Source organism: Miscanthus floridulus, chromosome 2 (genome assembly GCF_019320115.1).
Source record: "Miscanthus floridulus cultivar M001 chromosome 2, ASM1932011v1, whole genome shotgun sequence".
In the NCBI taxonomy this organism is placed as follows: domain Eukaryota; kingdom Viridiplantae; phylum Streptophyta; class Magnoliopsida; order Poales; family Poaceae; genus Miscanthus; species Miscanthus floridulus.
Genome location: NC_089581.1, coordinates 180,405,739 through 180,477,454, shown reverse-complemented (window position 1 = coordinate 180,477,454; position 71,716 = coordinate 180,405,739). Strand labels below are relative to the sequence as shown.

Below are 71,716 nucleotides of genomic sequence, written 5' to 3'. Positions count from 1 at the left end.
CTTCTTTAGTGTTTACCTTATTATCTTTTCTTGTGTATCGATCATTGAAGGTGTAGCAATTTCCGATGGTGTGATTTCCTTTAGGATGCCAGATGCAATGCATGTTTTCAATGTCATCATACCTTCTGGGTTTGGAAAACTTCCTTGATTTGTTAGCCACCGCTACGGTGTTGTCTGGTCCACGTTTTCTTTCCTGATGTCTAATGTTTTGATGATTTTGCTTGTCCGAGTTGTCTTGGTTGTTTCTATCCAGGAACCTTTCTCGTGTCTTCTTCTCTACAGTAATCATCTTTTCTACTGTGCGTCTGAATTCTTCATTGTTTCTCAGGTTTTCTTTGTAGAAGTCCTGAAATTACCACCTAGCTATGATTTCGTGAGAGAAAGCTTTGATTACTTCTTGTTCAGTGATGTCATGTACTTAAGCACGTAGTTCGCCAAATCATCGATAGTAATTTCTAAGACTTTCGCATCCTTTCTGCTTGAGTTCTTTTAATTCTACGTGGGTGGTGGGGTGCGTAATGATACCCACGAAATTTTCACAGAAAACTCTTTGCAAGTCCTCCCAATTTCTGATTGACCCTGGATTTAATTTGTCAAACCATTGGAGGGGCATGGTTTCTAGGGCCATGGGAAAGAACAAGGTCTTGATATCGTCGTCTCCTCTGGCTAGTTCAATCGACTGTGAGTAAATCCTGAGCCACTGCCTTGGTTCGGTCTTGCCATCATATTTAGAGTGGTTGGACGGCTTGAACTTATGAGGTAGTCATATTGAAGCAAGTCTGTTTGCAAAACAGGGGAATCTATCGTGCGTTCTAGCTTCTGTGTATTCTGATTCAGCACCTCCTTCTAGCCAACTGTTGTCTTGGTGAGAGTAGTTCTACAAGGCTATCTGAATAGGTACTTTGCTTCTGATCTTTCTTGGTTGTTCGACTCGGTAGTTTTGACTATGGTCCCTTCTACTTTCTCTGTTGTGACTTCTACTTGGTCCGAGTCTCTCGAAAGCGGACTTCCTTTGATTTTGATCTTCCTGCCCATGAGATGTTGACCTGGTAGGTAGTCTTGAGCGGGTCCTTCCATCATGTGTCCTTAGGGCTGTTGACCGGAGAAGGTCCCGGAGCTGTTTCTATCTTTCACTGGGATGTGAGGTCGCTCCGAGTTCTTCTAGTGCTTCTCAGATCCTATTGTAGGGTGTATTCACCACGCGTCTTTCTTCAACTTCTTGCTCTGATTTTCTTCTATTGTACTCGGCTAGATCTGATTCATATCTGATCCAAGCTTCCTTGCGTTGCCTAGCACGGCGTTGGCGTCCTTGTTTTAATTTGTTTCTTCTTTCTCTAGCTTGCTTCTGATTCTTGGTCTCACCATCGTGCCCCTGGATAAAGGGTGATATATTGGACTCAGATTCATCTGATGACCTAATGTCGGGTGCTTCTGGGGGGACCAATGGTGACCGAGGACGTCGAACCATGAATACTTCTTGTGCGTGAATTGTTCTGTTATCGGCGTCGGTTTCCACACTGTCGTAGTCGTTGATAACTTTAGTAGAGGCTTCAAGGTCGCAGATCGAGTCTCCTTCTTAATAGGGTAGAATTGTTGTTGTCGTCGTGTCGACTAGTCGGGTACCGCTATCCTCAGGAACAGAACCTGGCCAGTGGACGATGTAGTCTTGAGATGTTATAGTTAGTATGAGACCTTCCTGAGCTCCTTTCAGTGGCATTCTAAGCACCGGATCGAGGGATCCTTCGGGCCATGCCTGATAAGATTTTGCCATGTTGTGGAGTCCGAACAGAAAAGGACCCGACTTCTTAAAAGGATTCTAAGTGTACTCCGAGTTGTATTCTTGATAGGTCGAAGCCGCGTTCTGGAACCCTGCTGGAAAAGAACTTGGTTTCTCGAAAGAACTTGGGTAAGACCCCATCTCGGATGTAGAGCCTGAGTTTGAGTTGGATACGCAAAGCCATGAAATCTGAGTTGGATCGGACATCACGAGCTACGCGAATCTTCCGACGAGTTGATCTGTCGTAGTCCCCGAAATAGAAAGGTCTTCATGGTGATCCGAATCTTCGAGGAGATGACTTTGGAGCTTGCCATCGTCGCCTGCCTCGCAGATCCATGAACCAAAGATGAAGGTTGATCCCGTCGAGAAGATCATGTTGTCGAGGTCCGTCGAGCTCTCGGATGCAGATTTACGACCTAGCACGCCAGCTGTCGATGTTTCACCACCGATAGCCTGCCACGGGGGTACCCGGGACAGTTTGTTCGGGCTTCGGCGTATGCAGAACTCGATGGTAAACGCAAGAGACAGTCGATTTATCCTGGTTCGGGCCCTCGATCGTGATCGAGTAATAGCCCTACGTCCAGTCGGCGTTAGCCTTTGCGTTAGATTGATTGTAAAATGTTGTCTCTAACTCCCTTCTCCAGGAACTCTACCATCCTTTATATAGTCAGGAGGCCAGAGTCCTAGTCGATTTACAATGAGAGTTCCTAGTAGGATTACAGAATAATACTACTACTAAGATTACATAGAAAGAATTCTAGTTAGACTAGATCTTCTCCCTTCCTTAAGGGGTAACCTGTGGGTCCCGCATCGACAGTGACCCTTTTAGATTTAGTGCAAAATTGCATTTTGCCTTTTAGTTATCTAACCGATTGCATAAGTGTTTTTGTAGAATTTTTATAGGCTGTTCACCCCCTCTAGCCATTTAGGACCTTTCACCGCCGCCGCTGGAGTTGGCGTGCTTGAGTCCGAAGGAGGCGGAGGCACTGGAGTCGCTGCCCGAGCCTTCGTCACGAAGGAGGCACTGGAGTCGCTTGAGTCGATGGCACGCCTGCGTCCGACGTCCGTAGCCAGACACAAAGGTGGCAGGCTAGCGGCATCGAGAGAGAGGGGCTTGAGCGCATCGCTGTCTCGGCATCTCACGTGGCTCGCAAGCGAGAGAGTGCGGTACGAAGAGGGGTGGACTGGGGAAAGGAAGTTAGGGTTATGGGGAAGGAGGCTGGTAGGCTCTTAGCAGGCCAGGGTGGTCACCGAGCCGCCACTGGGCCTCTCACCAAATTGTGGGCCGTGTCGGGCCAGCCCGTGTGCCTAGGGTGCGGCCCAGGCGTAGCCCTATGTACCGGTCCATGCCACCTCGGGCTGCTTGCCACCGGGCCGGGCTGTGCTCAGGTATGTGGATGCGGATGGGACCACGATGATGGTGAGGCGCGCAACGCAAATATATATGGGCGACGAAAAATTAGGATTGACGGTTGGTAACTTGGTTTTACATTGTGATTTAATAAGCACGGTATTTAATGTTTCTTATTTGATTGGTGATGTGAAAGGGAGCCTCACTCATCGGAAGAGATTACTATTTTAAATAGAGAAAATTGCATATTTAGGACTAATCGTCGTATTTCACAGTTATAAGATTGTAATCGTTGGCTTCGTAAAAATAACTCTCCAAACGTTAGACTCTTGATTTTCATGACACTATATGTATTTTCTTTTTTTTTATCTTTATACATGTATTTGCCATGACCGCTTGATGGTCGAGACCGCTCCTTCTGTTCGTGTTGTATGTACGTGCGTACTTGATGGCAGAGACTGCTGCCTGGGCAGGCTTCCTGGCCACTGCGCCCTTGCTGCTTGGGCTGGCTGGCCTGCCGCCTAGATTTTTTGCTAAAATTTTTGGATATAACGGTGGCCGGCGGTGGAGCTTCGCCATCCACGGAGCCCTCGGGCACGGCCTTCGCCAGCCATGGCCAGGGGAAGCGAAGGGCTAGTTTAGAGGATTATTTTTACCAAGTCGGGCTTCCCTTTCCCGATATGTACGGTGCCAAATACATGTATATGTGTAAAAAAAGAAAGAAAATACACATAATGAGCCTGTTCGCTGGTTGATTTTAATCCGGACTTATCAAGCAGCCAACAACGTTTTTTTCTCACAACAAACCAGCACCAGTCGAGCTTATCAGCCTAGAAACTAACCAACGAACAGGCTGAATATCATGAAAATCAAGACTTCAATCTTTGGAGGGTTATTTTCATAAACTACGAAGCACTACGATTAGAGTACCAAATATGTAATTTTCTTATTTTAAATACGAGTTCACCCATATTTATGTCCCAGGCCTCTGCCGCTTCCAGGATAACACGCTCGCCCCGGCGCCGCGCGCGCACCTCGAGTCTCTCCGACTCCCGGAGGTCGTTTGGCGGCGGTAGTGCCACCTGTTTCTCGCCTCGCATCTGAGAACATGGAGATGGCGGCGTCGACCGGCGATGGGCCGGCGGTCGGCATCGAGCTGGGGACCACGTATTCATGCGTGGCCGTGTGGCGGCACGACCACGGCGAGGTCATCGCCAACGACCAGGGCAACCTCCTCACGCCGTCCTGCGTCGCGTTCGCCGACGCCGGGAGGCTCGTCGGCGACGCGGCCGTGAACCAGGCTGCTCTGAACCCCGACAACACCATCCACGGTGAGAAACTCTGAACTTTATTGTGTTTGTTTCTATACGTCGCTGCACGCCGCCGAGGTGTTCGTGACTGGTGCTATTAGGAACTAGGAAGAAATGCGAGCACAGAAGTGGCGTGCCTTGCTCTTTGTTGCCCGCGGCCGCGGATTATAAACGATGGCTACCCAAGAACTATGGATGCTCTGAGTCGGATCATATGACGAGGGCGTTCGTCCTGTTCCCTGTTACTACCGTTGCCTGTTCATACTCAAATTTCTGTATTTTCCATTTTTCCCCCCAAATTAAATGAACCACGCGGATCTTAGTGGAGCACTTTTCTATCTTCTACGTGACTGTTTAGTTTCCCTAAGCACCGGTATTGAATATTAGTGGCCATCCGAACCCTTCAATTTTATAGAGGAAAAACAGACTCGTTCAATTGTTGCATGCAAATAGCCAAATGGCACGAACTGAATAACTGATTATCTAATTCTTGATGCAAAGTTCTATGCACTTGATTGATGGTTAGTCTCTTATATACACATGTGAAGCGACTGATCGGCCGCCGATTTAGCGACGAGACCATATAGGAAGATGTCAAGTTATGGCCTTTTAAAGTCGTCCCTGGTCGCGAGGACAGGCCGATGATTGTGGTGCATTACAAAGGCGAGGAGAAACAGTTCGCTGTCGAGGAGATCTCTGCCATGGTGCTAGCAAAGATGAAGGAGACTGCAGAGGTCTACCTCAAGACGACGATCAGGCACGCCTTCATCACCGTCCCGGTTTACTTCAACAACTCCCAACGCCAGGCCACCATTGATGCCGGTACCATCGCCGGCCTGGACGTCATGCGCATCATCAACGAGCCCACAGCTGCCGCTATTGCATATGGTCTTGACAAGATGCCAAGCAGCGATGGAAGGAGGACGGTGCTATCTTTGATCTCGGCGGCTAGTAGGACCGGACCGGACCGACGGTCGGACCGCTCAAAAATCAAACCAGAGCTTTGACCACTCCAGTTCACTTAAAAGACCGTCTATGCAATAGAAACGGTAAAACCCGGTTGAACAGGGCCGGTTTTTTTTACGGTTGTGGGGTTTTTTTTTTTCCAAAGTTACCTCTTTGTGCACCCTGGTCAACCTTATCTATTTAGGGGCATTGATGTAAATCGGTTAAAATGGGTGATGTTTGCCGGCTGAGGGAGGGAAAAAATTCACCTTTTCCTTTTCGTCGCGGTTCTGGGCGGCGGCGGCGGCTCTGCTCCTGGCAGCGGCGCGCGCGCAGGCAGCTATCGGCGGCGGTGGGCCACGGGGCGCGGTGCAAAGGAGGGTGCGCGCAACGGGCGGCCGCGGCGGGCGGATCCTGCTCCTGCAGGGCTGCAGCGGTGGGCAAGGACAAGGTGCGCCGGGGGAGCGTATCCTGCGTGCGGCACTGCGGCGGCGCGGCTGCTGCAGGCTGCAGCTTGCCTGATCCGGTGCTCCCTGGTGGCCTGGTCCCTGCTTCTCTGCTCCAATAGTCGGTGCCCTCTGCTGTCTAATGGTGAGCTTGTGCCCAGATGGCTGCAGGGCAGGCGCATCCGCGCAGGGACGTCGGGCCGCCGGCAGCAGCCATCTCCCGTCCCGTCTACTATGGCTAACGGCTAGTACTTACTCCTACTAGTAGTTAGTATAGTACTAAGACTTCTCAATCTCATGTTCTCAGATCCTTAAAATTGACTGATTCCGAGTTGCAGTTGTTATGCTCTTGTGATTGTGGGTGTCGATCTGTACTATTTATTTGGTACTTGGTAAGTTGTGTTTGAGTGTAAAACTGTTTGTTGAATTTGAATTATGAAGTAAGAACTTATATATTATGACTATGATTTCAAATGCCACATTAATTTTTGAGTGCAGCTATTGTGATTATACAATTAAAATATTTATGTGCTTATTTTTCTATACTATAAGTCAACTATATGTATATATATATTGCTCTGGTCAATATATTTCGCGACCGGTTCAATTCGTCCGGTCCAAAACTATTGAACCGGCGGTTCAACCGGTTCATAACGGTTGGACCAGTGAACCAGTAAATCGATGGCCTCACCGGTTCGATGTCCGGTCCGGTCCTAATAAGTATGCTCGGCGGTGGTACCTTGGACGTTTCCCTCCTCAACATTGATCTGGGCCTCGACATAGACATGGGTATGTTCGAGGTGAAGGCCATCGCTGGTGACACTCACCTTGGAGGCGAAGACTTCGACAATGAAATGGTGAAACACTTCCTGCGCGAGTTCATACGGAAATACAAGAAGATGGACGTCCGAAACAACCCAAAGGCGATCCGGCGGCTGAAGACGGCCTGTGACAGGGCGAAGAGGCTGCTGTCTTCCACGAGCCAGACCAGCATCGACATTGATTCCTTCCACGACGGCATTGGCTTCTACGCAACCATTACGCGCTGCCGTTTTGAGGAGCTCAACAGAGACCTCTTCAACAAGTGCATGGAGGCCGTGGAGAAGTGCCTCCGCGACGCCGCGATGGATAAGAGCAGCATCCACGACGTCGTCCTCGTGGGTGGCTCCACCCGCATCCCCAAGGTGCAGAGCATGCTCCAGGACTCTTCGACGGGAAGGGGCTCTGCCGGAGCATTAACCCCGACGAGGCCGTTGCACACGGAGCCGCTATGATGGCTGCTATCCTCAACGGCGAGGCTGGCCGTAACAAGATCAGAGATTTGATGCTGGTCGATGTCACGCCGCTGTCGCTCGGGGTGGAGACGAAAGGAGGTGCCATGACGGTTCTGATCCCGAGGAACACCACTGTCCCCGCCAGAAAGGAGCGGCTCTTCTCCACCTGCATCGACAACAAGGACAGCGTGCTCATCAGGATGTACGAGGGTGAGCAGGTGACTACCAGGGACAACTACCTGCTCGGCAGGTTCGAGCTCTCCGGCATCGCCCTGGCATCCAGGGCCGCACCGCGGATCATTGTGACCTTTGACATCGACGAGAACGGTGTCCTGAACGTGTTGGCGGAGGACAAGACGACATGTCAGAAGAACGAGATCACCATTTCGAGCCACAAAGGGGCAGCTAAGCAAAGAGATCGAGCGCATGGTTCAGGACAGCGAGATGTGTAAGGCAGAGGAGGAGCAGATGAAGGAGGTTGGGGCCAAAGAACAGACTTGAGACTTGAGAGCTAGGCGCACAGTGTGGTTCTGGAAGCAAATGATCGTATCGTCGCCACCAGGGTGATTGCGCTCGAATGACAGCAGCATGGACCAGGGTCTGATTATCCAATAGCTAGTGCATTTTGTATCAGCTCGGCTTAAAAGTACCTGGGGGTTTAATTATGTTATGCAGTCAGTGGATCCACGCTTGGATTTGCGTATGCATGGCCTAGTCTATATATTTCTTTGATCACGGTTTAATTTTGTGCCGGGATTATTATCCTTTACCTCTTGATTGCCTTTGCCTCTCATCTACCAATCTAGTTCCCAAGTTGGGGTTAGTTTGACAGATTTGTAAACGCAGAGGTGTCTTTGCCGTTGTTGATATAATGCTACACCATCGAAAAGAAAAGGCGAGAAATGCTAATTGCTAAGTACATAGCTGAGTTCAAGATAACCGGTGGACTATATGATGTCCAGAAACAAGCTAAAATCATCCCCTCCTATTTTTATCGGAAGCTAAAATGAAGATAAAATCCTTCCCTACTATTTTTTTTATCGAAATCTAAAATGAAGGATGCCAAAGTGCAAAAGTTCATGTGGTCTCTGGGACTGTTTTGCTGTTAGCTGTAATGCAAAAAAACTGAAAAAGTGAAGGTTTTGCTTGATTTTGGGTCCAGTATATGTGGAGAGCTCCTTCTGTCTACGGTGAGCCCAAAGCAGAACTACGTCATAATTTCTAGGATCTCCTACGTTTGGTATGCAAAGAGTGGTTTGGATCTTGGATTTGTGCCGCCGATTTCAATGTAATCTTGAGCAGAGATGTGAAGTCTGGAGCAGAGATGAACATTGCATCAAGGGGGAAAAGATGATGTAACACCCCGGTGTTATGCCAGCATTTAGGCACTGCAATCATGCATATCATGCATCATCAAGCATCCTAATCATACATGCCTAATCATGTAAATAACAACTGAAACATTGCTTCGAAACATTTGAAACATGTTGAGAAACCTGAATGTTGCATACACTTGTTAGAGTGGTTTTGCCCTGATTTTGCTTGCTAGGTTAGTAGAACTTGTTTGGTTATGATTGTGAATCATCTAGAAATGTTTAGCACAATTTTTGGAGCAAGGTTTGTATTTGAATTATTGCCAAATTTTGCTTTTAAAAATAATTCTCCAAAATTAGGGTTTTGAGTTAAAATTGACTTTAATTTTAGAATTCAAAATCTATCAAGAATTTGACTTTGGTCATAAAATCAAAGTTGTAGATATTGAAAAATGGAACAAATTTCATTTTTACACCAATTTGTGAAAATGCTTTTAAATGGCTCAAAAATGGGAATTTAATTCTGTTTATTTGAGAAATAAAAAGAAAAGAATTTCATTTCGCTTAACAGGCCGCCGCTCAGCTTCCCGGCCCACGGCCGAAGCCGGCCTGGCCCGCGTCCCCGCCTGCCGCGCGCCTCGCTAGCCTAGCGTGCCAGGCCACCTCGCGCGCCGGCCCACGCGCCACGCCATCCCACGCGCGTCTCGCCTCGGCCTAGCCCCGCGCCGTTCCCCTGCTCGCCGCTCGTGCACGCGCCGACCGCGGCAGAGCACGACCACCGCGTGGCGGCCATGCGCCGTCGACGCCGCCGCGCGTCGCAGCCGGCCTGCGCCCGCGCCCACGCGCCCGCCTACTTCTGCTGAAGCTGGTGCGCTCGCTTGCACTCTCCCGCGCTGCCTCTCCTCTCCGCAAGCGCCGAGCTCACCCACTCTCCCCCTCGCCGCGCCACCGCACCCGCCGGCCAAATTCGCCGCTTCTCCACCTCGGCCAGCAATCGTGCGCCCGCAGCTCTGCCTCGCTCTCCGACACGTGGTGCTCGTGCTTGTGCCGACTGTCGAGCTCAGGTAGCGCCTTCTCGCGCCTCGCCACCGTCGGCCATGGCGCCGCTGCGCTCGGCCGCCGTGGAAGGCACCCTTCCTCCTCTTTTCCACCCTGCCTAGCTACCTTCCCACCTTCGCCAGCTTCTCGCGAACCGCATGCGCCTGCTAGCTCGCCCTGTCACGGCCGGCAATGGTCGTCGGTCCCCTTGGCCGAGCCGCGCCGCCGCGACGTCACGGTGCCGGCGTGGCTTCGCCTGGGCCGAAGCTAGGCCAATGAGGCCATGGGTCGACGCCCTGCCGGACCGCCTCCCCCTTCCCTTCGCCTCGGCCGAAGCAGGCCAAGTGTGGCCGTGGGCTGACTGATTCCCGCGGGCCGGCCCAGTAGCCATAGGATGTTTATTTTCAGTTTTTCTTTATTATTTGAAAATAGAAATGGTTTGAAAATTGTTTGGATACTCAAATTTGCTCCAAATCCGTTGAAATAAAATTTTCTAGGTTCCTTATCACCAGATCTACTTGGAAAAATTATTGCATGTCATTTTTGGGATACTTTTCTGTAGGACTTTATTTAATCATGGATACTGCTAATAACTTGAAAAATGTGTAGAAAAATCTATGGGCTTCAGAAAAATATGATTCCAAGTTTGTTAATCTTCTTATGTAATGTACTTCCTAGGAAAAATATGTGTCATGCATATATTGTAGAAGAATTTTTAGGTGTAGTTCAAGTACCTTTAATGGTTGATTTTTGTTATTTTAGCTAGAGAGCAAACTTTGTATAAAACATGCATGTGATAATTTTTGTACAGTAATTGTATGCTATGAAGACCATAGAAAAAATGCTAACTCTGTTGTTTGACACTTTTCGCAGTACAAAGTATTTTCATGTTCATAATCATGTCATAGCTTGTTATTTTTGTGTAGACTAATCCACTCATTCAAATACCATGAAAATCTGATAGTAGACTACTTAGGGTAGTACTATGTTGTAGTAATTTTCTAAGATTTTTCTAAGCAATAAAAATAGATGTTGCTATTCAAACCTATTATTAATTAGGGTTTAATTAAGTGTTGCTTTTTGTGTGATTAAGAAATTAGTAAAACTTTGGTGTATGTTTGAAGCAATTAATAAGATGTATTGATTTAGCATATTAGTAGTAGAAGAGAATGCAGTAGATGACATGTGCTTGTAGTATATGTTCTTGGATGATGTTGACTACCTTGCATTCAAACATATCCATTGTATTCATCTCATTCGATGCACCGATTGCATAAGCGCTTACGCACATTGCATCATACAGGATCGCAAACCGAGAACCCAGTCGTCATATCCGAGGAGCAGCTCGAGGTGCAGCCGCAGGAAGTGCCCGAAGCCAACGAGGAGGACGTTGAGGAACTTCCGGAGTGCCCCGATCACCGCCCAAGCTCCTTCGAGAGAGGCAAGCCCCGGAGCATTTTCTCCCGGTTTGCAATTATTAATTCAATACTTTACTTTAATTGATGCATTACGTTCAGGAGTTGTTTGCAACCGTTGCTGCATTATACCTTGTTTACCTTTGTTATACTATATCCTTGTTACCCTGGTATCCGTAGTCGAGTCAATGCTTAGCTGGCTTAGACCGGTAGAAGTCGGGTGATTTCCTGTCACCTGCGAGCTATAGGTGGTTACCTGGATCTGCTTGGATGACTATGAAGTCATGGTATAACTAAGTGTTAAATGAAGTTGAGACCGGACAGAGACTTGCAGAGTTTTGGACTGTAGTGCTTTCCGTCTGTGTCAATTAAGGACCGACCGTTGTTGGGCCTCGAGTCATATTGAACGCATGTCTTACATTTAGCTGGCCGGATAAAGTACCTTCCGACCACGAAGCTGGGAGATTATTTGGGCCGAGTAGATTGCCCGTAGTGCACTGTGCCGGAGCAGGTGTGGTAGGACACGGGGGCGAGATGATAAGACCAAAGTGCAGTCGGTCGGCTCCCGGGTACATGTGGTTCCTGGCAAACTCGAAATTCCTGGATAGTTGACTCGGTGATCAATATCTCACTTTAGCGGGTGAGTGAGGTTTGTGTAAGGAATAAATCACCAGCTGGTTAGGAATCGATTCGAATCGCCATCGCTCCTGGATAGTGAGCACTTGACTTGAGTTACTTCATCGTAGTAATGTTGATGGAACACTTAGACAGTTATAATGAATATGACGTTATGGAAGTTGTTTAATGATCATTGGTTATCATTATCTGCTTAATCACATGTTTGCTCTAGTATAGGTGTAAATCTAGTCGACAGGTTAATAACAATTAACTTGACAATAATGCTTTTGAAAAGGGTCTTGAAATGCTAAAAATGCTTCCTTTTTGCAAATGAGTCGGCTACCCTACTATAAAGCCTTCATAATCCTTGGTGTCACTTATTTTCGGTTATGTCGGGTAAGTCTAGCTGAATACCTTCTCGTACTCAGGGTTTTATTCCCACTTGTTGCAGATGGGCAGATATATTACGGCTACTGTATCAACTGCCTTTATCCTGCGATGGGTGATGCTTAGGACCATGGGCATGGTCATTCCTTATGTCTCGTCTGATGCTTTTGTTGGAGATAATCATTCGCTGGCACTGTATTTGAACTCCGTGTGAGTGTGTGTGTGGTTTGAACAAATGGCTTCCGCTACTTTTATTCGAACTTGTTTTGTAATAACTATGTTTAAACTCTGATGTATCTGAGATGTAAACTTTTATGTAATATGTAATGGTGATCGCTAAACTTATTACGATCTTGGCTGGAATGAAAGTTGGTTTTAAATTCTTCGTGATTTCACGGACTACCAGGTTATACGGGTTTAAGTTTGCTAAATCGTCTGCTCTAGTGGATGATTTTCTTACTTAATTTCGTATAATTGGTCGGTTCTGTTACAGCTGGTATCAGAGCATGGTTTAGCATGTTACTGTTCACAAGTGTATTTAAAACAAAAAGGCATTTGGAAAACGTGATTTTCAAACTATAAAGTGTGCCAGTGGTCATATCCTTTATGCCCAGTTAAGAACTCTAGGTGGCTTAATTAAGTACTGACTTGGGGTTCTTGCATCATATTTCTCTTTTGTCGCTCATACGGCGTGCTATTGTATGAGTGACACTTGTTTGAGTGGTAATGTATGGATCAATTGCTTCTACGCCTCGGTAAGCGTGAGCTGTGAGAGCATGATCGGATACACCGCCAATCTAGGGTGAATGCTTATATGATGCTGGAGTAATTACATGTTCTACGCATGTTTTACAAAGGTATCTCATGTGTGGGTCTTCCGTCTATTGAGACGATGCTGTCAATATGACGATGGTTCGGGTAGTTACTACCGTTGTACACGTATCTGGGGATTCGTGTAGAGCGTGTAGATAAGATTTACTGCTTTTATGCATTCATTGGGAATTGGGCTGAAATGAATCTTCTACAGGTACATAACAGCGCTATCGTGTAGAACGTATTAGCTACGTATTTGAGAGATCGTTAGTATGCCACCGAATTCGTCGTTAGAAATTATTCATTTCATAAGTTTGTGAGAACGTACGGCACGTACATACATCATATTACTTATGCATTTCATTCATGTCATGCATTCCTCCCCTTATAAATTGATTATCTCATTTTGATAAAAGTTGTATCACCAAAAATATGTTTCCCTGGGGTAATGAAAGAACTTTTGCTATAGATGGCCTGCACGAAGCAGACCGCCCGTAAGTCCACCGGAGGAAGAGCACATCGACGTCCGTTGGCCCTGAGGGAGCACCGCACCACGAACACCTTCTTGAGCGAGTTTGGCATGCCGACTTTGTTTTGGAGAGTGCTCCATGATGTGGGGTACCCAGAGGGTCAAGAGCCGGTATACTCTTGGAATGAGAGTCAGTTAGTAGAGGATAGACTTGCAGTGGTGGAGATCATGGTTTCTGCTCTCGGTGATGCTCCAGATTGGGATGGTTGGCACTTGGAGTTTGAGGGTTGCACTCCCGCTGAGGGTGCAGAGGGAGCAGCCTTCCGTGTCATTAGGGATATTATGAGCAGATTTCCCAGTGAGCTTGTTGCAGCTCTAGCTGGCACTTTTCCTAGGGATGATCCTCGTGATGCCATTTGGGTTCAGCCTCAGGGAAGCGCCTTGGTTAGAGGTCTAGCTGAGGGACAGGCTAGCGACAACCATTCTATGAGTGCTATGTTCGCCGCCATCAGAGCGTATGAGGGTCTCGAGAGTACCTACTGGACTTTGACTGGCTTGCGTGGTCAGGATAAGCTCAAGGGGAGAAAGCAGAAGAAGAGACATGCACGTGCTATAGCTAGCTTGCAGGAGCAGTTGACTGATATGAACTTACAGCGAGACTAGGCGATTGAGAGAGGTGATAGAGCTATGCAGCAGGTGCATACGTTGACTCAAGCCAACAACAATGCAGACCGCATGATAGGACAGTTGGTTCAGAAAAGGAATGAAGCCTGGGACAAGAGGGACCTTCTGCTGCAGAGGGTCGATGAGCTAGAGGAATACAACGGCAACCTGCACGAGGAGTTTCACGCGCTCTACAATGGGGTTGGCCCATATGCTCCACTAGATGCCGCTGGCATGGACATCGACGACGACAATGAGGACAAGCCTGTAGTTTCACCTGGGGGCGATGGTGACGTCTTCGATCCCGACGATGGCCCCGAGGAGTAGGCTAGTTGCCTTGCGTTAGTATCTAGGTCCTATCGCGATGACCTTTCTTTTATTGGCATGTAACCTATTGTATGTTGCTTCGAACGTATGAGACTTGGCATGTGGTTGGAACTTGATTTCAAATGCGATATCTGAACGCATAAAAAGTCTAGTGTATGTATGCTGGCAATTTGATTGTATGAACGCGATGTTTGCTGTTGAAGTAATTTGATTAAGTGATGTTATTTTAATTGGGATGCGATTGTTGTGCCTCTGTTTTATTGTATGAATTTATCCTCTCCAGTAAATTTAGTATGGCATAATTTTTCCTTCACTCATAATTATTACAGCTTCACTCAATCATTACTTGTTGCTAAAATATGCAGATGACAAACACTCGCCGAACCACGTATGAGGCCGCTGAGACCGGTGCTAACGGTGCGGGGACCGATGGTGGTGGTGGTGGAAACTACGGCAACAACAATGAACCTCCCCATGAACCGCATTTGCCACCTCCTCCCCCATTTACCCCCGAGATGTTCCTCGCACAGTTGCTCGGGAGTCAGCGCAACGCGGAACAATCCCAGAAGAACATAGAGGATTTTCTGCGTACCATCGCCAACAACGTTCAACGTGGTAACAATCAGGGTGGTGGCATGGGAGTGAACCAATATAGCAGCTTCAAAGATTTTATGGACACCAGGCCGCCAGTATTCAAGGAAGCAACAGAGCCACTCGATGCTGAGGAATGGATCAACATGATGGAAGATAAATTCCGTGTGTTGAGGTTGACTGAGGTGTTGAAAACGGAGTATGCTGCACTTTAGTTACAAGGACCAGCGGGAATGTGGTGGAAGCACCATCGCACCACCTTCCCTCCAAATGCTCAGATTTCATGGAGAGAGTTTGCTGAGGCCTTCCGTAGAGTTTATATTCCACCCGGGCTGACCGAGATGAAGTTGGGAGAGTTCTTGGCGTTAAATCAGGGCACCAAGACCGTGACGCAATATTTGTATGCCTTCAACAACTTGTGTCGCTATGCTCCCGACATGGTTGACACAGATGCTAAGAGGATAGCCAGTTTCAAGAGGGGACTCAATCCAAAGATGATGAAGCATGTTGGTACCAACAACCGCGTCAGATTCAATGACTTCATCAGTGACTGTCTGAAGCAGGAGAAGAATAACAACACCAGCACCGCAGCCAAGACACGCAAGAGAGCCCTTGAAGGAGGTCCGTCCCAAGCTAGAGCACCTATGGGAGGTCATCCTCCATATCGCCCATCGGCACCTGGCGCTAGGTTCAGGCCACCTCAGCAAAGAAGTCAGAATTTTCGTGGACCCCAGAAGCCTTACAAGATGGCAGTACAGCCCAACAAAGCAGCCGCAACTGCGGTACAAGGCAGTTCCAAGGGAGCTGTGGGATCGGCTGGGACAGTGAGGGGACCCTGCTATAACTATGATCAACCCGACCATTTCTCGAGGTTTTGTCCGTATCCGCCCAAGAAGAAGCAGCAGACTTATAATGCTAGGGTGCATAGTACGATGGTGAATGAAATTCCTGAGGGAGAGCCTATCACTGCTGGTAAGTTTCCTATCAATGAAAACCCTATAGTTGTTCTATTTGATTCTGGATCATCACATTCTTTTATGAGTCAAGCATTTGCACAGAAACATGAACAACTATGCACATAATTGGGTTATGGTTACCGTATAAGTTCAGCAGGGGCTGATGTTTTGATCAACCAGATGGTTCGAGGGGCAACCCTTGAATTAGGTAGCAGGAAGTTCCGAGTGAACTTGATAGTTATGCCTGGACTAGTTTTGGATGTCATTATAGGGATGAATTGGATGAAGGATTGGGGAGCAGTCATAGATACTGGAAGTCGAATACTTACCCTTAAGGATCCCCTAGGTGAGGGTACTTTCCAAGTACCATTGCCTCGAAGAACAGACCTTATAAGTGTTACATGTGCTACGACAGTCATTCCTATTCATCAGATTTCGATAGTGTGTGAGTTTCTGGATGTATTCCCGGATGAGCTACCTGGTCTTCTATCGGATAGGGAGATTGAGTTTGGAATTGAGTTAATCCCCGGAATAGCTCTGATTTCAAGGAGACCCTATCGGATGCCTCCAGATGAACTAGCTGAGCTGAAGAAGCAATTAGAAGATTTATCAAAAAAGGGGTTTATTCGGCCAAGCAAGTCTGAATGGGGATGTCCCGCCTTGTTTGTGAAGAAGAAGAAAGAGGGCACGTTGAGAATGTGCGTAGATTACAAGCCACTCAACGCTGTAACCATTAAGAATAAATATCCCTTGCCCCACATTGATGTTCTGTTTGACCAGTTAGTCAAGGCCAAGGTGTTCTCAAAAATAGATTTGAGATCCAGTTATCATCAGATCAAGATTAGGCCACATGATATACCGAAAACTACATTTTCCACCAGATACGGGTTGTATAAGTATCTTGTCATGTCCTTTGGCTTAACAAATGCTCCTGCATACTTTATGTTTTTGATGAATACAGTTTTCATGCCAGAATTGGATAAGTTTGTGGTGGTGTTCATTGATGACATTTTGGTGTACTCTGAGAACGAGAAGGATCATGAAGAGCATATGAGAACTGTCTTGACCAGACTTAGGGATCATCAACTGTATGCCAAGTTTAGCAAATGCAAATTCTGGTTGAAAAAAGTTCCTTTCCTTGGTCACATTCTGTCAGAAAATGGAGTTTCAGTCGATTCAAGTAAGGTGTAAGACGTTATGAATTGGAAAGCATCGACCACAGTTCCTGAGATTAGAAGTTTCTTAGGACTAGCCGGTTATTACCACCGCTTTATACCAGACTTCTTGAAGATTGCCAAACCGATGACAAGTCTCCTACAGAAGGATCACAAGTTTGTGTGGACAGAGGAGTGTGAAGCAGCTTTCCACACTTTGTGGGAACTGTTGACCACTGCTCCTATTCTAGCACAACCAGATATCGAGAAACCATTTGATGTGTTTTGCGACGCATCAAAGACTAGATTGGGCTATGTTCTTATGCAAAAAAAGGAGAGTCATTGCCTATGCCTCATGTCAATTGAGGAAGCACGAGGTCAACTATCCAACACATGATCTTGAACTTATTGCAGTTGTGCATGCCCTAAAAATTTGGAGACATTATCTACTTGGTAATGTGTGCAACATTTTCACAGATCACAAGAGTCTTAAGTACATCTTTATCCAACCAGAGCTGAACATGAGACAGCGCATATGGTTGGAATTGATTAAGGATTACAACTTGAATGTGCAATATCATCCTGGAAAAGCCAATGTAGTGGCAGATGCTTTGAGCAGAAAGTCACATTACTTGAATGTGCAGCCATTACTTGAAGATGGGTTCGATCTAATGCATCCTGCTATGTTACATAGTATTCAGATTAGTTGCTCTTTAGAGAGTAAGATAATAGAAGGCTAGAAAACCGACAAGGGAATATTCCACATCAAAGAGAAAATAAAAGAAAAGTCGTCTCAACACTTTAAAGTGGATAAACAGGGCATGTTGTGGTTTGACGACCGTCTTGTGGTTCCCAAGGATCGAGAGCTTAGGAATAAACTCATGGATGAAGCTCACCTTTCTAAGCTCTCTATCCATCCCGAAAGTAGTAAGATGTATCAAGAACTAAGATCTCGCTATTGGTGGACCAAAATGAAGAAAGAAATTACAGCATATGTTGTCAGATGTGACACATGTTGTCGAGTGAAAGCCATTCATATGAAACCTACCGGTATGTTGTAACCCTTGTCAGTCCCTAGTTGGAAGTGGGACGATATCAGTATGGACTTTATCTCAGGTTTGCCCACTACTCAAAAAGGACATGATTCGATTTGGGTAATTGTGGACCGTCTTACCAAGACCGCTCATTTTTTGCCTATCAAAACAGAATATCGACCACCTCAATATGCCGAGAAGTATATCGTAGAAATTGTGAGGTTGCATGGTATACCAAAGACCATAGTATCTGATAGGGGCTCACAGTTCATGGCTCACTTTTGGGAATATTTACACAAAGGCTTAGGAACTAGTTTGATTCGTAGTACCGTTTATCATCCTCAGACAGATGGTCAGACTGAACGAGTGAATGCTGTTTTGGAGGATATGTTAAGAGCCTGTGTATTGTCTTCTAAGGGATCATGGGAGTTATGGTTACCTTTAGCTGAGTTTTCTTATAATAATAGTTATCAAGAAAGCATCAAGATGGCCCCATTCGAAGCTTTATATGGCAGAAAATGTAGAACACCATTGAATTAGGTCGAGCTTGGAGATAGAAGGTATTATGGCATTGACTTTGTAGAAGAAGCTGAGAAGAAAGTTCATATTATTCAGCAGAATATGAAGGCGGCCCAATCACGTCAGAAAAGTTATGCAAACAGAGGAAGAAGACCCCTTGTGTTTAAAGTTGGTGACTATGTTTATCTGAAGGTCACGCCAATGAAGAAGAAAAGGTTCGGAGTCTGAAGAAAGCTTGCCACGAGATTCGTAGGACCATACAAGATCTTAGAACAAAGAGGTCCGGTAGCCTACAAGTTAGAGTTACCTGAGACAATAAGTACCGTTTTCCCAGTTTTCCATGTATCATATCTCAAGAAATGTTTGCGTGTTCCGGAGGAAAGAATAGAACCTCGAGGTATCCAACTCAAATTAGATTTGGTGTAACGTGAACAACCAGTCTGTATGTTAGACACAAAAGAACGTGCTACTCGGAATAGTATGGTGAAAACATACAAGATACAGTGGGATCATCATAATGAGGGAGATGCAACTTGGGAAACGGGAGAGTATCTACAAAAAGCTTATAAATATTTTTATAACAAATGGTTTGTAACCCAAATCTCGGGACGAGATTTTTATAAGGGGGGAGGGCTATAACACCCCGGTGTTATGCCAGCATTTAGGCACTGCAATCATGCATATCATGCATCATCAAGCATCCTAATCATACATGCCTAATCATGTAAATAACAACTGAAACACTGCTTCGAAACATTTGAAACATGTTGAGAAATCTAAATGTTGCATACACTTGTTAGAGTGGTTTTGTCCTGATTTTGCTTGCTAGGTTAGTAGAACTTGTTTGGTTATGATTGTGAATCATCTAGAAATGTTTAGCACAATTTTTGGAGCAAGGTTTGTATTTGAATTATTGCCAAATTTTGCTTTTAAAAATAATTCTCCAAAATTAGGGTTTTGAGTTAAAATTGACTTTAATTTTAGAATTCAAAATCTATCAAGAATTTGGCTTTGGTCATAAAATCAAAGTTGTAGATATTGAAAAATGGAACAAATTTCATTTTTACACCAATTTGTGAAAATGCTTTTAAATGGCTCAAAAATGGGAATTTAATTCTGTTTATTTGAGAAATAAAAAGAAAAGAATTTTATTTCGCTTAACAGGCCGTCGCTCAGCTTCCCGGCCCACGGCCGAAGCCGGCCTGGCCCGCGTCCCCGCCTGCCGCGCGCCTCGCCAGCCTAGCATGCCAGGCCACCTCGCGCGCCGGCCCACGCGCCACGCCATCCTGTGTGCGTCTCGCCTCGGCCTAGCCCCGCGCCGTTCCCCTGCTCGCCGCTCGCACACGCGCCAATCGCGGCAGAGCACGACCACCGCGTGGTGGCCATGCGCCGTCAACGCCGCCACGCGTCGCAGCCGGCGTGCGCCCGCGCCCACGCGCCCGCCTACTTCTGCTGAAGCCGGTGCGCTCGCTTGCACTCTCCCGCGCTGCCTCTCCTCTCCGCAAGCGCCGAGCTCACCCACTCTCCCCCTCGCCGCGCCACCGCACCCGCCAGCCAAATTCGCCGCTTCTCCTCCACCTCGGCCAGCAATCGTGCACCCGCAGCTCTGCCTCGCTCTCCGGCACGTGGTGCTCGCGCTTGTGCCGACTGTCGAGCTCAGGTAGCGCCTTCTCACGCCTCGCCACCGTCGGCCATGGCGCCGCCGCGCTCGGCCGCCGTGGAAGGCACCCTTCCTCCTCTTCTCCACCCTGCCTAGCTACCTTCCCACCTTCGCTAGCTTCTCGCAAACCGCATGCGCCCGCTAGCTCGCCCTATCACGGCCAGCAATGGCCGCCGGTCCCCTTGACCGAGCCACGCCGCCGCGACGTCACGGCGCCGGCGTGGCTTCGCCTGGGCCGAAGCTGGGCCAATGAGGCCATGGGCCGATGCCCTGTCGGGCCGCCTCCCCCTTCCCTTCGCCTCGGCCGAAGCAGGCCAAGTATGGCCGTGGGCCGACTGATTCCCGCGGGCCGGCCTAGTAGCCATAGGATGTTTATTTTCAGTTTTTCTTTATTATTTGAAAATAGAAATGGTTTGAAAATTGTTTGGATACTCAAATTTGCTCCAAATCTGTTGAAATAAATTTTTCTAGGTTCCTTATCACCAGATCTACTTGGGAAAATTATTGCATGTCATTTTTGGGATACTTTTCTGTAGGACTTTATTTAATCATGGATACTGCTGATAACTTGAAAAATGTGTAGAAAAATCTATGGGCTTCAGAAAAATATGATTCCAAGTTTGTTAATCTTCTTATGTAATGTACTTCCTAGGAAAAATATGTATCATGCATGTATTGTAGAAGAATTTTTAGGTGTAGTTCAAGTACCTTTAATGGCTGATTTTTGTTATTTTAGCTAGAGAGCAAACTTTGTATAAAACATGCATATGATAATTTTTGTACAGTAAATGTATGCTATGAAGAACATAGGAAAAATGCTAACTCTGTTGTTTGACACTTTTTGCAGTACAAAGTATTTTCATGTTTATAATCATGCCATAGCTTGTTATTTTTGTGTAGACTAATTCACTCATTCAAATACCATGAAAATCTGATAGTAGACTACTTAGGGTAGTACTATGCTGTAGTAATTTTCTAAGATTTTTCTAAGCAATAAAAATAGATGTTGCTATTCAAACCTATTATTAATTAGGGTTTAATTAAGTGTTGCTTTTTGTGTGATTAAGAAATTAGTAAAGCTTTGGTGTATCTTTGAAGCAATTAATAAGATGTATTGATTTAGCATATTAGTAGTAGAAGAGAATGCAGTAGATGACATGTGTTTGTAGTATATGTTCTTGGATGATGTTGACTACCTTGCATTCAAACATATCCATTGTATTCATCACATTCGATGCACCGATTGCATAAGCGCTTACGCACATTGCATCATACAGGATCGCAAACTGAGAACCCAGTCGTCATACCCGAGGAGCCCGAGGAGCAGCTTGAGGTGCAGCCGCAGGAAGTGCCCAAAGCCGACGAGGAGGACGTTGAGGAACTTCCGGAGTGCCCCGATCACCGCCCAAGCTTCTTCGAGAGAGGCAAGCCCCGGAGCATTTTCTCCCGGTTTGCAATTATTAATTCAATACTTTACTTTAATTGATGCATTACGTTCAGGAGTTGTTTGCAACCGTTGCTGCATTATATCTTGGTTACCTTTGTTATACTATATCCTTGTTACCCTGGTATCCGTAGTCGAGTCAATGCTTAGCTGGCTTAGACCGGTAGAAGTCGGATGATTTCCTGTCACCTGCGAGCTATAGGTGGTTACCTGGATCTGCTTGGATGACTATGAAGTCATGGTATAACTAAGTGTTAAATGAAGTTGAGACCGGACGGAGACTTGTAGAGTTTTGGACTATAGTGCTTTCCGTCTGTGTCGATTAAGGACCGACCGTTGTTGGGCCTCGAGTCATGTTGAACGCATGCCTTACATTTAGCTGGCCGGATAAAGTACCTTCCGACCGCGAAGCTAAGAGATTATTCAGACCGAGTAGATTGCCCGCAGCGCACTGTGCCGGAGCAGGTGTGGTAGGACACAGGGGCGAGATGATAAGACCAAAGTGCAGTCGGTCGACCCCTGGGTACATGTGGTTTCTGGCAAACTCGAGATTTCTGGATAGTTGACTCGGTGATCAATATCTCACTTTAGCAGGTGAGTGAGGTTTGTGTAAGGAATAAATCACCAGCTGGTTAAGAATCAATTCGAATCGCCATCGCTCCTGGATAGTGAGCACTTGACTTGAGTTACTTCATCGTAGTAATGTTGATGGAACACTTGGACAGTTATAATGAATATGACATTATGGAAGTTGTTTAATGATCATTGGTTATCATTATCTGCTTAATCACATGTTTGCTCTAGTATAGGTGCAAATCTAGTCGCAGATTAATAACAATTAACTTGACAATAATGCTTTTGAAAAGGGTCTTAAAATGCTAAAAATGTTTCCTTTTTGCAAATGAGTCAGCTACCCTACTATAAAGCCTTCATAATCCTTGGTGTCACTTATTTTCGGTTATGTCGAGTAAGTCTAGCTGAGTACCTTCTCGTACTCAGGGTTTTATTCCCACTTGTTGCAGATGGGCAGATGTATTACGGCTACTGTATCAACTGCCTTTATCCTGCGATTGGTGATGCTTAGGACCATGGGCATGGTCATTCCTTACATCTCGTCTGATGCTTTTGTTGGAGATGATCATTCGCTGGCACTGTATTTGAACTCCGTGTGAGTGTGTGTGTGGTTTGAACAAATGGCTTCCGCTACTTTTATTCGAACTTGTTTTGTAATAACTATGTTTAAACTCTGATGTATCTGAGATGTAAACTTTTATGTAATATGTGATGGTGACCGCTAAACTTATTACGATCTTGGCTGGAATGAAAGTTGGTTTGAAATCCTTCGTGATTTCACGGACTACCGGGTTATACGGGCTTAAGTTTGCTAAATCGTCTGCTCTGGCGGATGATTTTCTTACTTAATTTCATATAATTGGTCGGTTCTGTTACAGAGGATAATACAAATGAGGTTATCCAAGGAGCACCTTCAGGACTGTGAATTTGTTGACTTGGCCTGATTGGCATGGCTCCTCTCTAGCTCCGGCTCTGCTCCTCCGGAGGAGCTCTGCCAAACGTTTTCCTAGAGGAGCTGTTTTTCAGTAAAACATTTGGCAATGCTCCTCTGGAGATGAACATTGCATAAAAACGTTTGGCAAGGCTCCTCCAGAGATGAACATTGCATCAGGAAAATGTTTGGTAGGGCTCCTCTGGAGGAGCCGGAGCCGGAGAGGAGCCCTGCCAAACAGGCCTGGCTTTTCTGAGCCAAAATTCACTTCGAAGAATAAGCAGGAAGGAAATGACAATGTTAATGTACGTTTGCATTGGAAGGGGCAGTGGCGAATGGACAGTTTATTCAGTTTTTTGATGATTGTCATGTCGAGAATGTCATTACATCATCCTCAAATCATTATGCCATCTTGATATCAATTAATAGAGAATCTGAGAATAGCTATTTTAAGAATGTTTCAAATATGAATCGATGTGGATAAGGGCACCTGATTATAATGTTATTGTTGACAAGAGCTAGAATGACGGCTTTGAGGGGGCAAGAGTCCTTCATTCTATACGGTCTAATCTAGGCAAAATGACAATTTCTTATTTCTTGCAAACATTATTGGAGTAAAGATGTCTTTGGATCAATAAAAAAGAAGATCAGAAATCTTGAACATCAATTAGTCTTTTTTGCCTACTCAACCGAAGAGAGGGCGATTGAACTAAAGTTGTGCGACTTGTTTGAATGTGGAGAGAAGTCATGGCTCGCCATCGGTCTCGAGTGGATTGGCTGCAAGAAGGTGATCAATTCACTCTGTCCCAAAAAAATGGAAATCTTATTTCCCAATAAATTAAATAACCTGAACCTAGGTTTATAGAAAATACTATTGATATTTTTATTTTTAAATATGTTTATTGTGAAAATATATTCTATGATTAATCTAATGATACATATCAAATTTTAGATTGTTCGACTTCTTGAGAAGGGAGACTTTTATTATTTTTAGGACAGTGGAAGTACTTGTTTTTCCACGCTAGTAGAAATGCAAATAAAATCCCATACTTGCTGAAAGGAGATGGTATGATATGTGAAGAACAAGGTGTGAAGGAGTAGATAAAAAGTATGGCTCGTCATTTATGTGCTAACTTATTTTCTACCTAGCTTGCTATCCATATATGACCATGGAATGTCGATCTTTATTAATAATGGAACAAAGGTCCCCGCATCCACATCTTCAAAAAGATGCACATCATGGCAGTTCATTTACAACCAAACGAGTACTTAGACCCACAACTCACATATGAGAGAACTAACAAAACAGATACTAGAACATCGAATAAAAATGAGACTAAGCTTCAATTCTATTTGAACATCTCCATTCAAAGTGAGCAAAAACTTGCATGATGACCGTTTCCAATAGACTACAACCATCTTTGATCTTTTTTTGTCTCCTCTTCCTCCTTATGTAGCATCCAACATGTGTTGATCTGATATGTTGCCCTGAAAATTACCTGCAAGTAAGTGTTGGATTTAACGCCATTGAAATTCATAGCATTTCTATTAAACCACGGATTTATTCGGCTGCTCGCTTTTGCAGCGGCGGCGGCGGTTCATGCTATAAGACAGTAAATACTGTAGTAACAATGAGCATTTGCAGAACCAGTAACCGAATAGGCCCCATATTGCCCAACATAGAGCTGTAGCCCCTAAAAAGATTTGGTTTTCTGAACTTAGGCCGAACACCATTAAGCCCAGAACCAATCATGTTTGAGATGCGCTAGACGGTGGTTGAATTCCAAAGGTGATATGAATTGTACTCCAAATGATACGAGCAAAGTGACAATCAGAAAAGAGATGTTGTATAGTGTCAAAAGAGCTGCAGCAACAACATTTTAGATCCAGGCTAATTTCTTTTTGTCTCATTGTCTTTAATTAGAGTGACCTATTTTTAAAGATACTAAAGAAAGATCTTAATTTTTTTTCACTTTTTATAAACTCAGATGCCTGGAAATTTAAGTTATTTTAGGCGACGTGCTGGCCGTGTGGCCGTTGTACTTGTTCTCTTGTGATTTGTTTATAATTTGTTAATTGTCTTTGTGTTATAAAATATTAATTTTTTTGTCATTGCCTAACTATATAAAAATTATGGATTGTTAATTATCTTTGTGGCGACATATATTAGATTTTGTCATGTTTGTAGTTTTGTCTATTTGACTTTTTATTCCTGGATCCAAAAATTGCTAGTTATGCCTAAAAAATTGCAATGAACTAAAGCTACAACTTTTGTTTAACATAAAATATATGTAATAACCATAGCTGAAAGGAAGCCAAAATTCAGGCACCTGAATTTTAGCAACTCTCTAATTTAAATTTTAGTGGTATCTTAATTTTTCAAATAGAGCGTTTGTGGAATGTTCGATCTGAATGACTTTTACCGAGTATTATTTTCTAGGAGATAAATATAAGAAGAAATATAGTATATCTATATTTTTGGAAAATAGAAATAAAATATCATGCAATTAGATCTTTTAGAAAGAATATCTTGCAATTAGATCTAACGTGCACGCATTCGTCATGGATGATCCCAACACGAGTCTTAGTTGCAACATTCCGTCTGTATAACGTGACATACCTTATGATTTGTCTTGAAAGGAATGCAAATCTCACTCACGGACAGAGAAACAATCTTAAATCTGACTAAACATTTATAAAATAAAATATACTAATATTTATGATATATATCAAGTACCGTTAGATTAGCTATAAAATACATATTTCGTAATGAATATATTTGAAGATACAAATTTGATACTATTTTTTATAGTCTAGATTTGAAGATGTTTGACTCCGGCTCCTCTAAAAGGGTTCTAATTTTGACTCCTAGTTTGGAGCAGCTTCGTAAGAGCATCTCCAAGTGTTTATCTAAAATTTACTCTCTAAATCATCATATGAAGAGTCATTTAAGTAAAAATTATTTTCTATATTTTTTACTCTTCAACAATTTTTCTATATCTTACGCGCACTCTAGAGAGCCGTTCTTGCTCTCAACTAACGAGAAATCCATAATAGAGGATGTCTATATTTGGAGATCCATTTAAACAGGTTGTTAGAGGATATTTCTTCACCAAAATATCTATTCCTATAAATTAGAAATGATATAAAGAGTCTCTTAGAGTTGCTCTTAGAACATCTCCAAGAGATTAGCTAAATTATTTTTTAAAGGTAAATTTAGCTATTATTAAAAAAAGTCTTCAACAAATTATGTAATTGACTCTCTAAATTTAGTAGCTCTCCATCCCATCTTTTTCGCTCTATACTTTTGCATAGTCTACCTCACTAGTCATCCAGCCTCTTGGTGTACATAGTCTGTTGGAGTATCCAAAAGATTAGCCAAATCTTATTCGCTCTCTATTTTTGTCAAAACTATTTTAGAAAGTAGCTAAATCAGTAAATTTAGCTAGTTTTTTTCTTCTAATCTCTTGAGATGCTTAGTGGCGCTAAAACTGTTTTGTAGGCATTTTGTAAAAAAAAAACTGCTTCAGTGACACTTTTATAATAATTTATTTATATTAATTTATGAGGAGGAGAAGGAGGAAGAAGCTACCTTTCTCGGTTCCGATCCCTTATTAAAAAAACCGTTATGGCTTTTCGGAGCTCCTTACAAGAAGTCGTTTTATAGATGACTTCTTTGATAGGGCTTCAGGCTACTTGCAAGGGACTGTAGAAAACCGAAATCAAAGTCATGTTAAATAGGTCCTAATGAAGTAAAATTCCCATTTTTTTACGGAGAGAGCAGATTGCCCGTGCCTTAAGATCGGTCTTAGTCAGAGTTTTAATGTCTCGGTTTTCAAGACTGATATATTAAAAATAGTGTAGATAAATTTTATTCATGAAAAAATTATAATCTCGGTTCGTCTGAGCTGCTACGGAGTACTATTACTATCTCAACTTTTTAAAGTCTACAGAACTCTCGTGAAACCTCTCTTGTACTGGTACCGGCCTAAACCCTCTCTCTCCTTTGTCACCATGGCGCGGCGCGTCGGTGCCTCTTCCTCTGTTTGCATCCTCAGTCCTGTCAACTTTCGGTCGATGTGTTTTCCGTCTTTGTTTGCAATGAATGCAGTAAACACCACACGCACACGCAAACTTCTGCCCTGCCCCGTCACGTTCCCCGCGCCAGCCACTCCTTTGCTTCCTGTGCGTCTGCGCGAACGACAACTGGTTCGTCCGGTTTCTTAGGGGCATAGGCTAATTAGGAGGACTAATGAGTTAATTATAAAACTAATTATACAGATGGAGATTAATTTACTAGATGAATTTATTAAGTCTAATTAATTTATCATAAGCATATATTTACTGTAGCACCATATTGTCAAATCATGAACTAATTAGGCTTAATAGATTCGTTTCATAAATTAGTCTCAATCTGTGCAGTTAGTTTTGTAATTAATCAATATTTAATATTCCATGCATAGTCAAACATCCGATGAGACATGGACTAAAATTTAATCCATGAAACCACACACCCCCTTATTTTTGGAGAAATGGAGCCAGCCCACGTCTCGAGATAATATTCTCTTACGGGGATGATCCTAATCAAACACTTTAAAAAAATGGGTCTGACCTACCCTAACCCACTCAAACCCTTCAACCAAACACACGCTTAGGCTCCTTCAAATCAAAGGTAGTACTCTCTCCGCTCATAAAATAATACAATTCTCATATTTTAAGAAGTCAGACGGTTTAAATTTTGATTAAAATTATATAAAAAATACTAATACTCATGAGACAAAATAGTATTATTAGATTAGTTAAAGAATATATTTTCATAATAATTTTGTATGAAGACATAAATACTAATATTATTTATTATAAACTTAATTCAACATGAGCTATTTTAACCAGTATAATTCCTATAATTACGTTCTTTCGCGGAACGAAGGTAGTAGATGGATAGTTTCGACTTCCGAGCAACAAAATTTCCTCTTTTTCTGTGTTATAAGCAGCGCACTAGTACTCATAGTATATTGCCGTGCTAACGCTACGGTAGCATCTAGAAAAAATAACATTAGTGTTCTAGCTATCAATATTTTATGTGTTTTTTAATCACTGCTTTAGATCAGGACTACTTAAGGAGAAAAAAGAAACCTGAAACTACGATTGATGAAGATTTAATAATAAGAAAAAATAACTTAGTGATGAAAGGATCACCATAATACTTGGCAGAGCCTCATCTACACCACATAAATTTGCTTCAGACTGACCACCTAAAATCAGAATCATTTATTTAATTAAGTAATTAAAATAATTGCAAGGTACATACAAAAAAGCACTAAAAAGATCACTTATACCTTTTAAATCCATTTACAAACAGTTCAAAAATCTGAAATCCACTTAAAAATTAACACCGCCAACTCAGCTATATGAGAGGTTATGTGAACAGTTAGCAAACAGTTAGTAGTAAACAAGCCCCCGTTCGCTTCTCTTATAATCCGTACTTTTTAGCTTCTTTTTTTTAGCCGGAACAGTGTTTTTATCTCACAACAAATCAGACGGAACAGTTCCAAATTTTTTTGCTGGCAAGATCATGGATTCAATGAATAAGTCAGAACATGAGTAATCCCTATCTGATCATGTGGTTCATATGTGTCTACTTCTCAACAAGCTTGTGATCCTAGTATTCAGAAGTTCATATATGCATCTACAGGTATCCAAATATTCAGTTTAATAGTAAGACAAATATTCAGGTTGTACCCTTTCTCTGCTATGCCAAATATTTGAATCAAGCATGGGAGATAATGGGACTTGAATTGCTGTCAGAAACTGCTAGCAATAGAAGTTCTTCCCAACTGTATGTGTAGTAACAGAATTAAGGAACTGAAGTCCACCAGCAGAAGGCGAGCAATGATGCATTCAAAGCTCGCAGATTCTTGTCACCTACAGTACAAAGTCTCCAACCATGCATCGTCAGTTGCCAAATTCCATTTCAGCGGAAGCAGCGCATCGCTTTTTCATAGCATGGCCACAGTCCGTAATTACGGACAACTAATAATTGTTAAATTCTACAAGTTTGATTCTTCTGAAAAAAAAATCAATGCATTGGCCTGTACATGTCGATGCCTACCTGCTCATGGCATTTTCAAGTGCGTATATATCTGATAATCCAGATGCTTTTGCAGGCCAGCAACTCAAACTGAATCCAATGAATAATCATAAGATCGGCATTGCACCGACACAATTCAGATACGAGTTTCGGTTAATAATTAAACTGGCCTAATTAATCAGGAACCATTTTGAATTCAGACCAAACATAATCAGAAGTCTAGACTATTGCACATTTGTTTGAATCAGTAATAGACTATTGCAGCTAAATTGTAGGCTCTGTTCCCTGCTTCTTCGATGAAGGCAAGGAGGAGAGGATGGACAGCCTGTGGGAGGAACCGACGATCATCTCTGCGCGGATCTCTGTTGAGTTGGCGACGTTTTCAAACCCGGGCAGGAAGGCAACATCCGTGTCGTCTGGGTAACTCACGAAACAGAGGACGGCGTCTCCGTAGAGCTCGAAGGCCGGGAGCGCACATCGTCGATGCTGGAGTGGAACACCTCGGCGGCGGATTCCGCGTCCTCCACGTGCGTGAAGGTGTTGCCCTGCCTCGTCCTCGGCGGGAGTGCTATTTTGATGATGTTATATTTTTTAGGTGCATTTATGGGTATGGATGTAGCATAGGTCATGACTGTGGAGCAGACATTTGTTGTGTGGCTGTAGATTTATTCTAATTGGTGTATTATAGGGTAGGGTAGATTTAGAAGTTATATCGCCTCCGGTCATAAAAAAAATATAACTATAATATTTGTACTCCCTACAATTTGATAAAAGAAGTCATTTTAAATAGCGACATGGTCTCAAAGCATAACTCTGACTTTTTATTTTTATAAAAATATTTATTGAAAAAGTGTTATATGTATATTTTTATGAAAATATTTTTCAAGACAAATCTATTCATATAGTTTTTATATTTCCAAACTTAATAACTTAAAACTTATTCATGCTTTATATTCCCAATGTTTGACCAAGCTTTGTCCAATCCGACTTAAATTAACAGTATAGAGGGAATACAAATCAAGCGAGCTTAACTTTATCCAATTATATTAAATAATATTAACATTTATATCTCTAACTTGATTTATTATAAAATTTTTATTATAAATTAAATAGTACTTATTTTGTATCATAAATGTTAATACATTTTTATATAATTTTGACCAAACTTTAGATTAATTGACTCAAAGAAAAATGAGAATTGCATCCTTTGCGAACAGAAGTAAAACGCAACACCAAACACAGTACACAAGCCAATAATTAATGGTCTTAGAGCCTATCCCCTCGGTTTTCATGCAGTTTTTCCCTTCTCCCTCCTGGTTTTCCTCCCTGTCTATAGTCATTCTACTCGAGGTGTTCATGTTACCCCGCGCCTTATGGACGAGCATTGGAAAAAATCTACATAAACCCTAACTATTTAGGGTGAACTATTTCACCCTAAACTATAAAATCAGATTTTTTACCCCGTAAACTTTTTAAAACCGGTCAAATAACCCCCCAAACAGTTTTGGATGGTGGTTTTGCTACAGTGACAGTGGTTTTTGTCCTTTTCTTTTTATTTATTTTTGTTGAATCTTTAAAAAATCATAGTAAATCACATAAAAATCATAAAATAGAAAATCCAGTTCTGTTGGACTCCATACGAGTAGATCTACACAGTGAACATATAATATAGTATGCTTTAGTACAAAGTTTTTGTTGTAGTTTTAAATCTATGCTTTTCTATAATTAATTAGAATAATTCATAGCTACACCTTCTATGGTTCAATTGTGATGACATTTTTATGGTGGACTAATTATTGTATGTTTAAACTGTAGTAAAAATTTCATACTCATTGGATCATGTATAACTTAGTATAGATTTATTTAGGTTTATGCTTGTTAAATCTATGCTTTATCTATAACTAAGTTATACATGATCTAACGAGTATGAAAATTTTAGTATAATTTAAACATACAATAATTAGTCTACCATAAAAATTTCACCACAAATACAACATAGAAGCTGCAACTATGAATTATTCCAATTAATTACAGAAAAACATAGATCTAAAGTACAACAAAAACTTTGTACTAAAGAATAACATATTATATGTTCACTGTGTAGATTTACTTATGTAGAGTCCAACAAAATTGGATTTTCTATTTTATGATTTTTTTATGATTTACTATATTTTTTCAAAGATTTAGCGAAAATAAATTAAAAAAAAGACAAAACCATTGTCACTGTAGCAAACCACCGTCTAAAACCGTTTGAGGATTATTTGACCGATTTTCAAAAAATTAAGAAATAAAAAATTTGGTTTTATAGTTTAGAGGTGAAGTAGTCCACACCTAGATAGTTAAAGTGCTATGTACACTTTTTTCCCGGTGAGCATATGCGTACCCCTCTTTCCATAAAAGAAGCACAAACCCTTCACTCATTCACCAATTATGCTCAGCCGTCTCCTCGATTCCACTGCTCACGGTGACATAACTGTGGTTGTTGTAGGAAATCAGAACTACTCTTTGCTCTTGCATTGAGCTCGGTGACTGCGTGCCCTAGATGTCCGTCGCTGTTCGCTTGAGTTTATCATATTTTTTTTTCATACAACAAATTAGTGAATATTATTTTTTAGCTTATTCGTTTGATAGCCGGTTTATCAGCTAGAATCTATAGTATTTTTCTCTCGTAATAAATCAACTTTAGCCAACTTTGATACCAGTCGAACAGTCCTCTGGGTTCTTTGGCCAGCAATGATCACACGTTACTCCGTACTTGGTGGAGCTAGATGTGTTGGTGGCCGCAGCCAGCGGTGAAGCTAGTTCAAGTCGTGGGGTACTGTATATCAGATTTATTGCCGGTTCTTTTATTTAACCGTGCAGTAAGTTTTTTTTTCAATGTACCTTATATAACGGACTACTTTTTTTTTTTTTTTTTGATAAAAGTGGATTTCTCGCACACGGGCACACATAGACTGTTTGGTTTGCTGGTTCGTATTATTATTCATAAAGAAGTATCGTTGATTAATTTAACGATCGTTTACTGATGAGCGCGCCGCACTCTGCACTCCCTCTTGGGTCTTGGCACACCTGACACCTCCGCTCGGCGTTGTGAAAGTAGTACTGCTACTCTTCTCGCACACGCTTCTCTAGTTCTCTGGGAAGGAAGATGGCGGCCGCTTCGAAGAGGAAGAGAGATGGTCCGGCGGTCGGCATCGACCTCGGTACTACTTACTCGTGCGTGGCCGTGTGGCAGCACGACCGCAGCGAGGTCATCGCCAACGACCAGGGCAACCGCCTCACACCATCCTGCGTGGCCTTCACCAGCACCGAGAGGTTCGTCGGCGAGGCGGCCGTGAACCAGGCCGCCCTGAACCCCATGAACACCATCTTCGGTGAGTACTACACCTCGGTGTTTCTCCGTTCTGTAGCCTCCATCTCAGTAGTTGTTCGTCGCCGCTTTTGTTGGTAGTCGCTGGGGTTTTTGACTTATGTGAAGCCCAAAGATGGGTTTTTTCCGTTATGTTTTGGTGGGCAGCCGCCCAGATCAATTTTCAGTCAGTAGTAAGAAACACAAAACTCGTGCCGGTGGTTCACAGCCCGCCGCAGCGTCAGGCATTATCTAGATCGATCGAAACCCCCGCTGCAAACGGTGCTTACCCAGTAACTCCGGGGACTGAATGATGAATGGATTGCTACAGCATCTTCTGTAGCTGGCTTCGTGTTTGGTTCAGCTAATATTTCTAATTTATGCCATTTATTTTTCTTACCCACGGATTTGTAAAGGAAAGGAGTATTTTTTTTTGGACTTGCGTAAGACTGTTTAGTATCGCCCAGACACCTCACCTTTCCGTGTGAACTGTTTGTTCAATTCATCTCGTTGAATCTAGGGCGATGAGGAGAATCGATTGCAGCGAAGATTCTGATAAAGTGATAATGCTGGCAACTGTCCAGTGACAACCACAATACTATCCCGTTGCTACACAGCCCATTATACTTCTTAACCTGTTTAATGACCGCAAATCCACATTATCTGAACCTGGGCATATGCAAGTTAAGGCAGTGTCAAATCATACTCTTTTTTCTAACAGAAATAACATTTGACAGATGATAATAAAATTATCGAAGTTAAGCTATACATGGTTCATCTGATTGACTACATGACTAATTTTCTACAGAGGTGAAGCGACTAATTGGCCGCCGATTCAGCGCCGAGTCTGTTCAACAAGATGTCAAGTTGTGGCCTTTCAAAGTTGTCGCAGGTCGTGATGACCGGCCGATGATCATGGTGCAGTATAAAGGCAAGGAGAGGCAGTTCATGCCTGAGGAGATCTCCTCCATGGTGCTCACCAAGATGAGAGAGACAGCTGAGGTATATCTTGGTAAAACGATCAAGAATGCTGTCATCACCGTGCCCGTCTACTTCAACAACTCCCAGCGCCAGGCTACCATTGACGCGGGTGCCATTGCCGGCCTGAATGTAATGCGCATTATCAATGAGCCAACTGCCGCTGCCCTCGCATATGGTCTTGAGAAGATGCCTGTCAGCAACAAACAAAGGACGGTGCTTGTCGGTGCTTTGGAACCAGGGGTCCCTCAACCAACGAGTGAATTTGTACTGCGTGCCTCTAATCCCGAATGGTGATGCAAAGAGACACAAGGTTTATACTGGTTCAGGCAATCGAGGCCATACGTCCAGTCCGAGAGATCGATCTTGTATTCCTTGCACCAGAGTGCTCGTAGTAGGGGGTTACAAACTAGGTGAGAGAGGGAGCTAGCCCCCGGTCTCGGCGTGGGTGGTGCGGGCTACTTGAGGCGTTGTTCCCAAGCAGCGTAGGAGTGCGTAGTTCTAGCGATGTGTTCGTCTTTCTTCTGGTCGCCCCTAGAAATGGCCCCGGTCCCTCCCTTTTATACTCTAAGGGAGACCTGGGACCGTACATAGATTGCTACATAGCGCTTCTGTAAATGGGGTGGCGTGTCCGAGCCCTGTAGCCGGCCACTGTTGTGGTATGGTCGATGGAGTGGCCCCGTCCTTGTCGTGCAGAAGTGACGCGTCGGTCATACTCGATTTTGTGCGTCGTGGGGCTCCAGTACAGCTTGATGCAGGACATGGCGGGCGACGTGCTGGTCACCGCGCAATGACGTCGTAGGGAGCAGCGGCCCTGCAGATGCCGAGGCCGAGCCATCGTGGGGGGCTCGGCGGACATGGATCCTCAGGCTGCCGAGCCCCTGAAGCAAACTGCCGAGGCCTTGGGGGGAGTTATTGGACCTGGGTACTGATTCCGAGGCCACAGTAGCCCAGACGTGGCTCCCCACGCTGCGTTGTCCTCGGAGCAGGAGTTGGCAGCACAGTGAGGCATGGGCGTCCACCGTGTGCATGGTGGTTAGTACAATGGCGGGTAACCCCTGCCCAGTCCGGGCGACGTGCAGATCATCGTGTGATGACGTCGTGGGGAGCTGTGGCTCTGCAGGTGCCGAGGCCAAGCCATCGCGGGGGGCCCCGGCGGACGTGGGTCCTCAGGCTGCCGAGCCCCTGAAGCAAACTGCCGAGGCCTTGGAGGGAATCATTGGTCCTGGGTACTGATTTCGAGGCCACAGTAGCCCAGACGCGGCTCCCCATGCTGCGTTGTCCTTGGAGCAGGAGTTGGCAGCTCAGTGAGGCATGGACGTCAACCATGTGCATAGTGGTTAGCACAGTGGCGGGTAACCCTTGCCCAGTCCGGGCGACGTGCAGGTCATCGTGTGATGACGTCGTGGGGAGCTGTGGCTCTGCAGGTGCCGAGGCCAAGCCATCGCGGGGGGCCCCGGCGGACGTGGGTCCTCAGGCTGCCAAGCCCCTGAAGCAAACTGCCGAGGCCTTGGAGGGAATCATTGGTCCTGGGTACTGATTCCGAGGCCACTGTAGCCCAGACGTGGCTCCCCATGCTGCGTTGTCCTTGGAGCAGGAGTTGGCAGCTCAGTGAGGCATGGGCATCAACCATGTGCATAGTGGTTAGCACAGTGGTGGGTAACCTCTGCCCCGTCCTGCCTCCTGTCCCGTCGGCCATTCCGCTGTACTGTGCCGAGCATGCGGCCGATGTTAGGGGCAGCAGTTGGCTGAGTTAATGCGATACGACGTTTTGTCAGAGGGACGGGAGAAGGAAGAGGCAGCGGAGTGCTGCCGAGCCCGCCTCGCACGAGACGGAGGGTCGGTGGCCCGGCCGAGGCCTTTGGCGGGGAGTCGCTCGAGGTCAGTGGTGAGGGGGCCTCGGGCGAGTCGGAGAATCGGCCGAGGCCAGCGGTGAGGGGCCTCGGGCGAGTCGGAGAATCGGCCGAGGCCAGCGGTGTTTAGCTGGTTTCGATCTTTACGAAGTCTAAGCAGTCGTTTTTTGGGTCTTGCTTAGGGTACCCCTTCTCACGGTATCCGACAGTAGCCCCCGAGCCTTGGGGGGAGTGGAGGCACTCCCCCTGAGGTTCTGACGAGGATTGGCTCTCAACAGTTCCTGTTGGGATGGTGTTTTGTACTCGAGGTTTCGGTGGGTGCGCGCGAGCGCACCCGCCGAGTGTAGCCCCCGAGGCCCTGGAGGAGTGATTTCACTTCTTCAGGGGCTTTTTTCTTTTTTGAGTGAGGGGTGTTTGCCGGGCCCATGGGTGCGAGTTCGGATCGCAGGGCCTTGATGATGCTGCGGAAAAAGCCCCTCAGTCTCCGCCTGGAGCGAGAGGGCCGTCAGGGGTTCCCCCGGCTTTTTGTACGACCCCCGTGCTTCCTTTTCGCTCGGAAGGAGGGGTGGAAGATGCCGTGCTACCCTCGGTGGGCGCGAGCGTTGGCATTTCCGGTGAGCTGTTATCGGGTAAGTCCGAGTGGAGGCCCGTACTCCGTTCGCTGGGGGTCGGCTAGCGGTCCGGAGACGCGCTCCAAGAGTACCGGCGGGTTTCTCTAGTGGGTGCCGAGGCCGTTCGCTGGGCCTCGGTGGCTCGGTGCCTCCCTACGGTGGGATCCCATTCGGAGACCTCCCTGCCGGTCTCAGACACGACACAGGGCGCGCCCGTACAGGCTCGCCCGTAGTCGTCCCTGACTCTTTTGTCCTGGGGCAGCTATCGAAACCCCTGGGGGCCCAGCCTTCGAACCCCTGGACCGTAACGGGCTTGGGTCGCTTTGTCTTTATCTTGGGTGTAGGAAGAGCCCCCGAGCCTCCGCACGGGGCGAGAGGGCGGTCAGGGGTCCTCCCGACTTTTTTGTCTGTCCCCCGCACGTCCTTTTCGCTCGGACGGGGGGCTGTTTGCCGAGCCCACTCGTGTGCGAGCTTGAGCCGCTGGGTCTCGGCAAAGTTGCAGGAGGAGCCCCCGAGTCTCTCGTGCGGAGCGAGAGAGCGATCAGAGGTCCCCCTGGCTTTTTGGTTCGCCCCTCGCGCGTGAGGGTCTGTCTGCCGAGCCCCCCTCGGGTGCGAGCCTAGGTCGCGGGGTCTCGGCGTCTTTTGCAGAAGGAGCTCCCTAGCCTTTGCACGGAGCAAGAGGGCCGTCAGGAGCTCTTCTGGCTTTTTGAACGACCCTCGCGCTTCCTTTTCGCTCGGAAGGAGGGTTTGTTTTGCCGAGCCCCCTCAGGTGCGAGCCTAAGTCGCTGGGCCTCGGCAATGTTTTTGCAGAAAGAGTCCCTTAGCCTCTGCGCAGAGTAAGAGGGCCGTCAGGGATTCTCCTGACTTTTTACTCGACCCTCGCGCTTCCTTTTCGCTCAGAAGGAGGGGTGGAATGTGCCACGCTACCCTCGGTGGGCGCGAGCGATGGCAGTTCCGGTGAGCTGTTATCGGGTAAGTCCGAGTGGAGGCCCGTACCCCGTTCGCTGGGGGTCGACTAGCGGTCCGGAGACGCGCTCCAAGAGTACCGGAGGGTTTCTCTAGTGGGTGCCGAGGCCGTTCGCCGGGCCTCGGTGGCTTGGTGCCTCCCTATGGTGGGATCCCATTCAGAGACCTCCCTACCGGTCTCGGACACGACACAGGGCGTCCCAAGCGTTTCGCTTGCTTGGGCCTCGGCCTCGTATAGGCTCGCCCGTAGTCGCCCCTGACTCTGTTGCCCTGGGGCAGCTGTCGAAACCCCTAAGGGCCCAGCCTTCGAACCCCTGGACCGTAGCGGGCTCGGTGCCCAGTTCCTTTGCCTGAAAGGAATCGGGGGGGTTATTTCTCTCCCTACGGCTAACAACGGCAGGCGCGTCTTTTGAGGTGACTTTTTCGGGGTAGCGAAACGGCGCCTGCTGCTGCTGCGGTTGGACGCGACGTGGTGTCAGCCGACGGGACGTATCTGCACGCACGATTTAATGAGGAGGGAGTGGGCGCGTGGGCGGTAAAACCGGATCTAGATAACCGCGCCGGATCTTTTGGGGGAAACTTCTCCGATTTCGTCGCCCGGTGGTTTCGTCTTGTCCCTGCATAAATACGCAAAGAACCTCGCCCTTCCCCTTCTTACCTTTTCCGCACTCGCCTTTGCTGCCTCCGTGCCGTTGCTGAGAGCATAGAGCGCCGGGGAGGAGAAGGGGAAGGGCGAGAGACTGAAAGAGAGAGGGAGAGAGATTACCGCCGTAGTAGCGTCCTCCGCCGCGCAATGGCTGGTGGTCCCGTCATCCTCCCGGCGGATCCCTGGGAGCGGTCCGACGTCACCGAGGAGAAGCTGTAGTCGCTCGTGGAGGCCGATCTTCTTCGCCCGATCACCCACCCTGACGAGCCGGAGTGGATTGCTCCGGGGAACGAGTCGGAGCCGAGGCTGCGCGACGGCTACGTGGTGAGCTTCGTCGTCTTCCACGAGCGAGGCCTCGGGTCGCTGGTGGATAACTTCATGCGGGCGCTCCCGCACTACTATGGCGTGGAGCTTCACAATTTCAGCCCCAACTCCATCGTGCAGGCGGCCATCTTCGTCGCCGTCTGTGAGGGGTACTTGGGGATCGCTCCCCACTGGGAGTTGTGGCTCCACTTGTTCCGAGCGACGTTCACCACCAAGCCGGGGGGAACGAGGGGGGCTCGGAAGGTGCAGAGGGCCGGCGGCTGCACCCTTCACGTACGCCAAGACCGGCAGTCCCTCTACATCCCGGCCCAGCTGTCCTCGTCCAACCGTCGTTGGTATGACGGCTGGTTCTACCTCCGCAACGACGGCGGAGGACTTCCCCCTTATACCGGGCGGGTTGTAGAGAGTCAACCAGAGAAATGGGGATACGGCGTCATCAAGGTCGATCAGCCTAGGCTGGAACCGCTCTTGAGGGCCTTGGGGAAGCTATGTGACCACGGCCTTTCGGCGGCCGTGGTCGTGGCGGCTTTTCACCGCCGGAGGGTGTTGCCGCTGATGGCCCGGCGGCGGCGGCGGCTGTTCGAGATGACGCCGGGCGATCCGATCGCTGGTGTCAAGATGTCCGCCTTCGCCCTTACCGACGATGAGACCCTGCGTCGGGTGAGAGAGGCGGTAGACGGGAAGCCGAGGATTGACGATTTGATGCTGTTCCCGATGCGCCCGTCGCGGGGGTATGTCTCACTGGTAAGTTGGATGTTGTCGAGGCTTTCGCGGCCTTCTTGTTTTTCGTTTTTTTTTCTTTTTTGTCTGTTGTCTTACTTCGTTGTTCCCACAGGGGATAAGAGACGTGCGAGGCTCCCGCCGCCCGTTCCCGAGGACGCCCGGCGGCGATCCGTGAACAGGGCGCGTGCTGAGGAGGAGAAGAAGAAGAAAGATGCCAAGGAGGCGAAGCGCACGAAGAAGCTCCTCGCGCGCGAAAAGCTGGACGCCCGTCGCCGACGTCAGAAGCTCGACGGTCTCCCGTTGGAGCCGTCTCCCTCGTCGTCGATGTCGGATTCTTCGGGCGACGGCGGCGGGCGTGAGGTGGGGACGGCCTGCCTGGAACACCTCCCCGACATTAGGGAGATGGTGCCCGGGGCGTCGGCAAGGAGCCTGACGCTCCCAGGAGGAGGAGGTGTCCCGGGGCCGGTGGCGGCTCGTCCCGGGGCCGGTGGCGGCTCGTCCCGGGGCCGAGGCCGACACACCCGAGGCGCGGGTGTTGGAGGAGCGTGCCGTTAGCCCGATGGGTTTGACGGTGGAGGTGGAGCCGGCGACGGTGGGGGCGACCCCATCGTCTCCGCGAAGGGTCAAGGAGGTGCCGGGGCCCGACGGAGGCCAGCTGGCACCGATGGACACCGAGGCCACGCTGCTGCCACCACCGCCGCCGTTGCAGAGGAGGCTGGCGGTGTCGAAGCGGCTGCATCGCCGTTCGCGGTAAGCGTTTTTTTCTGGTGGAGTCCGTAGTACTTCTTGTTTGCCCCTCGGTCGCATGCTGACCTTGGGAGTGTCTTTGCTTCCAGCCAGACGCATCTGGTGGAAGATCCTCCCTTGGCGCCCCGTAAGGCGCTCAAGGTGAATGTTAGCTCCTCCGCCCATCAGGCAGCGGAGGCGCAGGCTGGCGTGCAGCGTGGCGCGGCGTCGGGCGGGGCTGTTTTGGAGGAGGCGGCTGCCCAGGAAAAGGGTGCCGAGGCAGCCGCGGAGCGAGTGGAGGAGGAGGAGCCCACGCCTCGCGATGTCGCGGGTCTTGGGGCGAAGGAGGCTGGGGCGTCCACCATTGCCGAGGCCATTGAGGGTGAGGCCGGAGCCCCCAAGACCTCTGAAGCCAGGGCGGTGGACGCCGGGGCCACCGAGGTAGAGATGGCGGAGGCCAGAGCCCCCGGGTCCGTCGAGGCCGAGGCGATGGAGGTGGAAACGGAGCAAATTTTGGCGCCGCCCCTGGTTCAGACAATCTCGTCTGATGATTCTTCCTGAGGGAAGGAGGCGGCGGACGTCGAGGCGGCCAGTACCGCGGAGCAGCCAGTCCTAGATCCAGCCGAGGGGAGTTCGGCCCTTGCCCGGCTACGGCCCGAGCCCCGTGGGTGGAACTTCCCGCGTGTTTTCTGGCGGAACCAGGCTAATCCCGAGGGGGAGCCTGTGTTTGCCCTTAAAGATATCGCAGAGGGGGGGCGGTGGGATACCCTCGAGCAGTACCGCCAACTGGCAGTGCGGTCGCTGCAGACGGCGATGACTATTATGGGACGGGACTTGCCCGGTGTCACCCAGGTAAGTACTTTCCTCTCCTGTGCCGAGTTGTTTTCTCTTCGAGTTCCCTCGCAGTGTTTTGACGCGCGTTTCTTACCTTTATAGGAGCTCGAGACCCGGTCCCTTGGGAAATCGGTGTTCCTACGAAGGGAGAGGGATATCTAGGACCAGCTCCGGCGGCAGAAGGGCCTGCTTGCTGACGCCCAGGGGCTTTTGTCAGCGCGGAGTGCGGAAGTGGAGGACCTCCGCCTTCGTTGTGCTGACCTTCAGGCCGAGTTGGTCACGGCTAAGGGGCAGGCTGCCCCCTTGGTGGCGAAGATCAAGGAACTGGAGGAGGAGCGAGACTCCTTTAGGTCTCGGGCCCAAGAAGCGATGGCCTCTGCGAAGGCCACAGCCGGGCAGCTGGGTGCGGAGCAGAGCGAGCATCAGGCGACGAGAGTCGCCTTGGCAGAGGCTACCAAGGCGGCCGAGGCCTCTCGGGTTGAGGTCCTAGCCTAGAAGAACAAGGCCGAGGGTAAGTTCCGCTGAACCGTGTTCCTTGTTCCATTTGTTCCGGTTCGCGTTTGACTCCTGACCCCTCGTTGCGATGTAGACCTGAAAAAAGAAGCTTCCCAGGCGGCTGAGGCCTCCGTCGCAGCGCAAGCGGCGCTGGATGTTGAGGTCCGGGAGCATGAGGCGCTACGTAGCGCTATCCGTACCGCCTGCGAGGCCCTGGACATCGAGGAGGTCCAATCAGCCAGCTCCCTTGGGAGCCGCCTGATTGCGTTGAGCGGCCGCGTCCACGAGAGGCTCCGGGGGGCGTTGCACATGGGTGTCAAGCGCGCCCTGGCCGTCGTCTCCTCGCACTATGCCATCAACCTCGAGGCTGTCAGCGACGGCTATGTGTTACCAGAAGATGACGAGGAGGCTGATGCGGAGGTCGTGAAGCTGTTGGAGGCGGCCGAGGCACCTGGCACGGCGCTGGCTAGTCTATTTGAAGAAGAGGTGGTCCCTCCCGCGCCGGCCACCGATCCTTGAGCTTTGACCTGGGCCAAAAGGGGCCATGTAACCGGATTGAGTTAGTTGCCGTATCGTGACGTTTTTGTGGCTGTCGAGGCCTTTTAAAGTATTTGCGTATGTGCGTCTTTTAAACGTTTTCTATTCTACTTCCTAGCCTGTGCCCTCTGTCTCGATCTTGGGAACCCGCAAAGAAATCCCCCGGGACCTAAGCCGTCCTTCGGCGAAGGGTGGTGAGGGAGCTGCCGTAGCCCAGAGGCGTAGGCCGTTCTCACGACTCGACCGGCCCTTTGGCCTCCAGACAAACTTTTGGTCTTTGGGTTTCTTGTGAAGGTCCCGTCGGAGCGCGAGAGAGTTTGGCGTAGAAATTTTTTGAAAGACCATTAACAAACGGTGTTCGAGACTTAGGGGGGTTCCCCTTTTTTAGCCCTCGAGGGAGGCTCGGCTTTGCAGAGGCAGAGCCGAGTCTCCCTTATAGCGCTATTGTGACGTCGAGCCCCTATTGATAGACAAGCTCTCTGCATAGAACTTCCTCGGAGCCTACGCTGTCCTTTGGGTGAAAAGGTGGTGAGGGAGCTGCCGTAGCCCGGAGGCGTAGGCCGTTCTCACGGCTCGGCCGGCCTTTTCACCTTTGAGACGATCGTACGGTCCTTAGGTTCTATACAATTGACTTGTTTATAAGGGGGTTCCTCGAAAGATTGTAACAACTAAGAACGCTTCTTTATTGTATTTCGAGAAACAATGTAAACAACGTTTGGAAATTTAAGGGTAGAAACGACGTAGCTGTTCTATGTTCCAAGCGTTTGTGAAGATTTCGCCCTTCTCGTTGGCCAACTTGTAGGTCCCGGGCTTCAGCACTTGAGCGACGATGTACGGCCCTTCCCAGGGTGGGGTCAGCTTGTGGCGGCCCTTGTTGCTCTGCCTCCGTCTCAGCACCAGGTCGCCCACCTTCAGGTCTCGGCTTTGGACGCGCCGGGCTTGGTAGCGTCGTAGGGCTTGCTGGTACCTGGCTGAGTGTAGCAGCGCGACGTCTCGGGCTTCCTCCAGTTGGTCGAGGGCGTCTTCGCGGGCAGTGCGGTTGCTTTGCTCGTTGTACGCCTGTAGCCTCGGGGAACCATATTCTAAGTCAGTGGGGAGGATGGCCTCGGCTCCATAGACCAGGAAGAACGGTGTGAATCCCGTGGCTCAGCTTGGGGTATTTCTTAGGCTCTAGATGACTGACGGGAGTTCGGCAAGCCATTTCTTGCTAAACTTCTTCAATTGGTTGAATATTCTTGGCTTAAGGCCTTGTAGGATCATGCCGTTGGCACGCTCTACTTGGCCATTCATCCTTGGATGCCCTACGGCCGACCAAGCCACCCGGATGTGGTGGTCATCGCAGAACGTTAGGAACTTGCGTCCGGTGAATTGTGTCCCATTGTTAGTAATGATGGTGTTAGGAACCCCGAACCTATGGATGATATCGGTAAAGAACAGTACCGCTTGCTCGGATTTGATCTGAGCGATTGGACGAGCCTCGATCCATTTGGAGAATTTGTCGATAGCTACCAGCAGATGGGTATGGCCCTCGGGTGCTTTCTGCAGAGGCCCAACCATGTCCAGCCCCCACACAGCGAATGGCCATGTGATGGGGATGGTTTGGAGGGCTTGGGCCGGCAGGTGCGTCTGTCGAGCGTAGTATTGGCATCCCTCGCAAGAGCGTACTAGCTTCGTGGCGTCGGCCACCGCCGTTGGCCAATAGAAACCTTGGCGGAAGGCATTACCTACGAGCGCCCGAGGTGCCGCGTGGTGCCCACAGACTCCCGCGTGCAAGTCCTAAAGTAAGGATTGGCCAGCCTCGGTGGTGATGCATCGTTGGAGAATACCAGATGGGCTACGCCTATACAACTCATCGTCGCAGAGGGCATAAGTCTTGGCGCGTCGCGCAAGCCATCGGGCTTCGGTTCTGTCAGTAGGCAGTTCTCCTCGAACGAGGTGATCAAGGAAAGGGACTCGCCAGTCCGTTCCTTGGTCGGCCTTGGGAGGCTCTGCGTCAATCGCCATGGCCTCGGGCTCGACGGGCGAGGTCTCGGTGGTAGAGGGGGCCTCGGGCCCTGCGGTGGGCTCGGCCGATGGGCCCTCTTCCATTGCTGAGGCGTAGTCGACGAATGGCTTGTGGAGGTCTCTGGCGAAGATGTTCGGGGGGACCGGGGTCCGTGCAGACGCCATCTTTGCCAGTTCGTCCGCAGCCTCGTTGAACTTTCGTGCAACGTGGTTGAGTTCGAGACCGTCGAACTTGTTCTCCAGGCGACGTACCATCGCGCAGTACGCCTTCATTTTGGGGTCATGGCAGCTTGACTCTTTCATCACCTGATCGACGACGAGCTGCGAATCACCCCGTATGTCGAGATGTCGTACTCCAAGTTCGATGGCGACTTGCAGGCCGTTGATGAGGGCCTCGTATTCGGCGACATTGTTGGAGGCGGCGAAGTGAAGCCGGATCATGTAGCGCATGTGTACTCCGAGGGGCGAGACCAGGAGCAGGCCCACGCCAGCCCCAGTCTTCATCAGAGACCCGTCGAAGTACATGGTCCAGCATTCTGATTGGATCTGAACAGGTGGCAGCTGTGTGTCGGTCCATTCGGCTACAAAGTTGGACAGGACCTGTGATTTGATCGCTTTCCGAGGCGTGAAGGACAAGGTTTCCCCCATGAGTTCGACAGCCCACTTGGCTACTCTACCCGAGGCCTCCCGGTTTTGGATTATCTCTCCCAGAGGAAAAGACGACACCACAGTCACCGGGTGGGACTCGAAGTAGTGACGCAGCTTGCGTCGAGCCAAGACTACGGTGTAAACCAGCTTCTGGATGTGGGGGTAACGCGTCTTAGTTTCGGAGAGCACTTCGCTGATGAAGTAAACAGGTCGTTGGACGGGTAGAGCATGTCCCTTCTCCTGCCTCTCGACTACTACGGCCGCGCTGACCACTTGGGTCATCGCGGTGACGTAGAGCAAGAGGTGCTCGCCCTTGGTGGGCGGTACCAGGACGGGGGGGTTGGTCAGCAGTGCTTTGAGCCTGGCGAGGGCTTCCTCGGCCTCGGCGGTCCAAGAAAAGCACTCGGACTTTCTCAAGAGGCGGTACAGGGGCAGGCCTTTTTCGCCGAGGCGCGAGATGAAGCGACTTAGGGCCGCAAGGCATCCCATGACCCTCTGTACTCCCTTGAGATCTCTGATTGGTCCCATGCTGGTTATAGCTGAGATCTTCTCTGGGTTGGCCTCAATGCCGCGTTCCGAGACTATGAATCCCAAGAGCATGCCTCGGGGGACCCCGAACACGCACTTCTCGGGGTTGAGCTTGATGCCCTTCTCTCTAAGGCATTTGAAGGTCACCCTCAAGTCATTCACGAGATTTTCGGCCTTTCTGGTTTTGACCACGATGTCGTCTACGTAGGCCTCGACGGTCTGCCCAATGTTGTCACCAAAGACCTGGGTCATGCACCACTGGTATGTGGCACCTGCGTTTCTGAGGCCGAAGGGCATCGTCACATAGCAGTACATGCCAAACGGTGTGATGAAGGAAGTCGCGAGCTGGTCGGACTCTTTCATCTTGATCTGATGGTATCCGGAGTACGCATCGAGGAAAGACAGGGTCTCACACCCTGCGGTGGAATCAACGATCTGATCGATTCGAGGTAATGGGAAGGGGACCTTTGGACAGGCTTTATTCAGACCGGTGTAGTCTACACACATCCTCCACTTCCCATTTTTCTTCTTGACTAAAACGGGGTTAGCCAACCACTCTGGGTGGGATACTTCCTTGATGAACCCGGCCGCCAAGAGCTTCTGTACCTCCTCCCCGATGGCCCTGCGCTTTTCTTCGTCGAAGCGGCGCAGGCATTGCCTCGCCGGTCTAGATCCAGCCCGGATGTCCAGGGCGTGCTCGGCGACTTCCCTCGGTATGCCCGGCATGTCCGAGGGACTCCATGCGAAAATGTCGGCGTTCGCACGGAGAAAGTCGACGAGCACGGCTTCCTATTTGATGTCGAAGGTGGCGCCGATCTTCAGCGCCCGGTCGTCGGGGCATGCGGGGTCGACTGGGATGAGTTTGATGGTTTCAGCGGGCTCGAACGCCCCCGCGCGACGCTTGGAGTCAGGCACCTCGCCACTGAGCTGGTCTAGGTGGGCGATGAGGGTCTCGGCCTCCGCAAGGGCCTCGGCGTACTCGATGCACTCGACGTCGCAGTCGTATGCATGTTCGTACGTGGATTCGATTGTGATGACACCATTAGGGCCTGGCATCTTGAGCTTGAGGTAGGTATAGTTGGGCACTGCTATGAACTTGGCGTAGCATGGTCGCCCCAGGATGGCGTGGTAGGCTCCCCCGAACCCGACTACTTCGAAGGTGAGGACTTCCTTGCGGTAGTTGGAAGGGGTGCCGAAGCAGACGGGAAGGTCGATGCACCCGAGGGGTTGCGTGCGCCTCCCCGGCACGATGCCGTGGAAGGGTGCAACGTCGCCTCGTAGCCTCAACCGGTCGATCTCCAAGAGCTCCAGGGTGTTGGCGTAGAGGATGTTGAGGCCGCTGCCTCCGTCCATCAACACCTTGGAGAGTCGGGTGTTGCCGATGATCGGGTCGACGACCAGCGGGTACTTCCCGGGATTCGGAATACGGTCGGGGTGGTCACCTCGATCGAAGGTGATCGCCTCTTGGGACCAGTCGAGGTACTGGGGGTGGCCACTTTGACCGAGAAGACTTCTCGGCGTTCCCTCTTGCGCTGCCGCGCCGTAAGGCATGCCGAGGGCCCACCGAAGATCATGAAAGCGTTGCGTACCTTGGGGAACCCATCGTCCTTGTCCTCGTTCCGACCGCCGGCGCCCTTCTGCTTGGCGTCGTCGTCGGGGAGCCCGAGCCTGGCGTAGTAGCGCCGCAGCATGGTGCAATCCTCGAGAGCATGCTTCACCGGACCTTGATGGTAAGGGCAGGGCTTCTTCAGCATGTCGTCGAATAGCCCGGGGCCGCGGGGGCCTCGGGGATTCCTGCGATCTGTTGTGGCGACATGGATGGCCTCGAGGACCTCCTGCTTCCCTGGGCGACCCTTCTTCTTTTTCTTAGGGAGGTGGGAGGCTGAGGCCACGAGGGCCTCTTCCCTCCGCTTACCCTTGGAATCGGCGTCGGGGAAGATGGCTTCGACAGCCTCTTCCCCTGAGGCGAAGCTGGTGGCGATGTCGAGGAGCGCGGCAGCAGAGCGCGGGACGTTGCGTCCTAACTCTCGGACCAAGTCCCGACAAGTGGTGCCGGAGAGGAAAGCCTGGACGATCTCCGAGTCGCCGACGCTGGGTAGTTCGGTGCACTGTTTGGAGAAGCGCCGGATGAAGTCTCGGAGAGACTCATCCGGCTTCTGGCGGTAGCTCTTAAGATCCCAGGAATTCCCAGGGCGCACATAAGTGCCCTGGAAGTTCCTAACCAAGTTGCGCCAGTTGTGGATTTGCGAGGGAGGGAGATGCTCGAGCCAGGCTCGTGCCGAGTCCGACAAGAGCAGTGGGAGATTGCGGATGATGAGCAGGTCATCGTCCGCGCTGCCTAGCTGGCAGGCCAGGCGGTAATCGGCGAGCCAGAGCTCCGGGTTGGTCTCGCCGCTGTACTTCGCGAGATTGGCCGGCTGTCGGAACCGGGCGGGGAAAGGAGCCGCGCGGATGGCCCTGCTGAAGACCCGAGGGCCTGGCGGCTCAGGGGAAGGACTGCGGTCCTCACCGCTGTTGTAGCGACCGCCTCGGTGTGGGTGGTAGCCCCGGGCGGCTCCGTTGTCATGGCGCCGTCGCCTGCCAACTACTTCGTGGTCGCCCCGTGCCTCGCGTTGGTCTCTAGGTCAATCGCGTACCGAGGGGGCCCTGTTGACTGTCGGCGTGCGAGCGGCCTCGGGGTGGACCGAGGCATCCTAGCCCCGGCGAGGTTGCGCTGCGGGCTGCTCCGAAGTGCCTCCGCGCCGGCGGGAGGCGGAACTTTCGGCCTGCTGCACCGCTGCGGTCTCAAGGAGGTCGCGGAGCTCTCCGCGGACCCGTCGCCCCTCGGTGGTGGAGGGCTCGGGCATCGCTCGGACCAGCATCGCAGCCGCTGCGACATTCTGGCTAGCGCGATTAAAGATTGGGGGTGGCTCTCCCCCCTCGTTGTCGTTGATGCGGTGATGGACGTCGTGGGCCCTCCCTCGGGCTCCTCCGCCCTCACCACGCCCTTGCTGCTCCTGCTCAAGAGTGTCCCGAAGCTGTTGCAGAAGGAGTCGGTCCTGTTCGACCTTGGCTTGAAGCTCACGGAGCTACTCCAGGTCTGGGCGTCGATGTCCCCCGCGAACAGGATTCTCGTTCCGTGCTGCCGGGGGTTCGAGACGCGGAGGAGTGGCGTCGCCCGCCCCTGCCCGGGGCGGGGAATGCTTGCCTATCCTCTCGTCCTCTTCGCCCGCCCTTGGCATCCTGAGCCCGACGTGGAAGCACTCACGAGATGGATCGTAAGTCCCTTCGTCGTCGGAGTCGGAGTAGCCGAGGCAGTAGTCGCTTGCAGCCAAGAATTGGCGCAAAGCCCCAGGGTTGTGGAGTTCGGAGAAATCCACCCTGGGCCATGCCTCGTCCTCGTCCGAGGAGTCGGAGCGGATGCTCAGGTCGAGAGCAAAGCGCTGGCGGCGTTCCGAGGGGTGCTCGTGAGTGGCAGCGTAAGCGTGGGCGTAAGAGGCGGCGGCATTTCTCAACCCAAAGGGGTATGGCGACGGTGCCGTCTCCATATCCTGCCCCGCCGGGGTCGGCTCTTTAGGGAGTGGTGGAGCGGAGCTAGACGACTGGGCATCGCCGTGAGCCACCGGCGATTTTCCTTCGTCCATGCTCAGGCCAGACAGGTCCCCTGCCAGGGACCCCGTACCAACAGCTGGTCGTAGGGTATCGGCGGGGAGTGGTGTGCCGCCCCGGGTTCGCGTAGCGTCGGGGTGGCCTTGCTCGCGTCGTGCCTGGCGAGCACGGCGAGAGCGGCCGCCCGGGCGCCGCCTACGCCTGGGCTGCCGGGGCGTGACTTCATCGTCGGACAGTGGGGCTCGAGGGGTGAGGAGCACCATGTCGTACTCATGCCCTAGAGACATGAACTCTAGGCTCCCGAACCAAACTACGGTGCCGAGACGCAATGGTCGTACGGGGTCTGCCATCCGGAACTTGCTAGGATGACGAAGCCGACACGCAGCCCCCCTACCTGGCGCGCCAACTGTCGATGCTTTGGAACCAGGGGTCCCTCAACCAACGAGTGAATTTGTGCTGCGTGCCCCTAATCCCGGATGGTGATGCAAAGAGACACAAGGTTTATACTAGTTCAGGCAATCGAGGCCCTACGTCCAGTCCGAGAGATCGATCTTGTATTCCTTGCACCGGAGTGCTCGTAGTAGGGGGTTACAAACTAGGTGAGAGAGGGAGCTAGCCCCCGGTCTCGGCGTGGGTGGTGCGGGCTACTTGAGGCGTTGTTCCCAAGCAGCGTAGGAGTGCGTAGTTCTAGCGGTGTGTTCGTCTTTCTTCTGGTCGCCCCTAGAAATGGCCCCGGTCCCTCCCTTTTATACTCTAAGGGAGATCTGGGACCGTACATAGATTGCTACATAGCGCTTCTGTAAATGGGGTGGCGTGTCCGAGCCCTGTAGCCGGCCACTGTTGTGGTATGGTCGATGGAGTGGCCCCGTCCTTGTCGTACAGAAGTGACGCGCCGATCATACTCGATTTTGTGCGTCGTGGGGCTCCAGTACAGCTTGATGCAGGACATGGCGGGCGACGTGCTGGTCACCGCGCAATGATGTCGTAGGGAGCAGCGGCCCTGCAGATGCCGAGGCCGAGCCATCGTGGGGGGCTCGGCGGATATGGATCCTTAGGCTGCCGAGCCCCTAAAGCAAACTGCCGAGGCCTTGGGGGGAGTTATTGGACCTGGGTACTGATTCCGAGGCCACAGTAGCCCAGACGTGGCTCCCCACGCTGTGTTGTCCTCGGAGCAGGAGTTGGCAGCACAATGAGGCATGGGCGTCCACCGTGTGCATGGTGGTTAGTACAGTGGCGGGTAACCCCTGCCCAGTCTGGGCGATGTGCAGATCATCGTGTGATGACGTCGTGGGGAGCTGTGGCTCTACAGGTGCCGAGGCCAAGCCATCGTGGGGGGCCCCGGCGGACGTGGGTCCTCAGGCTGCCAAGCCCCTGAAGCAAACTGCCGAGGCCTTGGAGGGAATCATTGGTCCTGGGTACTGATTCCGAGGCCACAGTAGCCTAGACGCGGCTCCCCATGCTGCGTTGTCCTTGGAGCAGGAGTTGGCAGCTCAGTGAGGCATGGACGTCAACCATGTGCATAGTGGTTAGCACAGTGGCGGGTAACCCCTGCCCAGTCCGGGCGACGTGCAGGTCATCGTGTGATGACGTCGTGGGGAGCTGTGGCTCTGCAGGTGCCGAGGCCAAGCCATCGCGGGGGGCCCCGGCGGACGTGGGTCCTCAGGCTGCCGAGCCCCTGAAGCAAACTACCGAGGCCTTGGAGGGAATCATTGGTCCTGGGTACTGATTCCGAGGCCACAGTAGCCCAGACGTGGCTCCCCATGCTGCGTTGTCCTTGGAGCAGGAGTTGGCAGCTCAGTGAGGCATGGGCGTCAACCATGTGCATAGTGGTTAGCACAGTGGCGGGTAACCCCTGCCCCGTCCTGCCTCCTGTCCCGTCGGCTATTCCGCTGTACTGTGCCGAGCATGCGGCCGATGTTAGGGGCAGCAGTTGGCTGAGTTAATGCGATACGATGTTTTGTCAGAGGGACGGGAGAAGGAAGAGGCAGCGGAGTGCTGCTGAGCCCGCCTCGCGCGAGATGGAGGGTCGGTGGCCTGGCCGAGGCCTTTGGCGGGGAGTCGCTCGAGGTCAGTGGTGAGGGGGCCTCGGGCGAGTCGGAGAATCGGCCGAGGCCAGCGGTGAGGGGCCTCGGGCGAGTCGGAGAATCGGCCGAGGCCAGCGGTGTTTAGCTGGTTTCGATCTTTACGAAGTCTAAGCAGTCGTTTTTTGGGTCTTGCTTAGGGTACCCCTTCTCACGGTATCCGACAGTAGCCCCCGAGCCTTGGGGGGAGTGGAGGCACTCCCCCTGAGGTTCTGACGAGGATTGGCTCTCGACAGTTCCTGTTGGGATGTTGTTTTGTACTCGAGGTTTCGGTGGGTGCGCGCGAGCGCACCCGCCAGGTGTGGCGCAAAGCCCCAGGGTTGTGGAGTTTGGAGAAATCCACCCCGGGCCATGCCTCGTCCTCGTCCGAGGAGTCAGAGCGGATGCTCAGGTCGAGAGCGAAGCGCTGGCGGCGTTCCGAGGGGTGCTCGTGAGTGGCAGCGTAAGCGTGGGCGTAAGAGGCGGCGGCATTTCTCAACCCAAAGGGGTATGGCGACGGTGCCGTCTCCATATCCTGCCCCGCCGAGGTCGGCTCTTCAGGGAGTGGTGGAGCGGAGCTAGACGACTGGGCATCGCCGCGAGCCACCGGCGATTTTCCTTCGTCCATGCTCAGGCCAGACAGGTCCCCTGCCAGGGACCCCGTACCAACAGCTGGTCGTAGGGTATCGGCGGGGAGTGGCGTGCCGCCCCGGGTTCGCGTAGCGTCGGGGTGGCCTTGCTCGCGTCGTGCCTGGCGAGCACGGCGAGAGCGGCCGCCCGGGCGCCGCCTGCGCCTGGGCTGCCGGGGCGTCACTTCATCGTCGGACGGTGGGGCTCGAGGGGTGAGGAACACCATGTCGTACTCACGCCCTAGAGACATGAACTCTAGGCTCTTGAACCAAACTACGGTGCCGAGACGCAATGGTCGTACGGGGTCTGCCATCCGGAACTTGCTAGGATGACGAAGCCGACACGCAGCCCCCCTACCTGGCGCGCCAACTGTCTGTGCTTTGGAACCAGGGGTCCCTCAACCAACGAGTGAATTTGTGCTGCGTGCCCCTAATCCCGGATGGTGATGCAAAGAGACACAAGGTTTATACTGGTTCAGGCAATCGAGGCCCTACGTTCAGTCTGAGAGATCGATCTTGCATTCCTTGCACCAGAGTGCTCGTAGTAGGAGGTTACAAACTAGGTGAGAGAGGGAGCTAGCCCCCGGTCTCGGCGTGGGTGATGCGGGCTACTTGAGGCGTTGTTCCCAAGCAGCGTAGGAGTGCGTAGTTCTAGCGGTGTGTTCGTCTTTCTTCTGGTCACCCCTAGAAATGGCCCCGGTCCCTCCCTTTTATACTCTAAGGGAGACCTGGGACCATACATAGATTGCTACATAGCGCTTCTGTAAATGGGATGGCGTGTCCGAGCCCTGTAGCCGGCCACTGTTGTGGTATGGTCGATGGAGTGGCCCCGTCCTTGTCGTGCAGAAGTGACGCGCCTTCATACTCGATTTTGTGCGTCGTGGGGCTCCAGTACAGCTTGATGCAGGACATGGCGGGCGACGTGCTGGTCACCGCGCAATGACGTCGTAGGGAGCAGCGGCCCTGCAGATGCCGAGGCCGAGCCATCGTGGGGGGCTCGGCGGACATGGATCCTCAGGCTGCCGAGCCCCTGAAGCAAACTGCCGAGGCCTTGGGGGGAGTTATTGGACCTGGGTACTGATTCCGAGGCCATAGTAGCCCAGACATGGCTCCCCACGCTGTGTTGTCCTCGGAGCAGGAGTTGGCAGCACAGTGAGGCATGGGCGTCCACCGTGTGCATGGTGGTTAGTACAGTGGCGGGTAACCCCTGCCCAGTCCGGGCGACGTGTAGATCATCGTGTGATGACGTCGTGGGGAACTGTGGCTCTGCAGGTGCCGAGGCCAAGCCATCGCGGGGGGCCCCGGCGGACGTGGGTCCTTAGGCTGCCGAGCCCCTGAAGCAAACTGCCGAGGCCTTGGAGGGAATCATTGGTCCTGGGTACTGATTCCGAGGCCACAGTAGCCCAGACGTGGCTCCCCATGCTGCGTTGTCCTTGGAGCAGGAGTTGGCAGCTCAGTGAGGCATGGACGTCAACCATGTGCATAGTGGTTAGCACAGTGGCGGGTAACCCCTGCCCAGTCCGGGCGACGTGCAGGTCATCGTGTGATGACGTCGTGGGGAGCTGTGGCTCTGCAGGTGCCGAGGCCAAGCCATCGCGGGGGCCCCGGCGGACGTGGGTCCTCAGGCTGCCGAGCCCCTGAAGCAAACTGCCGAGGCCTTGGAGGGAATCATTGGTCCTGGGTACTGATTCCGAGGCCACAGTAGCCCAGACGTGGCTCCTCATGCTGCGTTGTCCTTGGAGCAGGAGTTGGCAGCTCAGTGAGGCATGGGCGTCAATCATGTGCATAGTGGTTAGCACAGTGGCGGGTAACCCCTGCCCCGTCCTGCCTCCTGTCCCGTCGGCCATTCCGCTGTACTGTGCCGAGCATGCGGCCGATGTTAGGGGCAGCAGTTGGCTGAGTTAATGCGATACGACGTTTTGTCAGAGGGACGGGAGAAGGAAGAGGCAGCGGAGTGCTGCCGAGCCCGCCTCGCGCGAGACGGAGGGTCGGTGGCCTGGCCGAGGCCTTTGGCGGGGAGTCGCTCGAGGTCAGTGGTGAGGGGGCCTCGGGCGAGTCGGAGAATCGGCCGAGGCCAGCGGTGAGGGGCCTCGGGCGAGTCGGAGAATCGGCTGAGGCCAGCGGTGTTTAGCTGGTTTCGATCTTTACGAAGTCTAAGCAGTCGTTTTTTGGGTCTTGCTTAGGGTACCCCTTCTCACGGTATCCGACAGTGCTCGTAGTCGATCTTGGTGGTGGTACCTTTGATGTCTCCCTCCTGAAGATTGATCCAGGAACCAACAAGGATAAGGGTCTCTTTGAGGTGGTGGCCATCGCTGGTGACACTCACCTTGGCGGGGCTGATTTCGACAACGAGATGGTGAAATACTCTCTCCAGGAGTTCACACGGAAACACAAGAAGATGGACATACATAGCAACCAGAAGGCGCTTCGGCGGTTGAGGACTGCCTCCGAGAGAGCAAAGAGGATGCTGTCTTCCACTACACAGACCACCATTGAGGTTGACTCGCTCCATGATGGCATTGACTTCTGCACCACCATCACCCGGTCTCGATTCGAGGAGCTCAACAAGGGTCTTTTCAGGAAGTGCATGGAGGCTTTGGATAAGTGCTTATGCGATGCCAAGATGAACAAGAGCAGTGTCCATGACGTCGTCCTGGTGGGCGGCTCCACCCGTATCCCCAAGGTGCAGAACATGCTTCGGGAATTCTTCTGTGGGAAGGAGCTTTGCCGGAGCATCAACCCTGATGAAGCTGTTGCGTACGGCGCTGCCATCCAGGCCTCTATTCTCAGTGGTGGAACCAACGATGGGAGATTAGTGGATATGCTTCTGTGCGACGTTACACCACTCTCGCTTGGAATAGAGACCAGGGATGATTGTACAATGAGCGTGGTTATCCCGAGGAACACTGCCATCCCGATCAAAAAGACGGCACCTTTCACCACCCTCTACGACAACCAGACCGCCGTTTCCTTTCGAGTGTATGAGGGCGAGAACGCGAGCACCAAGGACAACAATCTGCTCGGCAAGTTCGTGCTCACCGATGTACCCCCGGCACCGCAGGGTGTACCTGGTTTCGATGTCACCTTCGATATCGATGCAAACGGTGTCATGAAGGTGTCCGCCGAGGACAGGGACACTGGGCGGAAGAACAGCATCACCATCGTTAACCACGGCGGTCGACTGCGCAAGGAGGAAATCGCGCGCTTGGTACCGAAGGCTGAGAGGTAAAGGGGGAGGGGTTCATATCAAAGCTCTGGTAAGTAGCTCGTCGCTTTTGTTGCAATGGATGCTAAATGACATGACTTTTGGCTTGGCTTGTGTATGGCCATAAGCTTGGTAGTGTCGTTGTTTCTGGAACCATGGTGATATTGTAGTAATGTTCTATTTTCTTGAGTGTGTCTTGCTTCTGTCAAGCACTCAAGCTGGTTTTAAGCTGGGAACAGGCCATAGCCTAGCTTGTGCTTTCTTCGTTTCTGGAATCTTGGTGATATTGTAGTAATCTTCTATTTCTGTTGGATGTGTCTTGCATCTGTCAAGCTGATTTTAAGCTCGGAACAGTTGCAACCATGAACTTTTGCTGAATCCAAACTCCTTCCTTGGAGAATCCAAACTACTATTAACAAGCTGATGAGTAGCAGTGCAACTTGGAGAAGACAGACGACAGTCACAAACACTTATAACAAACCTGTAGACCGTAGTAGATTGCCAACAACATAGCATCAAATGTGCTCTTTTATATCATGAGAAGACAACCATGTAGATCTGGAGGTACCGTACCATACAGTTTTTGTCTAGGCTAACAAATAGATTAATCACTGCTCCATTTGGGCTAAGCTACTCAAAGGAATTGTCTTTACCACGAAAGGCTTGGCAGCGCACCAAACTTGTTTACATGTGCGTGTCAAAATTCTAGTAGCAGCCTCCAGCATCAGTTAAACTGAACGGCTGCACCAGCACCACAAAGGCACACATTGCTTCGTTCTATACCTGTATAATTGCGATGGCAAGACCAATTTCCTTGGTAGTAGAAGCACAATTTTCAGGCTCCAGGGAGGAATCACTTTGCCACTTATTTTTTGAGTGCCCCTTTGCCATTCAGTGCTGGGCATGGCTCAACATTCAGGTAGACAACTCGCTGGACCCCTTCCAAATCCTCAAAACCTTCAGAGATCAACTCCAGGTTCCTTTTTCTACAGAGATTATTATCATCATGTGCTGGACAATCTGGAGAACGAGAAATGACATGATCTTCCGTCAGATAAATCCAGATTTTCAGTTAGCAAAGGAAAATTTCAGGGAAGAAATTCAGTTACTCGTACTTGAAACTCAAAAGAAGATTCTTGCCGGAGTTTAGCCAATGGACTGACAATCTATCTTAGCATGGTCACTCTCAGTACTAGTCCTCATTTTCTTTCTTTTTTTCCTTCTTTGTATCCTGAAGCTCCCCCAGCGCTTCTTACTGTTTTGGTCTATTTGTATTCTGAACTCTTTTGTTGCTTAATAAATGTGCTGTAGGGGTGCAAACCCCTCCAGTTTTCCTAAAAAAAACAAGTTTCAGGCCCCAGGAACCGGGCGATAGTGCTATGAGCCTATGACACATCGGGCCAACATGAGCGATAGGCAGCGGCAGACGGTGCTGCCGTGTGCGGGTGTGGTGGAACCGTGTGGAAGCGCCGTCCAGCACCGTCGAGCCGAGTGGCTGGCTGGCAGCAGGAAGACGTATGTATGTTTTTTTTTTTGGATCTTTTTTTTTTTTGGAGCACTATAGGAAGACGTATGTATGTGGGCCGGTGGCCTGTTAATGCGATGGTTGAAATTCTCGGTCCAGCTGAGTGCGCGGCCGCATTCAGCCGCGATTCAAATCACGCAGCTCAAAAGTTCGAAGCGGTGTCTCCCGGGCCGTCGATGGGCACAGCGGACGCGAGCGCGCGGCTGGGCTAGAAGACCGGTGTGCTAAGGTGCCCTTTTCCATGGAGCCCAGGGCCGATTTGATTTGATGGATTGGAGAAGGGAAATGTCCGAATTATCTCCCTTAGTCCGATTTTGCTCCCAAAACTATCATTTTTTTTTACCTTTCTCAACCTTTTAAACCTTTTTTTTTTCATTTCATGTGGTTTTGTAGGTATGGCGCCACATTAGAGAGGATAAATGAAACTAAGCTAAAAGTTTAGAAGGTGAATCGGACTAGAAATATTTAAAAAATATCCAAAAATTCTTAAAATTAAATTTTCAAAAATCTATGCAAATATTTGACATGGAAAATAATGCATTAAAAATCCTAAAATATGGCTTAATCTTAGAAAAATTGTTTTACCTCAAAAAATTATGAAACTAGTTTCTGATTTTTTTCCCTAAAATCACGCTCTATCTTAAGGTGCCTAGCTTGAAATTGTTTTATTGATTCGATTCTAATAATTTCAAGCTATGCCCTATAAGATGGAGCATGATTAGAAAAAAAATTAAAACTAGTTTCATAATTTTTCTAGGGTAAAACAAATTTTGTAAGATTGAACCAGATTTTTAGGATTTTTAATTGTACTATTTTTCATGTAAAAATATTTGTATAGATTTGGAAAACTTAATTTTAAGATTTTAGATATTGTATTTTAAAAAAATATTTTTCTAGTTTGATTTATCTCCATGAACTTTTAGTTTTGTTTAATTTACTCCCTCTGATATAGCGCCACATCAGCAAACCACCATCAAAACCACCCGAGAGCCCAGATGGAAAAACCACCCTCATCGCATTGGCTCGAGCGTTTTGCTACTAGAAACGGTTCGTGGTTTAATATTAAGGATATATTAGGCCATGAGGTTAAGAATAGTAACATCTAATGATTATGCTTGATAAGATTTCAGGTTAGTGGATTATTAATAAAAAATCTCTAGAGTGGATTAGTTGTTCACCCCAAAGCATCGGATCCCCTTCGTCGTAATATATTCGTGTGTCGACTGTATGCATGCATGCCCGTTCGTGTCATCGTGTTCATGTGTAGTAGTACGAGTATACATGCGAACTCGTATAAAATAACTAGTGATTTGCACGCGCCATGCGCGCGAGTGATGGCCGTAGTTCTATCTGGCAAATGGAAGCGTGTTATCGAAAGCTTGTAGACAACGTTGGATTTTTTTTTTCTGAAACACACAGATAAGCAAGATCGGTCCCAAGGCCCGGCGAGCGTGGGCGGCTGCCCTGGCTCCAACGCTTTTTCATGGTATTCTACAATCGCTGCTACAGAAAATTGAACGCCCGTCAAGCAAATTAAGCCTGAGCTGAGCGAGCACCTGCTATTGCTAGGTGACGGACGTACGACACTAGCCGTCACATATCACTTTCTAGTAAAACTACTACCATTATATTGCCGCTGTCAAACCTCTAATAATGTATCTCATGCTTCTGTTTTGTGGCTCCTGGATGTGTTATATTACGAGTAACTTCATATTTCCTTAGCCTATAGTACGTACGCACTATCCAAAACTAGATAGGTTAGGATTATGCAGCAAATAAATAGCTACTCCTTATATAGTGCAAATTAAACGAATTCACGGTCACTTGACGGGATTTCCTGATACCACATAACCAACATGCATCACCACCTTCAGCCGGACGCTAGCACGATGTATAATGTCAGAAGAGCCTTAGGGTCCATACTATAAGACTAGTCTTGCAGAGGCGGTGTTGATCTTAATAAGCCTATATTTACTAAGATCATGCATTATTATAACTTTTTTTTCTTCTTAATAAAAATGTGATTAGGTACGTGCGGCCATGAAAAAAAGGCTAGCATTCATATATGTGATCATATTCGTGGTCTGTGGTTGTAACCCTGTTCTATACTAAAATGAAGAAGAAAACTTCCTCTGACTTCGCCCAGGCTCGGCTCAATTCCTGGGTCCACCACGGCAGACAAGGCATCTTTCATGGGAAATAAAATACTCATAGCTGTAGTCTGAAGAACAGACTTGCATAGTTCAGAACACTGAAAGATAGCAGTTGCACTGACACACGTACATGGTTGCTTGGCATGCAGCAATTTCTCCAAGGGAATAGTAACAAAAGAGAAGAAAATACATAGTTGGCTATAGAATGGCAACACTATTCAACAGTCGCTGGGGCATCTGTTCTCTTGGCCGAAGTCTGCTTTAGTTTGAGAAGCATGGCGCTGTCCAAGACTGGATCTTCAAGAAGAGATAACAGCTCACCACGGAGGTTCACCAAGGACTGTGATAGCCTGCAGAGAATCGATGCGGCATCTGGCTTGCTGGCAACAGAAGTGATTTTTTGACGAGGTTTTCAACGACAGTAAGCAATGGAATGGCGGTCGAACTTTCCTGACAGACCGAATCAAAGAAAGTCAGGGAGCCACGGAGTGCTGCATCTTTTGCCTTGATGTTGTTCTTCAGTTTAGTCGCCTCATCTTCAAACAACATGGACCATGAGGTAGAGCAAAAAGGTCTTCTCTGAGTTCAGAAACATGTGCAGCGTTGTAGTCACAAATTTTCACCATTTTTTCGTTTTCAGGGTAATTTAGTGCAGCATGATCGATAGTTTTTTGTGTTTGCCAAATTTCCAGAAAATTCTTTTGTTTCCTTGTCATAGGATTCCCTAGCCAGTATATTGCCAATCTTGAGACATGGTATGCACCTCGTATAAAGATGTTCACGTGGAGCTGCAATACACAGTTTGGTCAACAACTGAGGAAAGCTATAACAATGGCTTGGTCAAGGAAATCTGCTACAAGAAGCCAATGTTTGAACTCCATTGTGATGCAATGCTATCGTGGAAGGGGACACTCAAATTTAATACCAAGACGTTGCCATAAAAATACAACAGTTGATGTCCCACTGAAGCAACAGTTATAGACACAAATAAATTGCTAGACATGGAAGCAAAGTTCATGGCTATAAATCTGTCATTGGGGTTGCAAGGGGGGGGGGGGGGGGGGGGGGGGGGGGGGGGAAGAAAAATGCAGACCTGATCAAGTATAAGGTGAGCAATGGCACCTGATGCCCCAACAAGCAGTAGTGGCAGAAAAAGCTAGCTACACTGAGACAACAACAATTTTGATTTAGGTGCCTTGGTTCAGCTGCACAGGTTCATGCCAAAAAAATTTCATTGATTTTACTGCGGTTTAATATATGCTTGCCTCTCAGGCTAGCATGATTCAAATCTTTACTGTAGATTTTGCTTGTTTAAAATTAATGTGTAGGCGCATGTGCATGACCAAAGCTAAATAATAATTTGTTCTTGTTTGAATGCTTCCTTGAGATGTTTTAAATCCTATTTGTTCTTCCTTGAGACTGCTTCACAGTAAATTATCATCCTTTCTGCCAGTTACTCCTTGCATGAAAAAAGAATTTCATTGTCAACCTCCATCTAAGAGAAAAGCCTCTGGTTATTCTTTGCAGGTACTTGGAAGATTCTATCAACATTTTTCCATTTTTTGGGGGAAATACAGGTTTCGCAAATGGTCTTCTTATCATTTTATACAATGGTGTACAGTACAAGTTACTGAAAACGATGGTTCATTCAACTTAATTTCTGCTATGCAGTTTATGTGTGCACACTGCACAGGTTGTGCTGAATCTACTTCCTTTGCAAAGCACTGGGGCAGCAGGTATATTTATATATGTACACTATTGCTGAATGTTAAATAGCTATTGCACTTATTTGGGGATTTTTATACTATCCACAATACTATGAAGTTTGTTTAATTTTGCTTGTAAGATAATCCATTTTGTTTTTTCATTTAATCCCATTGTAATACATGATGATAGGATAGTTCCTACGATTAATTGCTTCAGGGCCTTTTCAAACCAATTTTCTGATAGTCTGCTACTCTTCCTAGCCGGTGCCGGCGGCCGCGGCACGCCTTGCCGGCCGGATCTTGCAGCTCAGCGGCCAGACATGGCTACGGTTTGTACAGTTCTTGGCCTTCCTCAACTTATGGTTTCATCTCCCCTTGTTGCTACACTCACGACGGCAGGTACACACGCGCAGATGTTCCTTGCCACAGAAACCAGCTTAATGCTTTGGTTAATTTTGATAGAAACAGATATTACTATGTGCAGATTAAATAGTTACTGATGTTCTTCTTCATTGCTCGAAGATTAATGAAAGGATGGGCATTACACAGGGTATGGTCACGGTTTCTCCTCCTCCACATGGTGTCCTTCAAATTCCTATTTTTTTTTTCCTGTCCGCATAGGAGCAGCAATAGAGTTCCTGTGATTAGATTTGGCTGTGCACGCTTCAATTCCATGTGAGGTTGTTTTCCATACATGTTCAGTGATTCATCGTATGCTGCTTTCTGATTTGTCAATTGTTGTTGCTTTCGCTGATACACGCAGGTTCTTTTTATATCAAACTATGCTATTTGTAACGTTCAGATCAGCCTTCAATCTGCTATAACGCCCCTTCCTAATTACTATGGGTGAGCATGTTTATTTTGTGCCTGTTAGATGTCCTTGTCGTTCATTCTTAGTCTTCCTTTCGTCAGCCACTGTACATCAAACGATTATGCATTTTTCTTTGTTCCATGGGATTATTCACAGATGTTGCCCCTGCAGATGACAATGTGCTGGATGTACATCTATCCGGTCCTGTTGATGCCTTCCCAATATGCTTCGATTTTCATTCAACCTGTTTCATCCGACGATGTCTATCTGCTAACTCAGCTGGTACCATTGCTACAATGCCGTCTCTAACATAGTCTTTACCATATTCCTTGAACATTTTTGTGTTTGCTGCTCAAGGCTGTAAAATAGATGTGCTCCTCAGCTTGCACTCCTGAATTTTTAGTGCTAATTATTGTTTAAATATGTCTTATACGTGATCTAATGCAGTTCTGGTTTTGTGAATTTAGGTTCAGCTCTGCAGTGTTTTCCGTTTGCTGCTCAAGGCTGCAAAATAGATGTGCTCCTCAGCTTGCACCCCTGAATTTTTAGTGCTAATTGTCTAAATCTGTCTTATGAGATCTAATTGAGTTATGGTTTTCTAAATTTAGATTCAGTTGTGCACTGCATCATACGTCCATGCAGTATTCAGTTCCTTATGCATATATTTAGACTCTGTATTTTCTTCCTTTCCTCTTGCTAACTGTACTTCTCATTTTCCTATTGCTATGCAGGGTATGATATTGATAAACAGAGCCACCTTCCTCTCTACAGATACGCCTGAGCTCCAACGCCAATCTTGGTTACCCAGTTGGTCTACTTCCACCGTGCTATCTTCGAGGACAAAGAAAAGGTACCACACCATTGCCGCCCTGTTCGCCTCCTTCATGAACTTATAATTTGAAATTTATTGCATTGCATTTCAGTATTTATAGACCATTTTTAGCATCCCACAAAATCCTAGCCGGTTGGCTGGTTCGTATCGTTGCTGGTTTGTGAAGAAGTACTGCTGGCTGGTTTGTGTGAGAGAAAAATATTGTTCCGGCTGAAAATTTACGATCGTTTACGACAAGCCACAGCCAAACGAACAGGCTGCTAGACCACTTTATTAACTGAGAACCTAAAATTGCAGTCCCTGATATCTTCAACTCATAATGGTTGAATGAAGGAAAAGAAGTAATCTAAAATGTAAAACATCTTTATTGAACAAGAAAGACACTGAGCAGGTAATGTAAAAAAAGGGCGTACCCAGTGCAGAGAGCTCCCGCTCTGTGCGGGGTCTAAGGAAGGGTGTCAGTGGCAAGCCTTACCCTCGCCTGTGCAATGCGAGGAGACCGCGACTCGAACCCAGGACCTTCCGGTCACAAGCGGTAAGACTCTACCGCTTGCACCAGCAGGTAATGTATTGAACAAATTTTTTTTTGCCAGGTTAATTAACTATTTTTCACTAGAGTTACTAATGGTGGCGCTAATGCCTTTGTTCACTCCTTTACTTTGTGTTGGTGGTTGCCGCTATTGCCTTTGTTCACTACTCAATTACTTTGTGTTGGTGGTTCCAGGTACCCTGGTAACCCATATGCATGGTTTATGAAAAAATACTATAAAATTAAACTAGCACCAGTTCTATTTTATGAAAGGAGGTAACCTCTTTGCAGGTGGTGGGGTAGTTATTTTTAGGCATGGATTATAGTTCTAGCACTACCCAAATTTAGAGGTGGCAAAGTGGTAATTTTGTGGTTATTTTGGCTAGCTTCAGCTTAGAGAATTTAACATTTAACACAGGCTGTGCAAATGACGTTACCAAAGATCCACTGATTGCTTTTTATATCCATGTGCTCTTTTACCTTGGTGGGTCACATACTCTTAAACTCATGTTCATTTTGTAGGCCTCTGCTGCGTTGGGACACTGGTGAGTTGTGTGGCTGCAGGAAGTTAAAATTGAGAAGGACGACAGAGAAATATTTTTAGAAAATGCATCTGCATGTTGTTGAATTGGAAGGCACAATATTTGGATGTCAACAATTCTATTGTAGGCTCCTATTGACTAAAGCGAATATCAGGTATGAGAGGTGAAAAAGAACTTCTAAGGGTGCTTGATCACAAATGCCACTTTTATGCCAGACAGAACTGAGATTATTGCATTGTTGTAGGGGGCTTCTGTTTCCTGATAATCAGTGTCCCTGGAAGTGTGCGAAGCTTTGAATGTAACATGTTTTGAATCTATTATTTTTCTGTCTATTGCATATAGGGGGCAACAGGCGATAAGAGTGTAGCCTTGACTTATCTTTTACTTATTGTTTGTTTGGTTGTCATATGTATTTTCAAATTGTGTTTCAAACTAGGACAACCTTTACCTATGTGGTTGGTCTGTTGTGGAAAATTCATCTCCCCTTTTGGAAAGCTATTTCAGTGTTATGGATTTCCTGTTGGATTAACAGTTTTCTTATTAATAGTATGACACGGATTGCTTATGCTATTCTTGTCAGAACCATTGTTATTCCATTATATTTACTGACTGCTTATGTGAATAATTGTGCAGGTGCATCAACTCATACCTTTGGCTGTCACAGTGTAAAATAGACATGGAGAGCTTAATCTCTGATCACAATAGAAGCATCGCAACCCTTGTGATTACAGCACTGCCGACGACAGGCAATGAGTCAACTGTTGAGCGTTTACTGAAACAGATGACCAACTTTATGTCAGGCATAGCTGATGAATTCAAGACCGTTGTTGTCGAAGCAATAACATCCCTGTGCTTGAAGTTCCCTCTGAAATATTGCTCATTATATGCATATAGAAACATGACTTGCACTATTCTTGTTAAATATCGTTCTGTCACAAAACTAAGTTTCATGTATACACTCTTCTTCAGGTAACCTACTTATGCTTTTAACTTTGTACGTATTTTTGCCTTCTATATGTTGCGTCCTCAACTTATACCTGCAAAATTATTTCCTGGATTTACGGCCTTTGCTGAGTCAGATAACTTTGTGATGTATGGTTCATTCCGGTCTTCATGACATAGATCATCTCCCCATCCCCATGGTGCTGCTAGGATAGTTATATATAATAGGGAATGGGCGACTGGCAATAACCAAACTCGGATAAATGTTTAATATTTTTGTCTCAGTTTCAAATTTGTTGCCTTCATACTACTTGCAGGCATCCGGAGGATAGTTACTCGGAAGACTTGCGCCATCACTCAGAACCACAGGAACCCCTAACTTCGATAGTGTGTTCACTCCAATGCCATATGCTAGCTGTCCTAGGTCAGACACCAATATGATGAATACCCCTTCTCCCCAGCAGCATCTAACACCACAATAGCAGAGGCAAAAGCTGATGCAGACATCTCAACAGCAACAATTGCATGCTCACCAGCAGCTGAGGCCATCGGCTGCTGGGTTGCCAGCACAGGTAAAGATAGGTTTACATTAGGGCTTTGGATGTGCATTAGATTTATAGATTTTCTGATAGATCATACCTGGCACTGTAAAGTATACACCGCTTCTAGGTAAAAACAATTACCATCTAAGTTAGAGTTATTCCCAAGATTGGTGTGTAATCAGGCGAAAAACTTATCTGCAAACGTATTCCCAAGATTGATATATCATGTACAAAACTGAATGTGCTCTGATTGCCTTTTTGTGCCTTATTAGTCAGCACGCTTTTTTCATATTTAAGATTTCACGTATATCACTGCACACGCTCGCGATGGCGCGCGCCCTCGACTAGTGCTATATTTAGAGCGGCCTCTTCGTCTTCTGTATATATGCAGGCTAGGTGCCTGTAAATATTTCTTCCGATTTCCCCCCTTGTTTTAGTGGAGTGCCTTTTCGTTTTCTGTATATATGCAACCTGTTTAGTTTCCGTGCAAACGAACCATTCGCTCGAAAGTCAAACAACTCGGATGAATTATGCATGCAATCGTGCAGTAGCAATACCAAGCTAGGCCAAAACTTGACAATCAAGGGCAGCAAACGTACAGGGGGTGCAAATCAAATTACTGCTAAGTTATTTACGGTTCACTAGACTGGTCTCTGATTACCTTTTTTTTTTGTGTGTGCAGAAGTGAAACGACTGATCGGTCGACGGTTCAGAGACGACTCTGTACAAGAAGATATCAAGCTGTGGCCTTTCAAAGTCGTCGCGGGACGTGACGATCGGCCGACGATCGTGGTGCAGCATGAAGGCAAGGAGAGGCAGTTCATGCCGGAGGAGATCTCCTCCATGGTGCTCGCCAAGATGAGAGAGACAGCCGAAGTCTATCTCGGTAAAACTGTCAAGAACGCCGTCATCACTGTCCCTGTCTACTTCAGTAACTCCCAGCGTCAGGCTACGATCGACGCCGGCGCCATCGCTGGCCTGAATGTCTTGCGCATCATCAACGAGTCGACCGCTGCCGCCCTCGCCTACGGTCTCGAGAAGATGCCTGTCAGGAGGAGGACTGTGCTTGTCTTTGATCTTGGTGGTGGCACCTTTGATGTCTCCCTCCTTGAGATCGATCCGGGTGTCGGCATGGATAAGCAGGGCGTCTTTGAGGTAAAGGCCATTGCCGGCGACACTCACCTCGGAGGAGCGGATTTTGACAATGAGATGGAGTACTCTCTGCGGGAGTTCATACGGAAACACGGCAAGATGGACATAAAAAGCAACCAGAAGGCTGCGGACTGCCTGCGAAAGAGCCAAGAGGGTACTGTCTTTCACGTCGCAGACCAGGATTGAGGTGGACTCGCTGCACGAAGGCATTGACATCTCCACAACCATCACCCGCTCCCGGTTTGAGGAGCTCAACAAGCACCTCGTCAGCAAGTGCATGGAGGCTCCTGAGAAGTGCCTCCAGGATGCCCAGATGGACAAGAGGAGCATCCACGATGTCGTCCTCGTCGGTGGCTCCACCCGCATCCCCAAGGTGCAGAACATGCTTCGAGACTTCTTCCACGGGAAGGAGCTCTGCCGGAGCATCAACCCCGATGAGGCCGTTGCCTACGGCGCCGCAATCCAGGCCTTCATTCTCAGTGGTGAAGCCAGCGACGGGAGGTTGTTGGATATGCTTCTGCGCGATGTCACGCCCCTCTCGCTAGGGTTTGATGTTGCGAGACGGGCGATTGGGATGGAGCCAACAATATATGATGTGATGAAGACGGTGATCCCACGCAATACGACCATTCCGGTGACGAAGACGAGAGGCTGTTCCACTTTGGACGATAACCAGGACATCATCCACTTCAAAGTGTACGAGGGCGAGAGCGAGAGCACCAGGGACAACAACTTGCTCGGTGAGTTCCTGCTATCCGGCATTCCACCGGCGCCTTGGGGCGTACCCAAGATCGATGTGACCTTTGATATCGACGCGAATGGCGTCCTGAACGTGTCGGCCAAGGACGTGACCACCTTGTCGGGCTGTTTGGTTCCACCCACTACCGGAGACTGTGTAGTTACCGAGTGTCCAGACAATTACCGAGTGTCAAAAGTCGGGACACTCGGAAAACATTTATTACCGAGTGCCAACACTCGGAAAACATAAACACCCGGTAGTAGACCTCTTTACCGAGTCCGAACACTCGGTAACCTCAAACACTCGGTAAAACTACAATTTTACCGAAGGGGCGCACTCGGTAAAAAGAGACACTCGGTATTGAGCTGCCACGTCTCCTAGTGTACCAACCGTGCGCCAAACAGCGTCACGGCATGACATGTTTGCCGAGTGTAGAAATATTTGCACTCGGTAATAATAAAGTTTTACCGAGTGTAAGTTCACAACACTCGGTAAACACTATCTTTTACCGAGTGTACTGGCGCAACACTCGGTAAAATTCAACCAAATTTCTTGTTTGTTCCCTTCATTCTTTTTCCTCTATCCACATATGATATTTAGTACTCCATTCCAAAATATGGTGTTTATTTCGATTTATTTACTATATTTCACAAAATTTTCATTCTTTATGATAATTAGATACATATCGTGTAAATTTAATTGTAATAATTAAAATCGAACTCGATAAATCACGAGATTGGAAGAATTACATTGAAGCATACATCTATATTATAGAAAAAATTTCATAACGTTTCGGAAGTATTTTTACATTCGTCGCTGCCGAACCGGTACATCTCCCAAAGAGACACTAAACATTCACAATGACGAGTAGGATTTCTATTAAGAGTGAAATTCAATATTATGATTTGAACTTGGAATTTTTTAGATAGTAAATAGATGACATGAAATAGTTCATGTGAAAGTTTGGTGAATTTTAGGATTAAATTGACATTTTTTCATTTTTGTTTTGCATGAAATAATGGAGACTTTTACCGAGTGTGACCTCAAACACTCGGTAAAGATTAGCCACGGCTCACCTGTCTCTTTACCGAGTGCCGTAGATCTAGGCACTCGGTAAACATGTACCAGGCCCACATGTTATTGGGCTGCGGTGCTTCTGTTTACCGAGTGCCGTAGATCTAGGCACTCGGTAAACATGTACCAGGCCCACATGTAATTGGGCTGTGGTGCTTGAGTTTACCGAGTGCCGTATATCTAGGCACTCGGTAAACAGAGGCATTCACTTAGTCGTTTCTCCCTCAAATCGTGCAGACGACACACACACCGCACGCCCGCGCATCCCCGCCGCACCGCCGCCGTCCCCCGCGCCGGCGCCTCCCCGCCGTCCCCCGCACTTGCGCCCGCGCCTCCCCGCGCCCGCGCGCTCCACGCCGACGCCGGCGCCTCCCCGCCGTCGCCGGCGCCTCCCCACCGCCGCGGCCGCCTCCTCCCCTCCACGCCGTCGCAGAACCGGCACGCGCGGTGAAAGACGAAGCAGCTGGAGAAGGACTACGACGCGCTGAAGCTCCAGCTCGACGCCGTCAAGGCCGACAACGACTCCCTCCTCTCCCACAACAAGAAGCTCCACCGCCGCGGCCGCCTCCTCCCCTCCACCACCGCCGCCACCGGGCGGTCCCCCACAGCCGCCGCCACCGGGAAAGGAAGGGCTGCAACCTCATCCATTGCCGAGGTTTGTTGCTAATCTATCTTCTCAGATTGCAAAAAAACGATATGCATGACTTATTCTGATGCTCACAGCCATAGGATTCTAGACCTTATCATTTTCGTTTTTTTCCGTCACAGAAAAGACATGATTGTGGTAGACGAACTGTATATATGCAGACTAAATTAATCCGACATGGACTTGTTTGAATGTATTTAATCCAGTGTTAGTTCAAGAAAAAAGAGGCACACAATTCCAACCAGATGAGAACTTTTGATGCCAGTGCTAATCTATATTCGTAGTGTCATGTATGGGTCCTTGGAAACTTCAATCTTGCCTTAGCCTGGTCGATCTGAAGTTTTGATGGCAGCAGCTCCCTGCCGATTTCTGATTATTGATCACAGAACTGTGACAGAGTGTATGAATGGAAAGGAGTACTAGTATAGGTTAACTCAGCTATCAGGCATACAGGGAATCGCAGTGTTGGTGTATGAGAGGAATCTGTGAGCTAGTGAGAACAGAGCTTACGAAGTGGAGAACAGAGCCCAGGGTGGAGGAGGAGGACGGCGACGACAAGGGCGTCGAGAGCCGACACCTCCTCCATAGGACGACGACCACGAGTTCGTAGCGGCCACGGAGGAGGATGAGGAGGAGGAGGAGACCAGGGAGGAGATAGCGGAGGCGGTGGAGGAGGCACGGAGGGAGGATGCTTCCGAGCGGGTTGAGCGCGAGGAGGATGCCGACTTGGTGGCAGAGGAAAATGGGGTGCCTACGGTTTGGATGCGAGGGTCGTCGCGCCTCCCAGACTTACCCATACAGAGACGGCCAGTGATTCGACCATCCGGAACTAAGTAAGTAATTTTTGCATGTTAACACTAATTCACAGGTTTTTAAGTTATAACAGAAACTAATATTCAATCTCAATAACTTTGTGCAGGGATTGGGAAATGGTGATCCCAGGGAGTCACTCTCGCCGAGTAAACGGGATCCTGGGTCTTCTATGCAGGGCAAACTACCCCGGGATGGTGAGGATCGATGGTGTTGTGCAGCCCACCATGAAGTGGTCCCACTGGCACGCCGCCAGCGATCAGACTGATCGAGCTGGCAGGTGTTATAACAGCAAGGCCGACCGGGTGATGAAAGAGCTGTGGGTACGTGTTCATCGCACTATGCTGATAATAACATCACATTAATTGTATATTACTGATTGTATTTGCTTGTAGGATTACTACACCTTGGCGGAGGGAGTACGTAGGGAGGACGCGGATGACGTGGTGAACAGAGTCTGTGTTCACCGAGTGCAGGACCTCTTCTACGAGACAAAGCTCCTGTGCAGAAGAATTTACCATGCCCGCAGAGGAAACAGAGTCACTAGAGCGCAGGCAGTGCACCTGCCCCTAACTAAGGAGCAATACTTGACGGTAAACATGAGATTACATCGTCTGTGATTAATTGCACTGAAATTGATTTATGATTTGTCATGTGCTCGTGTACGTGCAGGTGCCTCCTGCTTGGTGTGCGGGGATGGACAACTGCTGGGAGGCCATTGTGGACACGTGGTTGAGTGAGGAGTACGAGCAATATCACGTCGTACGCTCACGTTGCTGTGCGATGATGCAGGGTTCCTCGCACAAACAAGGGCCCACTACCCTCAAGGAATATGCAGCCAGATATGTACGCGGATTTCATTTCGTTGTTGCTACGCTAACTTCTGAATGCATAATATCTTATTGTTGTGCTTCTTCCTGCAGACGCGGTTCCACCCCGGCCAGGAGTGCGCCTCGTTCAAGGCATATGCCTTGGCACACAAGGGCAAGGCAAAGGACCCCGACCTCGTCTACAACCCGGAGGACCCGCCCGAGGCATACAGTAACCTGAGCGTGCACAGTCGCCTCAGCGAGTACACGGCGATGGCGAGAGAGATCCATGGGCCAGAATTTGATCCGAGCACCGCTGACCTCGAGGGTGACATCGTCATGAGGTTGGGACCAGGTAAGCCACACGGGAGGTACTATATGGGCAACAGCACCATAGACACGGCCAACACTCAGACACTCGCCCAGATTAGAGCCCGGAGCACGAGTTCGAGCCCGGCCATACGCCCACGCTCACAGCCCCAGGTGGTAGCACTCCAGGTTAGTTCTGTTGCATTCGTTGTCCATTCATTTTCTACTCGTTCTTTATTTGCATTCTAACTATGTGATAAATAATTGTAGGCCCAGATTGAAGCCCTGCAGGAGTCACAGCAGGCCTCATAGAGCCAGTTTCAGGCCCTCCAGCTATCGCACCAGGCCAAGTTGGCACAGGAGAGGGCGCGAGTGCAGGCCCAGCTTGAGGCCTTCCAGCAGTCGCAGAAGGCCTGGTACGAGTATATGGCCAGCTTTTCTCAGAGCATGGGCCAGCCTCCACCGCCTCCACCGCCGCCGATGATACCGTTGGTGCCTCCACCTCCGCGCAACGGCACTCCTGTGAGTCACTCTTCATCTTGAAAGGCTTTTTCAGTTCAGATTGTGCTACAGTCAACACTATCATGTTAGAACCTAGAAGAGAGTAGGATACATACATGTATAAGTTAGATTATTAGTAATATTGTTCAGACCTTGAAAGGCATCATGTTAGGTTCTACATGAGTACATAGGTGTTTGCCCAATTCATGTTCAGTCTACTCGACCATGTGTGACGATATCTTGCACATAGAGGAGACCTAAACAGCAACTAACTTGATATGTGTTATCTATTATATGCCTATATATTGATGTCACTGTTAACTGGTCTTTCGAAGGAATATTTGAATTTGGCATACTACCTTATGATTAATTGACAAATATGTTTATTTTCTTTTGCTCCCTCATTCCAGGGACCTTCTACAGCTGGATCGAACAACGATCAAGACTTGGACTTGTCTCCGTTTCTCGATAGGGCTCCGACCATGTGACAGGACCATGTTTCACTTGTTTGTATGTTGAACTTAGAAGTGGGTTGAACTTTGTGGACTTTGGACATGTTGATGGTGTTTGTGGACTTTGCATTGTGCTTGTGATATTTGTTGTAGCTATATGTTGGTTATAATGAGTGGATGTGACATTTGTGGACATATATGTGATATATATTGTCTATCTGTTGGTAACTGTGATATTCTGTTATAATTGTTGTTAATTGTGGCTGGATATGCACTGAAACAAACAAAAAAAATACTGTGGACAAGTTTTACCGAGTGTTACACTCGGTAATGGTCATGTTTACCGAGTGTTACACTCGGTAAAACAGAGAACAGAACCAAATTGGTTCTGATTCTGTTAATTTTGCCGAGTGGTGCCATTTTTTACCGAGTGCCACGACCCCACTCGGATATATGTGCCATTTTTTACCGAGTGGAACACTCGGTTAACGAGTTACATGTTTACCGAGTGTTACTGGTACACTCGGTAAACTATATTAGGGAAAAATATTTGCGGAATTGTTTTAATCATGAAAATGGTTATCTGTTTACCGAGTGCTATGTCTAACACTCGGTAAACGACGCCGTTAACGGCAAGCTTGGGGACTGACGACCGTCACGTCGTAGTTGTTTACCGAGTGCCGGCTTAGCACTCGGTAAGATTTATTCTCCGAGTGCCCCGTTAGTTGACACTCGGTAAACTAACTTTACCGAGTCATGTTTACCGAGTGTGGCACTCGGTAAACAATTTACCGAGTGTTTCTCCATATTTGCCGAGTGTTTATCACACTCGGTAATTAATCAGTATCCCGTAGTGACCTCTTAAACTTCGTTGTCCCATCGGATATTCGACACTTGTATAAGTATTAAATATAGACTAATTATAAAACTAAATACATAGATTAAGATTAATTTGCAAGACGAATTTTTTAAGCCTAATCAGTCCATGATTTGACAATATTGTGCTACAGTATACATATGATAATGACGGATTAATTAGGTTTAATAAAATCGTCTCGTGGATTACTGACGGATTATGGGGGTGTTCGGCTGGTATGGTTATGGAGGAATTTGGATGGTTTGGAGGAATTTGTGAGAGGAAAATACCGTTCCGGATAAAAAAAACGAATTAAGCCGAGTTAAAAGACACGCGAACGGAGCCTATATAATTTATTTTTCTATTAGTATCCGAACACCCATGCGACACTTCATGTGAAACTTTAGTCTATGCCTCCCAACAACATCGCTCCATCAGTAACCACAGCGGCCGGTTGCGCAAGGACGAAATCGAGTGCATGGCTTTGCAGGTGGAGCGGCACAGAAGAAGCTAGGCGGATCAAAGCAGACGAAGCAGGCCAAAAGACCGAGCGTGGGAAGTAGTAGTTGTGCAACCTGTACCTTGGACGGCCACATGGATTCTATTATATATTTTTGTCGGGTATCTTAGAATGGGGTACCCCTAGCAAAACATCAAACGGGTTGCCAAGGTCTCATCTAAAAATAATAAAAGCAAGAAGGTAAGTTGTGGGCCCCTCCTCCACCGTGACCGAGCCCACTGGGTCCTCCCCCTCCTTGCTTCGAGCCTCGGGCAGGAGGCCTCGGCATCCTGATGCCAACTCCGCTTCGCGCGAGGCCCCCCTCGGGAAGGCTTCGGCAGGAAACACCGCTTCCGCCTCGCCCGAGGCTCTCCACGAAAGGCCTCGGCAGGAGGCGCATTCTCCGTATCGCGTGAGGCCTCTCGCGAGAGGCCTCGGCAAGGAGCCTGATCTCCGTCTCGCACGAGGCCTCATTCTCCGTATC

At 48.7% G+C, this 71,716-nt stretch overlaps 1 protein-coding gene and 2 pseudogenes across 1 annotated transcript; all 3 read left to right on the top strand.

Moving 5' to 3' along the window:
- Nucleotides 1-4,155: 4,155 nt before the first annotated feature.
- LOC136537534 (heat shock cognate 70 kDa protein-like) lies at nucleotides 4,156-7,604 on the top strand (annotated as a pseudogene).
- A 24,643-nt stretch (nucleotides 7,605-32,247) lies between these two features.
- On the top strand, nucleotides 32,248-54,035 carry LOC136537533 (heat shock cognate 70 kDa protein-like). Its single transcript, XM_066529469.1, has 3 exons — nucleotides 32,248-32,473; nucleotides 33,257-33,652; nucleotides 52,818-54,035. The coding sequence occupies exons 1-3, from the start codon at nucleotides 32,248-32,250 to the stop codon at nucleotides 53,825-53,827; spliced, it is 1,632 nt and encodes a 543-aa protein (XP_066385566.1). The 3' UTR covers nucleotides 53,828-54,035.
- A 3,721-nt stretch (nucleotides 54,036-57,756) lies between these two features.
- LOC136537532 (heat shock cognate 70 kDa protein-like) lies at nucleotides 57,757-69,218 on the top strand (annotated as a pseudogene).
- The last annotated feature ends 2,498 nt before the right edge of the window (nucleotides 69,219-71,716 follow it).

Bases quoted from the DNA above. Each gene is read 5' to 3' on its own strand.
- LOC136537533 (XM_066529469.1), top strand. From the start codon at position 32,248: ATGGCGGCCGCTTCGAAGAGGAAGAGAGATGGTCCGGCGGTCGGCATC. The intron at 32,474-33,256 runs GTGAGTACTACA...AATTTTCTACAG, and splicing joins CCCCATGAACACCATCTTCG to AGGTGAAGCGACTAATTGGC. The intron at 33,653-52,817 runs GTGCTTTGGAAC...CAGTGCTCGTAG, and splicing joins ACAAAGGACGGTGCTTGTCG to TCGATCTTGGTGGTGGTACC.